Genomic DNA, 72089 nt, shown 5'->3' on the forward strand with positions numbered 1-72089 from the left:
TGTTCAATTTCTACTGGAAGATGATATGCTTTTCCATAAACAAGTCTAAAAGGTGTGGTTCCAATTGGAGTTTTGTAGGCTGTTCTAAAAGCCCAGAGTGCATCCTCCAATTTAATGGACCATTCCTTCGGATTTGATCCTACGGTTTTCTCTAGAATACGTTTTAAAGCTCGGTTGGTATTTTCAACTTGTCCACTTGTTTGTGGATGATAAGCAGTGGAGATTTTATGAGTTACTCCATATCTTTTAAGAACTTTCTCAAGTTGATTATTACAGAAATGAGTTCCCTGATCACTTATTAAAGCTTTCGGTGTTCCAAACCTTGCAAAAAGACGTTTTAAAAAGTTGACTACAACTCGTGCATCGTTAGTTGGGAGAGCTTGTGCTTCCGCCCATTTAGATACATAATCAATGGCTACGAGAATATAGAGATTATTATGAGATTTTGGAAATGGACCCATAAAGTCAATACTCCAAATGTCAAATACTTCACATACTTGAATGACATTTTGTGGCATTTCATCACGTTGACTTATTTTTCCGGTCCTTTGACAAGCATCACAGGATTTGCAAAGAAGGTGTGCGTCTTTGTAATTTGTAGGCCAATAGAATCCAGCATCATAAACTTTTCATGATGTTAGTTGAGGCCCATAGTGCCCTCCTGTTGGTCCTGTGTGACAATGGTTTAAAATTTTACTAGCTTCATCTCCGAATACACATCAGCGTATTATTCCATCGGGACAACTTTTAAACAGATGTGGATCTTCCCAAAAATAGTGTTTTATATCACTGAAGAATTTCTTTCGTTTTTGGTACGATAATCCTTTTTCAAGGAATCCACATACTAAGTAGTTTGCATAGTCTGCAAACCATGGTATTTCATTATAATCTATCTTCAATAGATATTCATCAGGAAAGTTGTCTTGTATGGCCAATTCATTTAGAACTTCTAATTCGGGATTTTCAAGACGAGAAAGATGATCAGCGGCGTGATTTTCTGCTCCTTTTTTATCTCGGATTTCAATATCAAACTCTTGTAAGAGTAAGATCCAACGGATTAATCTTGGTTTGGCATCTTGTTTCGAAAATAGGCATCTAAGAGCATAATGGTCGGTATAGACCACCGTTTTTGCTAGAACGAGATATGAACGAAATTTGTCAAAAGCGAAGACAATAGCAAGGAGTTCTTTTTCAGTAGTTGTATAGTTCGTTTGTGCTCCTTGTAACGTCTTACTAGCATAATATATAGGTAGAAATCGTTTTTCAATCCTTTGTCCTAAAACGGCTCCCATTGCAAAATCACTTGCATCGCACATTAGTTTAAACGGTAGATTTCAATTTGGTGTTATCATGATCGGCGCATTAGTGAGTTTCTCTTTAAGAATATTAAAAGATTTGATGCATTCATCTGAAAAGATGAATGGAGCATCTTTTTCTAGGAGTTTATTCATAGGAGTGGCAATTTTAGAAAAATATTTTATGAAACGTCGGTAAAAACCGGCATGCCCTAGAAAACTCCTAACTCCTCTAACATTGGTGGGATGTGGAAGTTTAGCAATTACATCTACTTTAGCTCTATCCACTTCAATTCCTTCTTTTGAAATTTTATGTCCAAGAACGATGCCTTCTGTAACCATGAAATGGCATTTCTCCCAATTAAGTACTAGATTTGATTGTTCACATCTAATAAGCATTCGTTCCAGATTAGCTAGACATGTTTCAAATGTATCACCGAAGACTGAAAAGTCATCCATGAAAACTTCCATGCATTCTTCTATCATGTCGTGAAAAATTGCCATCATGCACCTTTGAAAGGTTGCAGGGGCGTTGCAAAGTCCAAATGGCATGCGTTTGTAAGCAAAAGTACCATAAGGGCATGTGAATGTGGTTTTCTCTTGGTCTTCGAGTGCTATTGGAATTTGAAAATATCCGGAAAATCCATCAAGAAAGCAATAGTAACTATTTCCGGCTAATCTTTCCAACATTTGATCAATGAAAGGTAAGGGAAAGTGATCTTTTCTGGTGGCGTCATTTAATTTTCTATAATCAATACAAACACGCCATCCTGTTACAATCCTAGTAGGAATAAGCTCATTTTTCTCATTTGTAATGACAGTCATGCCACCCTTCTTAGGCACGCATTGAACTGGGCTTACCCATGGACTATCAGAAATTGGATAAATTAAACCTGCGTCTAGTAGTTTAATAATTTCTTTTTTTACTACATCTTGCATATTCGGATTTAGTCTTCATTGGCGTTGCACATACGTTTTATGACCTTCTTCCATAAGGATTTTATGTGTGCAATACGAAGGACTTATTCCTTTTATATCATGAATCTTCCATGCAATAGCTGGTTTATGAGCTTTCAACACAGAAATGAGTTGTGATTTCTCATTTTCAGTAAGAGAAGACGATATTATTACAGGTAATTCAGATTCACCATATAAATAAGCGTATTCCAAATGGTTTGGAAGTGGCTTTAACTCTAATGTCGGTGGTTCTTCTATCGATGATTTATATCGATATCTGTCTTCTTCTTTTAGCATTTAAATTTCTTCTGTTGTTGGTTCATATCCATTAGTCATTAGTGTAGCTAATATTTCAGCTTCATCAATTGGTTCATTACCTTCTCCTAAAGAACATTCTCCTGTTTCTTGTAATTCTGGAAATTCTTCTAACAATTCTACATGTGAATCTATAGTTTGAATATAATAACATGTATCATCTGCAGATTGCGGTTGTTGCATTGCTCTATCAACTGAAAAGGTAACACTCTCATCCTCTATACTTAGGGTCAGTTTCTTACCAAACACGTCTATCATTGTTTTAGCCGTGTTTAAGAATGGTCTTCCTAATATGAGAGGAACTTGAGAATCTTCTTCCATGTCCAGAACAACAAAATCTACTGGAAATACTAAAGTACCAACTTTAACTAGCATGTTCTCCATTATCCCTCTAGGATATTTTATTGATCTATCGGCTAGTTGTATTCAATTCTCCAAGGTCTAGTTTAGCGTATAGTGAATACGGCATTAAATTTATACTAGCACCTAAGTCTGCCAATGCTTCTATTGAACTAAGACTACCCAGAAAACATGGAATTGTGAAACTTCCTGGATCAGATAATTTTTCTGGTATCTTATTCAACAGCACTGCTGAACAATTAGCATTCATAGTAACGGCCGAGAGTTCTTCCATTTTCTTTCTATTTGTGATTAGATCTTTCAAGAATTTAGCATATCTAGGCATTCCTGAAATCACATCAATGAATGGAAGATTTACATTTATCTGTTTAATCATATCCAAGAATTTGGATTACTCAGCTTCAAGCCTTTCTTTTTTCATTTTACTCGGGTAAGGAAGTGGTGGTTGGTATGGTTTAACATAAGGTTTAGCCTTAACTGTGTTATCTTCATTAACCTTTTCAACTACCGGTTCTTTTTCCTTATCTTGTTCAGATTGTGGTTCTTGTGGAGTAGGAATAGCTTCATCAGAAGTTACAGGTATTTCAGGTGGTTTAAGTGTTGTACCACTTCTTGTGGTAATGGCTTTAGCTGTTTCATTCCGGTGGTTTGCATTTGTATCACTAGGTAAACTTCCCGGTTTTCTTTCACCTATTAACCTTGCTAGGTTACTTACTTCTTGTTCCAAATTTTGAATAGAAGCTTGTTGATTTCTAAATGCTTGAGCATTTTATTCATTAGTTTGTTTCTGAGATGTGAAAAACTGCGTTTGAGTTTCAACTAGCTTCGTCATCATATCTTCTAAATTTGGCTTTTTATCATCGGTTTGTGGTGGTTTGTTTTGAAAATTATGTCTTTGCTGGTTGTAAGTATTATTGGATACTTGTTGATTGCTAGGACCTTGTTGGTTGTTGTATGGAATATTTCGGTTATAATTCTGATTTTGATTGTAAATCGGTCTTGGCTGTTGATAATTATTCTGATAATTATTTCCAGGCCTTTGGTTTAGATATGAAACATTCTCTCTTTATTCCATTGTTAGTTCAATATTGAGACAATCTTTTGTCAAATGTGGTCCTCCACACTGCTCACAACTAATTCGTATTGAGTGGATATCTTTAGTCATCTTTTCCATTCGTCTCTCGACAGCATCTATCTTTGCGGAAATGGAATCTAAGTCATGGCTAGAATCGGCTCTAGCTGCTTTAGATGATCTAACGATATCTTTTTCTTGGTGCCACTCATGTGAGTGGGAAGCAGTGTTATCAATAATTTTGTAAGCATCAGTTTCGGTTTTCTTCATAATAGAACCACCAGCTGCTATATCGATGTCTTTCCTTGTAGTGATGTCGCATCCTTGGTAGAATATTTGTACTATTTGACAGGTGTCTAAACCATGTTGCGGACATCCTCTTAATAACTTTCCAAATCTTGTCCACGCCTCATATAGAGTTTCATTTGGTTTCTGTGTAAACGTAACAATTTCTGCTTGAACTCTTACGGCTTTAGATGCCGGAAAGAATTGTCTAAGAAATTTTTCAACTAAAACGTCCCATGTATCAATCGCCCCTTCAGGTAACGATTCCAACCAATCTTTGGCTTCTCCCTTTAAAGTCCAGGGAAATAACATGAGATATATTTGTTCATCTTCCACTTCTCTTATTTTAAATAGAGTGCAGATCCTTTTAAAGGTACGAAGATGTTCATTTGGATCTTCCTTCGGCGCACCACTAAATTGGCATTGATTAGTTACCATGTGTAGAATTTGTCCTTTGATTTCATAATCTGGCGCATTAATGTCAGGATGAGTAATTGCGTGACCTTGGCCAGTGCGTTTAGCTCTCATTCGGTCTTCCATACTTAAAGGTTCCAGATTCTCCATAATTGAATTTGTTGAATCGGAATCACTAGAGGATTCTGATTTAATGGTTCGTTCCTCAACAATCTCTGTTTGAATGATTGTTGGTTCCAGAGGAAAATCTAATGGTTCAGGATCTATGAATCGTCCCTGAATATTCTCCGGATTCTCAATTGTGAGGTCGGGTTCAAAAAATGGATTATCGGAAATTTGAATTGGAGTACTTGGTCGACTGGATGACGATTCTAAAGAAAAATCAACGGCGGTAATATTTGCTAGATGTCTTGATCTAGTTACAGGTGGTGAACGTACAAAAGGTGGTGAACGTCTTGCTCGGTGCATTCACTGAATATCCTATTAGTTTTTAAAAAGGAAAGAAAAATTATATAAGTTATCCAATTAATAGACTTTTCTGATTTTGCCCATGTTTCGAATAGCCAAAAGATGCAGCAGAGGGGCAGGATTCGTTTGGTCTCAATATAATTGAGGACTGTTTGGCTCCAATAACCCGGTCCACGTACAAATCCAACTATTACTACGAACCAGAAAATTTTGATGTCTATCAATTTAACCACTTAAAATAAATTTTCGTAATTTTAAGAAGTATAGATAAGAAGTAGAAAAAATTCTAAGTCCTAAAAACTAGAATGACGAGAAATAAGAAAGAAAAAGAGCGCGTCGAAAAAGGTCGAAAAATAAAAGGCGTCGAAAAATACGAAAGAAAAAAAATGACTTTAAAACTTAAAAACACTCGACTAACCCAACCTTATTACTACCACTAACTTAAAATTATAATCGCAAATTGAGATTACTAATTGGAATGATAATTGATACATAGGTAAAAGGCGTCGAAAAATATTAAAGCTTACAAGTAAAACTATATCCCAAATGGCAATATCTTAAAAAGGTACTAAAACTTAAAAAGGCGTCGCAAAATTCTAAAGCACCTAAATCTTAGTCTAAAGAAAAAGCACGTAAGGAATTTTACGGCAAAGCTTAAAAATCTAGAAATAAAAATAACTATGGCAAAAACTATGAATTAAAAATAAATACGAGCAAAAATTACAAAAGTTACGCTAAAACAATTAAAAAGGGATAAAATATAAAAATATACTAAAAGTTGTAAAAAGTACAATTTTTATAAAAATATTATTTTTATATTATTTATTTTATAAAACTATTAATTTTTATATATTAATAAAACTAAATAAACTTAATATTATAAATTAAATAAATAAAACTAAATTAATTAAAATTAATTAACTAATCAAACCCTAATTAGGTTTTAAAATTAATAATAATAATAATTATCCCGTAATTAATGCTGTTAGGGTTCCTGTGTGGCCCGTGTCAGACGACTCCGCGAGTCGCGGTTGGTCCGGTTCAATAACTCCGCGAGTCGCGGAGGGTTCAGGCTCAGACGAGATGCAGGTCAAAATTCAACAGGTCAGTTTTATTTATATTTTATTTATTTATTTTTCGGTTTTAAATAAAATATATTTATATAAATTTAATAAAACTTATATTTTAAAACTTAAAATAAAAATAGAAATATTTTATAATTTTATAAATAAAACTCTTAAAACTAGATTTATAAATGTTTTTTTTTTTTTGGTTTTTGATTTTATGTTTTAAATAAAAACAAAATATTTAAATAAAACTTATATTTTTATAAAATAAAAATAAAGAAACTTTATAAAACTTAAATATTTCACAAACTCTTAAAAATATTTATATATTTGTTTTCTTTTTATATTTTCGAATATTTAAAACGTATTTTTACAAAAGCGTATTTTAATAAAAGTAAACTAAAAATAAAAATCTTTTTTTTATATATTTATTAGCGTTGCGCTTCCGACTTTTAAGCTAGATTGTCCCCGACAGCGGCGCCAAAAATACTTGATGTCAAAGCTAAGGGGTATAAAATACTATTAAATTTTACAAGGAAATACTATTAAATACGATACAATTTTACACAAGATATTTATTTATTTAGAGAATGGATATACTTAAACCTTGCTACAACACTTATAGGCAGTGTACCTAATCGTACAGTAGTGTAGTTTTTAGTAAGTCCGGTTCGTTCCACAGGGAAAATCTTTAAACAAAGCTTAACGCTATATTAGTTTAATTTATAAAAATACAAATATATATATAAGTAATATTATTATTATAAATGGGGTTTTTACCGTTTAATGACCGGTTTGTCGATTTTAAAACTTTAGTTGCAGTTAAAACAAAATGTAAAAATATTAAATAAATAAAAGACTTAATTTAAAGCGTAAAGTAAATAACGATAATGAAATTGCGATAAATAAAAGTGCAATAAAATAAACTTGCGATAATTAAAAAGTACGATAATTAAAAGTGCAATTAAATACAATAACAATAAATAAAAGTGCGATAATTAGAAGTGCAATTAAATATAAAATAAAGGAAATTAAATATGAAATAAGATAATTATGCTTATTTAAACTTCCGTAATCATGATGTTTGACGTGTTGATTTTATCTTTATGCCCATGGGTTAATTGACCTTTGTCCTGGATTATTTAATATGTCCATCTGGTTTTTGTCCATAACAGTCCATCAGTCATAAATATAAAGTGCGAGTGTCCTCGTCAAATTATCCTTATACCCGAAGTCAAATATTCCAACTAATTGGGGACTTAAACTGTAACAAGATTTTAATACTTTGTTTAATAATTACACCAGGATGTCGACTGAGTGTAACCCAAGGTATTAATACTTTGTTAACAATTATGCCAAGTGTCCTTGTACATAATTTCACCCCTGTTTTAATAATTCTAGTGGCTATTAATCCATTCCCGTGTCCAGTTAAATGAACGATTATTCGTACATATAAATACCCCGCCCATCGTGTCCGATTGAGTGTATATGGTTATTTATAGGGACGTCCAATTGTAAATCTTTATATTAAAATTAACAAACTATCATTTAGTTAAATAAATATAAAGCCCATTAATAGCCCATAGTCTAATTTCCACAAGTGTCGTTCTTTTGTCCAAACCCCAATTATGGTACAAAGCCCAATTACCCAATTTTAATATTTTTAGCCCAACATCATGATTACTTCGGATTAAATAAGCATAATAATAACTTAGCTACGAGACATTAAATTAAAAAGGTTGAACATAACTTACAATGATTAAAAATAGCGTAGCGTTACACGGACAGAATTTCGACTTACACCCTTACAACATTCGCTAACATACCCTTATTATTAGGATTTAAAATTAAAATTAAAATTAAAATTAAAATATAAATATATATATATATTATGTATATATTGAGAGAGAGATAGATTAATGATATTAAAAATGATCAGAATTCGTTGGGTTTTATAGGGATTTTCGAATTTGGCTGCTCCGCAACTCGCGGCATTTTTGCTCTTCAAACTCCGCGAGTCGCGGAGTTTGAAATTCCAGCTCACTCCATTTTGGCTCCTCTCTTGCCGACGGATTTTTATATAAATATAATATATATATATATAATTTATATAATTAATTATATATTATATTATATTTATATACGTAGTTAACTCGTAATTTTTAGTCTGTTGCGTCGAACGTTGAGAGTTTACTCATGTCCCCGTTCCGGATTTTCGAACGTCCTTGCATACAATTTAATATCTTGTACTTTGCATTTTGAATCTTGTACTCTTGTAATTTCGAGACGTTTCTTATCAATAATTGGAACCACTTTGATTGTATTTTGTACTTTTGAGCTTTTTGGACCTTTGCGTCTTCAATTCGTCGAATCTGTCTTTTGTCTTCACCTTTTATTATTTAAACGAATATCACTTTTAAATAGAACAATTGCAACTAAAAGCTTGCCTTTCTTGAGGAATAATGCTATGAAATATATGTTCGTTTTTAGCATTATCACTTATACACACATATGTACAATAAAATATTCGGGTCTTACAACTCTCCCCCACTTAATTCGGAGCGCGCCCTCGCGATCCAAGCCGCATGACAAGAAGGAAGATAAACCAACACGAATTCTTCGGGTTCCCATGTAAACTCGGAACCTTTACTCCGACGCCATTGAACCTTAAAAGTTCTCACCTCCTTGTTACGCAAAATTTTCACCTTCTCATCAAGTATAGCAATCGGCTCTTCAACATATTCCAACTTATTGTTTAGCTCAATTTCATCTAATGGCATCCATGAAGAATCATCCGCAAGACACATACGGAGGTGGGAAACATGAAATGTGTTATGGATCCCCGCAAGTTCTTCGGGTAATTCCAATCAATATGCAACCTCACCAACACGAGCTAAAACTTTGAATGGCCCAATAAACCGAGGAGCTAACTTTCCCCATTTTCGAAATCGAATAATACACTTCCATGGCGAAACCTTAAGCATTACCATGTCGCCTTCTTGAAATTCGATCGTTCGTCTACCTTTATCGGCATACGACTTTTGTCTATCTTGAGCCTTCTTCAAATGATCCCGAATAATATCTGTAACAGCCCAAACCTTGCCGCGTTAAAACCCCGTTAAATTTCATGACTAAAAATTTTTTTTTGCTGAAACAGAGGGTTGCGCGGCGCGCCAATAGGCCGCGCGGCGCGCAGATTGCACCTGGCAGACTGCTGTCCCCAAAACGCTTTAATGCGAAAATGTTTGACTAGTTTCCGACCTTTTTGGCCCAAACGCTTTTAACCATGGTTTTATATATATAAAACTAGCACGTTTAACTAATAAAATTAAGTTTACGAGGCGGGTCCCACATCGACCCATTTTACCACCTTAAGTACCGAAATACAATATTTGACCAAAAGACTTTAATACAATACAAAGCCGAGCATGGCGATTGGGGATACGCTACCCAATCCTAAATGATCCAAAAGCAAGTCACTAAAGCAACTATGCATGTCTTCTAGTCCTCGCGCTTACCCGAGCCACCATATCCGCATGCGATCTATAAAAAGAGTCAACAACGAGAGGGTAAGCTAATGCTTAGTGAATGATAACATACTACATACATATATATGTATAAAATGAATACGCCACACAAACAAATACCGCATACCGGGGCATCCAAGTATAAAGCATCTACACTAAGCATACCGTACGATCTAAGCAACGAGCTAAAGATACAACACAAATAAGAGTCCACCAACGACAAAGTGAACATCGCCAAATAGCTACACCCGGAGGGTTAGCTACAACACAACAACACATTAATATATAAACAATAATAATAATGCACAAGGTTAACCCCTTAACCTCAATCACACGAACATTGGCCGAACTACCCGAGCCTTGTGAATTCGCACAACCCGAAATTCACTTCTCAACCATAAGATGACCGAACAACCCGAGTCATCGTGAATCCGCACTACCCGAGATTCACTACCTCAAATAAGGTGACCGAACAACCCGAGTCACCATGAATCCGCACTACCCGAGATTCATTTCTCAATACCAAAACCCATGGTCACGGGATTATAAAATCCACCAAATCGGGGTCATCCACAACACAACCATATCAACCCTTCGCCATTAGGGTTACAACAACCAAATCACAACCAAGTGTGATAATGTGCACACAAAATGTGCATCTCGCCAAAGATGGTCAACCAAAACGCACAACGTGCCGATTGGACTTATACACAAGTCCATCAAAACCACCTATATGTGAAGTGAGCTCTATAACCGAGAATCACTTCACCCGACCCGCACCCATCCTACACATACATATGCACATAGGATATTATCACTCACCTTGAAGTCTTGAAGAAGCTTCCAAGTGAATCCGCAACTTGCCAATGGAAGATACCTATTCCATTATCACAATTACAACAATACAATTAGGATGGATTTATAAACCACCCAATTCGACCCTTAGTGCAAATTCGACCCAAATGCACTTCCAAGTACAAACCGCGCCCAAAACTAATCAATAATCACTAACACGAGTGAGAATGGTCCTAATACATCCATTAAACCCGAACACAAGTGCCAAACACGTGTCATACCCATTTTGACACTTAAACCCTAATTTTGACCCATAAAGGTCAAAATCTCATCCTTTACAAGTTTTGACACCAAAACACATTTAACTTGGTTTAATACTTCAACTTAATCCATTTTAAGTTTACAAACCTCATTAAATCGCCAAATGGGTCATAATCACCACCAAACCCTAATTTGACCCAAAGTCACAACTAGTCAACCAAATTACCCTAAATGGGTTTCAACACTTCCATAATCACCTACTTAAGTGATTAAACTCAAATTAAAGTTCTAAACATGGCCAATTAGTTCGCCAACTCAAAATCCACCAACAATTAACAACAAACCCGATTACTAGCTTCACTAAACCCATTTCATCACATAAAAGGGTTTTACAACTAAATAACTCAAAACCCTAACTTGAATATCAAATTAAATAATTGAAATTCGGAGTTTGAGCTTACCAATACTATCACCGTGTAGCCGAGAACGAAAGGAACAACTTTAAAACCCGAGACTTTGAACGATTCGAGCTTCTTCTTCACCAAAACCTCCAATCTCTCTCTAAATTTCTCTCTCTCTCTCTCTAGATATTTGGAAGGGATGAATGGACATGAAAAATGATCCAAAACTGATCCAAAGTAGCTAATATGGCACACAAATCCGGCCCCATGTGATTTTACCCTTTTACCCCTCATTTAATTAAATAAAAAAAAGGGAGTTCTGTCAGAGCCATTTTGCGCGGCGCGCACCAGAACCACGCGGCGCGCAACAGGCCAGTTCCAGCTTCTTTTGCCTTTTAACTAATACAAATAGCCAACGCAACCAAAACCCGAATGTTATAAGTACATAAGTACGTAATATAAATATTTGGGTCTTACAACTCTCCCCCACTTAAGCTCGATCACGTCCTCGTGATCCTCATCACTTAACCAAACGGACCCCACACACGGTCCTAAACATAAGTTTCAAATCCGACTTTCCTAGGAAATTCTTTCCAACGAATCGCCTTCCATAACTAAATCGTCACCCGCGATTTATCAAAACCACAATCCGAGCACTACAACCATGCTCCTTCCCTAACATCGGGAAAACTCAACCAATCTCGTACCGAGATATAACTCCCTTAGTGTACTATTACCGAGTACAACGCTAAAAGCAACCAAGTCTCAACCTAAGGTCAACAACCCGAAACGATGAAACCGAACCAAACGAATCCTTACGGATATCACCTAATCATTAAACATCCCTTGTAGTGCGCAATACGACCAATACGCAACTACCGTAACAATACAATCCAACGGTTAGAAACCGATAGCGCCCAAAACGGCTATGGGAACGCAAATCCCAAGGGGTACGAAATCATCTATCGTCACACCCGTAACAAACATGTGAGCGAAATACGGCTATCGCACCACTAATCATACCACATGGTCCTCACGACCCCACCATCGACGCATAAAACGACCGATAGTTCCCACAACATGGTCCTCACGACCCCACCATTGGTGTATCAAACAACCAATAGATTACAACTCAACATGGCCGAAACAACCCGAGCCAAAACACATATGGAGGATGGTCGAAACAACCCGAACCTTAGTGAATTCGCACAACCCGAAATCCACCAACCCAATCCATATATCTCACAACGACATGACCGCAAAACCCGAGTCATCGTGAATACGCGCAAACCGATATTCACTACTACCGCCACATAGTATAACCGAGGATGGCCGTACAACCCGAACCTTAGTGAATCCGAACTACCCGACATTCACTACCTCAAACTATGAGCCCAACCAACAGGGACATTCGTACTACCCGAAATATTGTGAATACGAACAACCCGATATTCACGTCCCACAACACAACCCTCTTGATGAAGTCAGCGGACCCCGAAGGTCATGCTCCACCAATCTCAATATCGGATGAAGTCAGCGGACCCGAAGATCATGCTTCACCGATCTCAATACCGGATGAAGTCAGCGGACCCGAAGATCATGCTTCACCGATCTCAACACCACGCTCATGACGAAGTCAGCGGACCCTAAAGATCATGCTCCATCAATCACGTACTCCCATGATGAAGTCAGCGGACCCTAAAGATCATGCTCCATCACGCAACCATACTATAATGAAGTCAGCGGACCCCGAAAGTCATGCTTCATTAATCATCAATACCACGATGAAGTCAGCGGACCCCGAAGGTCATGCTTCATCAACTACATACCATAATCGAGCAAGAACCACCTATATCAAACATAGGTACCGAACAAGAATTCTCCAAAAGAGAACCCGACACACACCTTCCTTAACCGAAGGATTTCACCTTGCTCACCAAACACGTCCATTATCTCTCAACGAGATTTACCACATTACCGCCTCGGTGGGATTCCAATCCAAACCATAAGTACAATTTATCCGAAATCGCACTCTACCACGAATCGACCCAAAACTAGGTCTCGGTAAAAATTCCAGATCTACCAAAATCATCATCCGAAATATCACACTAACACTTTCCTCGCGCAGGAGTGCGACTCCCCCACTTGGAAACACGTTCCTATATCACAACTCGTACACCCGTACGATGCTACCAAAGGTAGACTTTACCAACAATTGGGTACACACGACCCATCACCACACCTTGCTCTAACCTTGAGCACACGAAGGATTTCAATCAATCCTTAAACACTTCGAACGAAAAGTGTACCACGATTACACAAACCATACCCTCGCAATTATCCAATTGCTTTAGTTTGTCAAGTTTCACCTAGTCACTCATGTACCTACGGGTTTCTCCCGGTACCCTAAGTACAATGTAACCACAACACAATCGGAGTCGACACCACGCTAGTAGGTATAAAAGAGGCACCTAATGTCGCGTCATAAAGACTCCATTACCAACACACATCGAGATTTTAAACACTCGGCCTCAAAGGTTCCAATCACCCGACGAACCTCATGGTTCATCACTTTAACACCAAAAGCGAACACGCGCTAAACAATCGAACACCAAAACCATTTCCGTGGCTTGGTAGTAACATTCCCCAAATACTAAGGAATGCTTGGTTACACCAAGTCTTACGCCCTTCGTCCAACAACCAAACATCACCATAGGGTACTTCCGTTAGGAACGTCACCCTTAACCATAACATGCAAATCACTATGCAATTAACAAGTCCGAACATAAACGCCACATAAATAAATATTCAAAGACATATTTATCAAAACGAAACGTACCTCAACGTCTCCTTGCGGCATTCGCCGCCGCCAACTCGGGACAATCCGGCTTGCGATGTCCCTCTTTATGACAATAGTAGCACATTCCGCCTTCACTTCTCGGCATCGTGCATTCCCACAACTTGTGACCCCTAACGCCACAATTGAAACATCTAGGCGCACGAGATTCCACCGCGCCCTTTACCACTTTACTCGTACTCGCACTCGGACCCTTAGTCCTCTTACTCGGAGCACCATAAGAAACAACCCTTCCCTCACTTGAAGGTTCGCCCTTTTTCGATCGCGTATAAGACTCGAAACCTCTAGCCACCGCAAATAACTCCGCAAACGACTTCGCGTAACCCCGGCTAATTTTGCTTTTCAAGTCATCGCTCAAAGTTCGATAGAAATCCTCCATCAACAAATGATCGTTCCCCAAATATTCCGGGCAAAAACGAGCCTTCGACATAAAAGTCGTCTTTAAAGTATTCAAGTCCATAGAACCATGTTGCAAATTTCGCAACTCACAACGCAATTCCGATAAATCGGCTGAAGTTCGGAACTCCTCGAAGAATTCCTCCTTAAATTCGTCCCACGATAACGTCATAAACGTTTCACCACCGACAAGATCAATCTTGCCATCCAACCAATCCTTCGCCCTACCCCGCAACAAACTAGTAGCGAGTCTCGTCTTTTTCTCGGGAGGGCATTCCATAGTACGAAAACACCCTTCGACATCCGAAACCCAAGTCGTACTCACCAAAGGATCCGGTTTCCCATCATACATCAGGGGTCTAGTCCTCATGAAGCTCTTAAGACAACGCTCCATTTCACCCCTATTTTGGAATTCGGAATACTTCCCATCCATTTCTTCTCGAAACGCTCTCATTTGCTCCGCAACGGCGGCCGCAACTCTAGCGTTAAATTCCGTGTCGTTCATCTCGGTCTCGTTTCGCGTCGTCATTCTAAAGAATGCAAAACGATTAGTCCACGCACGTATGAAACGACATGCACAACACCACCCCATCTTGCTAAACACTCGTCGTACATCACTCGTTAGACACGATTTGCACCCGTAATAAGGTCTGCAAGTTCTTATTACGCACGCACGCCGCATCGACTCGTTAGTACAACGACCGCCTCGCTCGATGATAATAACCATACACAAACACAACCAAAATTCTACGCGGTACAAACACACGCGAGAATTATTACCACAACACAAATAATATATTCATAATATCCGCATTACTAATATACACGTTATTCAACCTATAAACAAGGCACTAACTAAACCCATTCCGACCCGTAATCCTACAAGTCCCGCACAAAATTAAGCACACACAAAAGTCTAAGTCTAGGCACCTATCTCAAGTCACCTAAATCCCTTAGACCATGCTCTGATACCACTTGTAACAGCCCAAACCTTGCCGCGTTAAAACCCCGTTAAATTTCATGACTAAAAATTTTTTTTTGCTGAAACAGAGGGTTGCGCGGCGCGCCAATAGGCCGCGCGGCGCGCAGATTGCACCTGGCAGACTGCTGTCCCCAAAACGCTTTAATGCGAAAATGTTTGACTAGTTTCCGACCTTTTTGGCCCAAACGCTTTTAACCATGGTTTTATATATATAAAACTAGCACGTTTAACTAATAAAATTAAGTTTACGAGGCGGGTCCCACATCGACCCATTTTACCACCTTAAGTACCGAAATACAATATTTGACCAAAAGACTTTAATACAATACAAAGCCGAGCATGGCGATTGGGGATACGCTACCCAATCCTAAATGATCCAAAAGCAAGTCACTAAAGCAACTATGCACGTCTTCTAGTCCTCGCGCTTACCCGAGCCACCATATCCGCATGCGATCTATAAAAAGAGTCAACAACGAGAGGGTAAGCTAATGCTTAGTGAATGATAACATACTACATACATATATATGTATAAAATGAATACGCCACACAAACAAATACCGCATACCGGGGCATCCAAGTATAAAGCATCTACACTAAGCATACCGTACGATCTAAGCAACGAGCTAAAGATACAACACAAATAAGAGTCCACCAACGACAAAGTGAACATCGCCAAATAGCTACACCCGGAGGGTTAGCTACAACACAACAACACATTAATATATAAACAATAATAATAATGCACAAGGTTAACCCCTTAACCTCAATCACACGAACATTGGCCGAACTACCCGAGCCTTGTGAATTCGCACAACCCGAAATTCACTTCTCAACCATAAGATGACCGAACAACCCGAGTCATCGTGAATCCGCACTACCCGAGATTCACTACCTCAAATAAGGTGACCGAACAACCCGAGTCACCATGAATCCACACTACCCGAGATTCATTTCCCAATACCAAAACCCATGGTCACGGGATTATAAAATCCACCAAATCGGGGTCATCCACAACACAACCATATCAACCCTTCGCCATTAGGGTTACAACAACCAAATCACAACCAAGTGTGATAATGTGCACACAAAATGTGCATCTCGCCAAAGATGGTCAACCAAAACGCACAACGTGCCGATTGGACTTATACACAAGTCCATCAAAACCACCTATATGTGAAGTGAGCTCTATAACCGAGAATCACTTCACCCGACCCGCACCCATCCTACACATACATATGCACATAGGATATTATCACTCACCTTGAAGTCTTGAAGAAGCTTCCAAGTGAATCCGCAACTTGCCAATGGAAGATACCTATTCCATTATCACAATTACAACAATACAATTAGGATGGATTTATAAACCACCCAATTCGACCCTTAGTGCAAATTCGACCCAAATGCACTTCCAAGTACAAACCGCGCCCAAAACTAATCAATAATCACTAACACGAGTGAGAATGGTCCTAATACATCCATTAAACCCGAACACAAGTGCCAAACACGTGTCATACCCATTTTGACACTTAAACCCTAATTTTGACCCATAAAGGTCAAAATCTCATCCTTTACAAGTTTTGACACCAAAACACATTTAACTTGGTTTAATACTTCAACTTAATCCATTTTAAGTTTACAAACCTCATTAAATCGCCAAATGGGTCATAATCACCACCAAACCCTAATTTGACCCAAAGTCACAACTAGTCAACCAAATTACCCTAAATGGGTTTCAACACTTCCATAATCACCTACTTAAGTGATTAAACTCAAATTAAAGTTCTAAACATGGCCAATTAGTTCGCCAACTCAAAATCCACCAACAATTAACAACAAACCCGATTACTAGCTTCACTAAACCCATTTCATCACATAAAAGGGTTTTACAACTAAATAACTCAAAACCCTAACTTGAATATCAAATTAAATAATTGAAATTCGGAGTTTGAGCTTACCAATGCTATCACCGTGTAGCCGAGAACGAAAGGAACAACTTTAAAACCCGAGACTTTGAACGATTCGAGCTTCTTCTTCACCAAAACCTCCAATCTCTCTCTAAATATCTCTCTCTCTCTCTAGATATTTGGAAGGGATGAATGGACATGAAAAATGATCCAAAACTGATCCAAAGTAGCTAATATGGCACACAAATCCGGCCCCATGTGATTTTACCCTTTTACCCCTCATTTAATTAAATAAAAACAAGGGAGTTCTGTCAGCGCCATTTTGCGCGGCGCGCACCAGAACCGCGCGGCGCGCAACAGGCCAGTTCCAGCTTCTTTTGCCTTTTAACTAATACAAATAGCCAACGCAACCAAAACCCGAATGTTATAAGTACATAAGTACGTAATATAAATATTTGGGTCTTACAATATCAATCTTGTTATTCGTCTCCAAAACCAAATCGGTACTCCCGATTTCCCTTTGACCCGCTTCACCCCAACAAATTGGAGTTCGACACCTTCGTCCATATAGCATCTCATAAGGTGGCATCCCGATACTAGTGTGGTAGCTATTATTGTACGAGAATTCCACCAAAGGTAAGTGCTCGTCCCAACTACCACCAAAATTAATAATACACGCCCGTAACATATCCTCCAAAGTTTGATTCGTACGTTCGGTTTGACAGTCCGTTTGAGGATGATACGCCGTGCTCAATTTCAATTGTGTGCCCATATCTTCGTGAAACTTTTCCCAAAACCGAGATGTAAAACGAGTATCTCGATCCGAAATAATTGATATAGGAACTCCGTGTCGAGAGATGACTTCCTTGATAAACAACTTAGCCAATGTCTCCGACGATATCGCTTCCCGAATAGGAAGAAACAAAGCACTTTTCATCAATCGATCTACTATAACCCAAATCGAATCAAATTGGGTTCTCGCCATTTTAGGTAACTTTGTGATGAAATCCATGGTAATGTGCTCCCATTTCCATTTCAGGATTTTCAACGGTTGTAACTTACCATACGGCTTTTGGTGCTCGGCCTTAACTTGCAAACACGTGACGCATTGTTCAACATACTTCACAACATCACGTTTCATGCCAGGCCACCAATAATCCTTCCTCAAATCAAGATACATCTTCGTTGCGCCCGGATGAATGGAATACTTTGACTTATGTGCTTCATCAAGTAGCACTTGTCGATACTCACCCATCTTAGGCACCCACACTCTTCCTTGAAAGGACAACAAACCACGAGAACCCATAGTAATGAATTCCGATTACCCCACAATTTGCTCCGCATGCTTGTTGTGAACGTAAGCCTCTATTTGAATCACACCAAGTTTTTCAAGAAAATCGTTAGTAATAATCATACGTAACAATCCCAATCGTAACGCCGGGTGATGACTCTTTCAACTTAACGCATCCGCGACCACATTCGCCTTGCCCGGATGATAAACTATTTCACAATCATAATCTTTTACCACATCCATCCACCTACGTTGACGATAATTCAAATCTCGTTGGATAAAGAGATGTTTCAAACTCTTATGATCCGAATAAATCGTACTCTTGACACCATACAAGTAGTGGCGCCAAATTTTCAACGCATGCACAACCGCCGCCAACTCAAGATCATGAGTCGGATATCTCGTCTCGTGTTCCTTTAATTGTCGAGAGGCATAAGCGATGACTTTACCCCTTTGCATAAGAACACATACGAGCCCATTTAGCGAAGCATCACAACAAACCGTCATGTCTTCCACTCCTTCCGGCAAAACTAACACCGGAGCTTGACACAACTTCTCTTTTAGCAATTGAAAAGCAATTTCTTGCTCGTTCTCCCAAGTAAATCTCGCGTTCTTCCTCGTCAATTTCGTCAGTGAAGAAGCGATCTTAGAAAAGTCTTGGATAAACCGTCGATAATAACCGGCCAATCCGAGAAAACTTCGGACTTCCGTAGGTGTAATCGGTTGTCTCCAACTCTTCACCGTCTCTATCTTCCCCGGATCTACTTGAATGCCATCTTTGTTCACAATGTGACCAAGGAATTGAACCTCCCTTAGCCAAAATTCGCATTTGGAGAACTTAGCATACAACTTCTCCTTACATAACGTCTTCAATACTCCACGCAAATGACGTTCATGTTCGTTCATACTTTTCGAGTAGACTAGTATGTCGTCAATGAACACAATTACCGACTTGTCTAACATAGGTTGGCACACTCGGTTCATAAGATCCATGAATGCCGCCGGTGCATTCGTAAGACCAAAAGGCATAACTACGAATTCAAAATGCCCATAATGTGTTCGAAAAGCCGTTTTCTCGATGTCTTCCTCACGGACCCGCATTTGGTGATAGCCGGATCGTAGGTCGATTTTAGAGAAATACGTTGCACCTTGGAGTTGGTCAAACAAATCGTCAATTCGAGGCAATGGATAATGATTCTTGATCGTCACTTTATTCAACTCCCGGTAATCGATGCACATCCGCATACTACCATCCTTCTTCTTCACAAATAAAACCGGAGCACCCCATGGAGAAGCACTCGGTCGAATAAAACCCTTCTCGAGCAATTCTTGGGTTTGATTTAACAACTCTTGCATTTCTGTCGGCGCTAAACGATAAGGAGTTTTAGCAATGGGGTAGCCCCCGGAACCAACTCAATGCGAAATTCAACTTGTCTTTCCGCCGGAACACCCGGTAACTCGTCCGGAAAAACGTCTTCGAATTCACTAACCACCAGAATTTCACGAATGGGTGGTGGCTCATCACGAGTATCAACAACATGGGCAAGAAAGGCCATGCCACCACTAACAAGGAAACGACGTGCCCGTGCAAAAGTGCATATCGGCACAAGTCTTCTACGCTTATCACCGTGAATAATTAACTCTCCCCCACTTTGGGTCTTCACACGAATAAATTTTTCATGACATGCAATATCGGCTCTATTACGATCGAGCCAATCCATACCCACAACAATATCAAAGTCGCCCAAAGTCATCGGTATGAGATCTATCTTAAAGTTTTCGGCACCAAACACAACATCACAATTTTCACACACATCGACCACTAGCACCGTCTTACCGTCCGCTATTTCGACTTCTACCGGACGACTTAACTTAGCTAACGGTCTATTTAGTTTAGGCACAAATTTAGGAGACACAAACGACAAATTTGCACCACTATCAAAGAGAATCCTTGCCGGATTAGAATTAACCATGAAAGTACCCGAGACAACTTCGTTCGATTGTTTGGCTTCATCATTGGTTATCAAATAGTTGTGACCCCTAGCCGTACCCGCCGCCTTCTCTAATCGCTTCACATTATCGTTTCGCAAATCGGGACACTCCGGCTTCTTATGCCTTTCTTTTCCGCAATTAAAACAAGTGACCTTGTTTCCGAAAGACGGTTTAGGACACTCACGAGCCATATGACCCGGTTGCCCACAATTGTAGCACGTATAAGAAAAACCCCCGGAAGCACCCTTCTTTACGCTATTAACACTCTCGGAACCCTTCTTGTTATTGTTCTTCTTGTTTGAAAAGTTAGAATTACTAGAACCTTCAAACTTTCTTTTGAAAAATGTGAAATCGCTTTTTCTTGGAACATCCGGCTCAAAACCCCGGGTCAATTCAAATAACTCATCAAAAGACTTAGCCATACCCCAACTAATCTTGCCCTTGAACTCATCATTCAAAGTACGGTAGAAATCTTTCATTAGCTTGTGATCGTCACCCACATATTCCGGACAAAAACGAGTTTTTGCCAAAAAGGTAGACTTGAGTGTGACCAAGTCCATTGAACCTTGTTGCAAATGGTGCAACTCATCCCGGATTCTATCAAGATCGGAAGAAGTTCGGTATTCTTTAAAGAATTCCTTCTTAAACTCCTCCCATGTCAAGTTCATGCATTGCTCTTCACCATATAAGTTGATTTTGTCGTCCCACCACAACTTGGCTTCTTCCCTCAACATACTAGAACCATACCTCGCCTTCCTTTCGGGAGGACACTCCGCGGTACGGAAAGCCCCCTCGATATCGGAAATCCAACATGTGCTTTTCAACAGATCTCGCACCCCATTAAACATCGGAGGTTGAGTATCCTTGAAATTTTTGTACTGGAAGTCCCGCCTCCCACCCCCACCATCACCTTCACCCCTTTCGCCTCGAGGATAAATGTTTCTAGCCTCTAAAGCCTCCTATATTGCGGCTTTCATTCGATCATTGATCATTTTGGTCACTTGTCCATCGACCGACTCTTGGAAGACCTTTCGAACGTCGTCAAGAAAATCCCTCTTTAGCCTTTTAAAGATAGCCTCAACCTTGGCCGTGAGTTCAACGTCCTCACTCGTACCTCCGTCATTGGTGTCGTGTCCATTTCTCATCTTCATTCTATAAAACGAAGTAAATTAAGCAACAAAATGAAAGGACTTAATCCATATGTATATACATATACACCACACTACCCCGTCTTGCTCAACAATCGTCGTACATCGCTTGTTTGACACGATTTGAACCCGTAACAATGGTAGCTAATCATTGTTACGCGCGCACATCGCATTAACTCACTAGTACCACGTCTATCTCGCTTGACGATTTCAAATACCACACAAAACAATAGCGCATGATTAGTTCACATAAACCTATGCACTAACCAAAACCCGATCCGACCCAAAGTCCTACAAGTCCCGCCTAACGCGCATACAAAAAGTCTAAGTCTAGGCGCCTATCTCAAGTCACCTAAATCCCTTAGACCATGCTCTGAAACCACTTGTAACGACCCAAACCAAAACACAAACGAACCCGCGGAAAATATCAAATAAAAAAAAAATTGCTGGAATAGCATATGGCGCGGCGCGCCAGAAAGCCGCGCGGCACGCCATTCTGGTCTGTCCAAAAAGTCTTGAAATGCGAAAAAGATTGGCCACTTCCCGACATAATTAGACAAAACGCTTTTAACAACATATTCAAATATGTAAAACTAACACATTCCATTAATAAAAATGAGTTTTACGAAGCGTGGCCCACATCGACCGTTTTACGAGTTTAATTCAAAATATGAGTTTCGACCATCAAAAGTTTAAGTACCAAACTACACTACGAGCATGGTGTTTGGGATTAAACTACCCAAGTCTCGGTCAGTACTCCAAAAGCTAAATAGCCCAAAAGCATTCTCTAGCAACGACGGGATCTCTAATCCAAGATGATGCCCTTACCCCTGTCCACAACCGAACCTATAAAAAGGTAAACAACAAGAGGGTAAATAAAGCTTAGTGAATGCAATAATTATACACATACATATATAATATACCTACTTGCAAATCACTTACTCAAACTCCGCATACATGCTAGCAACACAATTAGCTTATAATCTCGAATACAAGCTAGAAATCTCCAATACCACAAGCTAGCATATGCAACGCATGTAATATAATTCAAATAATATATTATGCTTACACTTACAACACAAATAACCATGGTTAACCAATCGTACAAGGGAATGGCGCTCGCGAAAATGCCATCGGTGTTCATAACATCCGTTAGGGTACTTAACACCTCGTATCACTAACCCCTAGGGTGGCACCTTAACACTTCGGCACTTCACCCCGAGTGGCATCTTAACACCTCGATGCTTCACTCATTATTTTACGAAGTGGTGTCTTAACACCTCGACACTACACCCCTAGGTGGCACCTTAACACCTCAATGCTTCACCCCGAGTGGCATCTTAACACCTCGATGCTTCACTCATCACGTGAAATGTGGTGTCTTAGCACCTCGAGACTACACATTTCATGCTACAACAAATAGATACATTATATACCTACACATATAATTATTCCACTCACCTTACGTCTTCGGTGAATCAATAAACCAAGCTTGAAACTTCAAGGTAACACACCTATTACAAAGTATATATATATATATATAATCAATTTTCCGTTCAAGTTGGTCAAACTCACAACACTCACCATTACTAGGTCATTTCGACCCATTTGGACACCTAACCCTAAAATTGGGTCAACTCACACCAAAAACCCTAGCATTAGCCAAGTTAGGTCTTAAAACACCTTTTAACATTAGGTTTAAGCATTAATCTCAATCATTAACTAACTTAGGTCCATTTTGACCCATTTGACCAATTTAAGGTCAACACCCGCATTTCGGGTCATCCACTAATCCACTTAACACCCATTTACATAAATATTGGTGTTCTAGCAATTTACTAAGTAATTAAGGTTTATTAACAACAATTAATACTTGAAAACCCCTAGTTAGTCATCTTTGAGTCAACATAACTCAAATTCACCCAAAACACCCAATTCACTAACAAATGGGTCTTATTGTTCATCACTCACACAAACCCTAACTCTTTAACAATTAAAACAAGGAAGTTAGGTTTAGGGCTTACCACAACTATCAAAACGTAGCAAATGAGGAGATGAACAACTTTAGTGCTTGCACTTTGACCCGATTCGAGCTTCTTCTTCCTTAATTTGAGCTCTCTCACTCTAGAATCTAACTCTCTCTCTAGAATTGATTGGAAGATGATAAGGAAGGTGAATATGGAGTAAATGACACTCCAAACAACTGATCCAAGCCTTAAAGTCGGACCATAAGTGGTTTTACCAAAATGCCCTCAAAATATCTTGATTAAAAACAAAGTGAGCTGTCAGCCCGTAATGGCGCGGCGCGCCAAATGCCCAGTTCAGCTTCTTTTGCCTTTTAATTAAATACAACCTAAACCCCATAACTTGAATAACTTATACACGCATATGTACAATAAAATATTCGGGTCTTACAAGAAATAATAAATTGAAACTCTGACAGGAATAGTGCGCGATTTACAAGCTAGACTTGTTATACAAGCAGCATCAACAGTGCCATCAGCATCACCAGCACGTCAGTACTATCAGCATCGTCAGCACTAGCAGCACCTATAACATCACGATTTCCACCAGTTCCATAATCACCAACATCATCACAAATCAACAACGCAAATATTGTATCAACGAGTTATGAAGTATTAACTCATTTCCTCTTAAGAAATTATATGTATATTTTGTATATATATATGTGAAATTTGAAATCAAAATAAATCTTTTCGTACTAAGCTATTACGTGTGAATCTTAACTAGTAGGTACTACTCGGTTAATTCATATTACTAATATGCTATGATGTACATCCTTCGTTAACGACTTAACCATCGTTAACTACAATCTCTGTTTCAACTCAATGAATTATATTTCATAATAAACTTAGTGTAATAATCAACTACATGTTTGATTTTACACTTTTATCTTCGATGTACTCGAAACTTTCTAGAAAACATCATTTATCTTATGAAGTTCATAAGAATTCAACGAGCACTAATATCATTCGCCGAGGAAATATCAATAAAAATCAATAACGAAGTATTGATTCATAATTTCATTTACGTTGAAGAGATAATCCACGAAGATTACGAAATTTCTAAAGTTTTAGAGATTATTCATTTCTAGTTTCAGCTGAAAATCAAATGAGCTTAATATGATATTAACTCATTAAATATGTATTACATTTGAAGAAAATATACATACTAATATTTTCATAAAAATTGTAATAAAATTCTCTTGTACAAAATATTATTTGTGAAACTTTTAACGGGTAGGTAATACCCAAAATATATATAAATTCACAAATAATATGTTACATTCTTCGATTCTGATTCAACAAATCATCAACTATACTCACTACTTTCACAACGATATACATTCTTTCCTAGAAATCAAAACAACCATTCGCATTCAAATTTGATTACATATTCTGATTTTGAAAAATCAGAATCCAAGTCAAGATTTAACAGAAAACATCACTCTTAGATTCTTACATCTTTCAAAGCTATACTTTGACTTCAAAACTGTGCTAGAACATCACTTCTACCCATAAACCCAGAAAAATATTTGTATCATCCAAAATTCTAGAACATCATATGTATCTTGATAATTACAACCTTCATGCAAACCCTTCAAACTTTTAAAAACACCTCGGATTGATAACTGACGATTCGGTTATGATAACTTTGAATGCTGATGAAGCAGCAAAAACTGTAAACGACCTTATCAGCCAAAAGTTTGATGATAAAGAATAGTGTGTTGGCAAAGCTCAGAAAAAGAGAAGGTTTGGAACTGGAAAACGGATTGATCAAACCATGAAGGAGGCTGTGGACAAATCACAAAGACTAAACCTGCCTTCAAAGAATACAAATGATTCAGTATCTGCTGAAGTCATTAACGAATACCTTGCTCCTGACTCAAAACCGTTACGAACAAATCTTCTTCATCATCCTTCGATATTAGAAATTCTAAGATATCATTATATCTTTCATTATAAATATCTTCGATATTTCTGAAGATATTTTCATAACTATTATTATCTAAAATTATTTATCTCTTCGCACTATCTGTGTTACATCATAAAAGAAACTATTGTAGTTTCTAAATTCTGAAAATCTTGAAAAATGGATGTTTTTGAAGTAGTATTGGGAACTGAAGCATGAGTTAGTATAATATAATGACACTTGATCAACGTGATTATATTAAAGTAAGTCATGCTGAGTTTCTAATAGAACGTGATAAAGGTTCACAGATCATACCCTCATCATGAACCATGTTACATAACTCTTTCATTCTATTTAACCTCTAAACTATCAAGAAAATATTTTCTTAATGATTCGGTCTTTTTTTGAGGTATTATGGTAATTTGACAAGTCAGATTGTGCTATTACCGTTTCTTTCTTAGAACATTAATTATGTTCATTCCGAAATTCATACCTACGAATTCTGGACCATTATTCGCTTGATTTAAAGTTGGGAAGATAAAACAAAAGCATGAAGCTTCAAAATATCAATGGGAGTATATATAAATCACAGTAAATTGGACAGAGTATTAACTGTGGATGTCAATGATTATGGAAAGACAGAAGCAGAGACATCGAAATATAAGGGAAGATATAAAACCCAACAACCACCCAGAAATTATAAACCGTATATATCGATGAATATAGCAATATAAAAACAAGGGAGGACTAAAAACACTATAAAACCAAGAGTATATTAGAAGTGAATAGATTCTTCTGGCGGCAGATGGAAAAGAAGAATGACGGATATGAAGGTTAGAAGTATATCAAGAATCAGAACTGGATGGAGCATATTGACAAATGCTTTAAAATAAGAATTGAGGGAGAAAGAATAAAAGGTATGAGCTGTGGAAAATAAGGAAACGAAGGGGGTATATTTATAGTATAATGTCAGACAGGAAAATCAAGACAGATCATCGCATTAAATCGAAAAGAATCATAATTTCCTTAATTACCGAAGAATCAAATCTTATTACGAAGATTTTCTCCAAATCTCTTGAACTCCGGAAATCAACCCATCTACGTCAAAAGATATGACGAAACTTACTTTTTCTCATTTCACTCTTTTGTGATAACTTCACTCGTACACTTCACATAAATAAATTGTTTTATCCATATTACTCAATGATGATAAAACTCTAATTTTCAACTCGTATGAGTCATGAAAACATACTTATTGTCATCCATGACCATCCCAACCAAATTTCGGGACGAAATTTCTTTAACGGGTAGGTACTGTGACAACCCAAAAATTTTTGACCAAATTTAAACTTTATCTTTAAATGATTTAATGTTTTTGACACGATAAGCAAAGTCTGTAATGTTGAGTCACGAAAGTTTTGGAACTATATTCATGTAATCAATTATTCTTTGACTGTTCTCGAAGATTCACGAACAATATATATATAACTTAATGTGCATATATATATATATATATATATATATATATATATATATATATATATATATATATATATGATTTCAATTTATTTAGTAAACGATAGTAACATTCGATTATTGATTCGATTGATATTTAGATAAGTTAACTAAAACGTTTAAGATGAACCAGTAAAACACTAATTTGCTACAGTATTTTCGAATTGCTACAGTACCCGAAAAGCTACAGTGTTTTCGAAAATCACTATTTGCTACAGTAAAAAAACTTTTCTACAGTAACTTTGCTACAGTAAAACACTATTTCAAAATGAAAATGTATATATGTATATGTATATACTACGAGACGATGATTTATAGAAGTAAATGACCAAAACACTCGAAAGTTTAAGATACACTTTAAGTGATATAGTTTATTGATAATTTAAGACTATATTTTAACAAAGGTACGAGTCACAAAACGTAAAGAGCCAGTTTTCTCAGCGTACGAATGGACATTCGAAAACCCGAAACGGGACATAAGTCGAGTGATTACGTACGACTTATCAGAACAAAAATTACAGGTTAACTATGCATGAGAATTTAATATAATATATAAATAATTATATAAATTAAATATATTATATATATTATATAATAATATGTCGACAAGGTACACGTTAAACAAATGTGAGCTGTAAAACATCCCCATGCGAACGCATGGGAAAAGGCCTTGGGAGCCATGCGATCGCATGGCAGACCTGGCCTGACCACATCTATAAATTTGATCGAATTCTGTTTTGTAAAACACATATCTCTCTCAATCTATATTACTTCCTCTGTAATTATTTTATTTATTATTATTATTATTATTATTATTATTATTATTATTATTATTATTATTATTATTATTATTATTATTATAAATCTTATTATTATTAGTAGCATTATACATAAAATACTACAACGAGGCCATGAGCGGGTCACTTTTGAAATGGGTTTTCGAGCGGGATAGAGCTAAAGAAACTATGGGTTATAGCTATGAAGGTTATGTGTATTGCTTGGGGGTTATAACCAGAGTCAAAGGTCAAACCTAGTGTTTATCATCTCTGTTGCGTCTATGTACTTTCCTACAATATTGAATCACAATATTGATACGTGAGCATTCATATCTTACCTTTTATATATTAATAGTGTATACATGTCTAGTGCTCGAGTATATATGTTTATGCATGCTAGTATGCTAAATTTCGTCGTTAAACAGTTTATAATGAATCACGAATTAAATACATATATTACTAATAAAAGGTATATGATATGCATGTTTTTGGAAAGCTGGCGAAAAATCAATAACTTTTCATTTAGATATCGTATGATTTCGATGAACGAATTAAAAGATATGATCAACTGAATTATGATTGACGTTAATTGAAATTGCTTTTGAATCTGCAATTAATATTTAAACAACTTGTTTATAAGATTGATAAATTGAATTTTTAAATATTACTAATCGAGTAAGTGAATTTTTATATAAGTCGCGTCTCGTCTTGTTGAGCAATTGTCAAAACTGATTGTTTTATCATATTTTAAAGCCTTATAAAAACTATAGTTTAATTTTACAAGAATTGGGAAACTATGTGAAATGTTAAAATGTTTCGATTGACATGATCATTCAACTATAGAATTGAGTCAAATTGACTTTTTGAAATGACTTTTGATAACTTTTGTATGTCGATCTCGAGCATTAGGATTGTGATACACTATGACCTGACCTACCTGACCTAGCTTGATAGACAATTATTGACCAACATATATTCTCTAGGTTGAGATCTACGGTTATTTGGTAGTCCAAGTTTCGGTCACATTTCGGTGAACGACTTTATGTACTGCTAAGGTGAGTTTCATTTGCTCCCTTTTTAATTGCTTTTGCAATCTATATTTTTGGGCTGAGAATACATGCACTTTATTTTAAACGCAATGGATACAAGTACATACTAAATTCTACACCGAGTGTGAACCGAAAATCCCTTAACTTTGGTAACTACTAACTGCCGGTTATAGGAACTGGTGGGCGCGAGTAGTTATATATGGATCCATAGGGCTTGACATCCCCGTATGTTCCAGGTATAGAAACCCTAGCCTGAACTATAAAACAGACGTATGCTATTTGAGTTTAGTACACGTTGGTTTGCGTGTATTTTATATGTTGGTTGCATGTATGTTAGAACATGGGTACTTATTATAACGTTAAACTTAGTTACCAGGGTGCTCGATCTTGTATAATATTTTGATAAACGTTTCTAGATGAAACAACTGAAATCTTGTGATCCACCTTTATGTACAGATTATGCAAAACATTAAAACTATGAACTCACCAACCTTTGTGTTGACACTTGTTAGCATGTTTATTCTCAGGTTCCCTAGAAGTCTTTCGCTGTTTGCTTATATGTTAGACAAGCTATGTGCATGGAGTCTTACATGGCATATTTTTCAAGGAAACGTTGCATTCACCAAATCATCACCATGTATTTTATTTTGACTGCATTGTCAACGGAAGTACTATTGTAAACTATTATATTACGGTGATTGTCTATATATAGAAATCATCAGATGTCGAAAACCTTTGATTTAAATATTCATTTATGGTGTGCCTTTTCAAAAGAATGCAATATTTACAAAACGTATCATATAGAGGTCAAATACCTCGCAATGAAATCGATGAATGACGTGTTCGTCCATATAGATTTGGAGCGATCATCACAAAATCTAGCACCATCCATATGATAACCCCCAATATATATAAATAATGAACAAAACAAATATGAAACAAAATAAGATTATTGTCATTATTATACCTGTTCATCACCTAAAAGGTGGTATCAACAACGTAAACATAAAGCGAGCAACATCAGTTAATTCCGATTGTAACCTGTATAAATTGAATCGAAAGGGAATCGATATGAATTAGTTAACGATCGAATGGTGGTGGCTGAAAGATAATCTGCAGTTTCAACATAAGAAAACCTATTATTAATTGAAGTGATTTTAAATGAACATGTAGAAATCGATATGTACCTGTATGAATTGAATCGAAAGGGAATCGATATGAATTAGTTAACGATCGAATGGTGGTGGCTGAAAGATGGATCCGTAATGAGAATGACGAATTTTAGGGCTAACAGCGATCGTATAGAACCCCTCGTTACCTTGTTTCTTCCCGTGCTTTTTTTCCTTTTAATATGAGGGGCAATTAAGGGAGACTATTGTTAAGAAATTGATTTATTAGCTAATATTTTTAGTGGATGATTAAGGACCGTTGGATTATGGAGTATTGTAACGTAATTTTTTAATCTAATGGTAATTGAGAGGGTTTTGAAAACATTTATTAGTTAATCGAGACTCTCTTTTAATGTATATAGTGATATAGTGATAGTGATTGTAAGTATAATTAATGATAAAATAGGTAATTAGTTATACATAAATCAAAAAGTACTATGTGAGGATCACCTTCGAACTTAAAATTGACGCATTAGACATGTGACTCGTTTTTAGACCTGAACCGATTTCACCCGTGACAACCCGACTCATCTTGACCTTTTTTACAGCCTCTAACTTTAACCCATACATGATGTTTTCGAAGGAAGGTTCCCTATCCTAGCTACTCCCATATGTTGCCTGAATCGGTTTTGGCAACAATTGCACATACATGATGTCCATCCATCTATCTATACTAATCCATCTATCTATACTAATTAATATTTGGAAGACAATGACGTCTTCAAACTCTTATGTCGGCATTCGCAACATAACTTTTTTGAAATTTAAAAGATATTAGAACAATAAACGTTGAAACTTTTTGTTTATTAATGACTTCAGGTCTAGCAGAATTAATGAGTCTCATCTATATAGTCATATAAAACTTTAAAATGATAATGTCATCATTAAGCTAATTACCTTTTAATTTTCATAATGATGATGTCATAATTATATATTAATTTAATTAAAAAATAATACCAAATCTTTTATAAAAGGAAATATTAATCTCTTCTAAATTGTAATTTTAATTTTTTTTAAAAATTTAAAAGGCATTTATTATTACTAATAATAATAATTATTATTATTATTACTAAAAATATAAATACTCAACTTTGAGCGAACTTTATTATTATTATGTACTTTTAATATAATAATTATAATTATAATTATAATTATTATATTATTAATATTCAAATATGAATTCTTTTTACAAAATTAATTACGTTACATATGTATGTGAAAATACATGTCTCTATATATTTGTAAAAACAACAAGTTTATTAGTCAAATGGGTCATTAAAATAAATGACTTTAACATTTACATTCACTTAATACCTAAAATATGTCATTAAATTGTTTCGTTTAAACAAACCCGTGATTTCACGGGTCATTTCACTAGTAACTATATATAAATGATAAATGATAGTTATTGATATCACCGATTAAAACCTTAGCAATTTTTCTACTAGATAACTTATATCAATGGTATCACTCAAAAAAAAATTACACCATTCACTGGTGTCACTGGTTAAAAACACAATTTTTTAAATACATCGCGTATTTTACTTGTGTCTCGTGCTACCACTCAACATATAATACATCCGCTGCTCACAACTTTGAAGTTATGAGTTCAAGTCTCCTTGTAAACAAAATGAATGTGTGTGTTTGCCGTTTCAAAGAAAGGTTGAAATCTTTTATTGTTACCGAGTTGAAATTAGTGACTATTGCCGTAGCTAGTTAAGAAATGCGCAAATGTTTATATTGAATCATAGCCGTTATACAAAATTTTGAACTCGATAAATTTGATTATTATTTGTGTTATCAGCGATTGACTTCAACGTTATATATAAATATTTTGTAACTCGATAAATTTGAGTTATTTTGTGTCCGCGCTATATATAAAGCTATTACATGTTGTTATTCAATTTATTTCAAATATATAAAATATATAGAAAATTTTATATTATTATAAATTATAAACTAAGGCATCTTTTGCTAAATTAGTTCACAAGCATATCGTGCTTAAGGATGGCAAAAAAGCCCGAATCCGACGGGAAAAACCGAAAATCGACATAATTGGGCCGGGTCTACGGGTCTCGGGCGGGTATGGGATTGATTTTCAAAAATATTCGGGTTCGGGTTCGGGTCTGGGTTTAAATAAAGACCCGTCTACCCGGCCCGTTTACCCGGCCCGTATACCCGCATATTAATAATAATAATAACAATAATAATTAAAAATAAATAATAACAAAAATTAAATTAAAAAATATGTTGATTACAAGGTCAATATGAATTTATACATTTATTTATCTATCAACTTCACATTTTCATCTGCATTCAAATCAAGAATCTGATTTATAAAATTATTTAAAAGTTGATAGTGATAATAATTGAAAATAAGAAATAATATATACTGTACAAATATACACATATAAATAAAGCATATAATTTACAGAGTTATAGATTGTATATGCTTTTGGTAATTTATTTATTTGCTAAAAAAAATAAACGGGTACCCATTTACCCGCGGGTAAACCCGTTTACCCGCTAGTTAGTAAACCCGTTTACCCGTCGGGTATTTGGTCCGGGTTTGAGACTAGTTTTCCTTATCGGGTCCGGGTCCGGGATTACTCAAACCCGGCCCGATGCCATGATTCGTGCTTTTCTTGTATCTTTCGCTAAAAAAACCCTTATTATACAAAAAAAAAAAGTATCACGTTTTTTTTAACATATTGAAATCCTAAACAATATACTACTGTCTTACCCAAGATTGCAATTCTCCCAAGTTGAATTAGTCATATATTCTATTTATTTGGTATTATCTACGTCTATATATATACAATAACTGAATAATATATTTAAACAATTTTTCACTGATTCATAATTAATAGTAATAAATAGATGGACCGTAACTTTTATACTTAACTAGGTTTTGAGCCCGTGCGATGCACGTCTGCTAAAAAAAACCGTTATATATCGACCGATAACTACATATTGATAAATGATAACAAAAACAAATATGGATCACAACTTAACGCACATTTTTACTAAGATAGATTATTTAGATTCAAATATTAAGAAAAAGTGAGATAAAAACTAATTATATAGTTATAGTAAAAGTGAGATAAGTTTTTGTTTGACAAACTCTTCGGTATACACGTTCCTTTTTTAATCAATATATTCAATATTTATATTTATTTATTTATTTTATTCGATTTATCTTATTAATCCTCTTTTCAGTTAATGTTTATTTATTTATTTATTTGTTAATTATAGATTAATTGTAATTAGAAAATTTTAAGATTTGACATGTGTAAAATCTACTTGTCCTCATTTCCTATAATTACTCTCATGTTGACAAGCATGCTTTAACACACTCTTTTGTATATAAGTATATAGATAATACGAGTAATTAAAAAAGTAGAGGAATAAATTAGGGTAATATACTAAGAGAAATATTCAAATAAAACCAATTTTTTAGGTTGAGATCCAAGAGACCAATCAGAGTGTGACACGTGGCAGGGTAATCACATGTGATTGGAAAAAAAATTAAAATCTTTTTAAAAAAAAATAATTTTTTTCCGAATTTTTTTTTTGTTTTTTTCGAATTTTTTTTTCCAATCACATGTGATTGAATTTGACATGCAGTAAATCACATGTGATTCTGCATGCCAATCACATGTGATTGTAAAATCCAATTACATGTGGTTCTGCATGTCAAATCCAATCACATGTGATTGAAAAAAAATTTATTTAGTAAAATTACGAATTTCAGTAAATTTGTGCTAAAACCTTTAAACACCAAGTTTTTCATCAAAACTTGATTAAATCACCGAATTAAAGTATGAAATTTTGAAGATATGATCATGAAACGCTAACAAATTTAATCAAATCACCGAATTAAAGTCTGTTTTCTGTTTAAAAAAATTTGATTTTTTTTACAGTCACATGTGATTGGATTTGACATGCATAATCACATGTGATTGTGTTTTACAACACATTTGATTGTATTTGAAATGCTGAATTTAAAAAAAAAAATTAAAAAAAAATTCGAAATTTTTTTTTTAATTTTTTGAAAAAGATTTTTTTTTTAATTTTTGAAATTGTTTTTTCAATCACATGCGATTGTCGCGCCACATGTCACACTCTGATTGGTCCGTTGGATTTCAAGCAAATTATTAGATTTAAAGGATTACAACTCAATATACTAATATCGAAAACTTAATGAATTTTGTAATAATTACGTTTTCCTAGTAATATTATTCTCCGTCCTAATTTAATTGTTTATTACGGAGTATTCATTATTTTGTTGTTTCAAATTAATTTTAATTTCAATAAATTGACAAAGTTATGAAATTAAAATTTTCTTTTATACCTTTAGCTAATGTATAAATAAAAACAAAATTATATATACGTAGAAAGTAAAAGGTATTCTATGAAAATAATAAAAGTATAGTATAATAATAAAAATTTTTACCTGAATATTTTTGTTCGGATTAAATTAAGGAAGGTGATCCTCACACATCACTTTTTGATCAATTTACACATAATTTACTATTATACCCTTAATTTTATGTAGTTTAATAATATAAGTTTAATTTCCTAGGAGTATAACTGTGAATTTGTGAAATAAAAGAGTAGATGGATCAAAAAGTAGTGTGTGAAAATTACCTTCCTTAAATTAAATTAGAATGGATGGATTAATAATTTAATATTTTGTGACACTTTTATTGACTATTTTTGAAAAGCTAATAGTATTGATTCACCAAAACACCAAGTATGTTACATGGACACCTTTGTTCATAAGTAGCGAACCCGATTACAACTATACACAATGCACTTTAAAGCATATTACAAAACAACTACACCATAACACCACGTCGTCCAGAGTTTCTCCAAATTATGACTCACTCGCCAAGTTATTGTCAGACATCTATACTCTTGGGCTCTCTAATCCATCGTTGAATGTCGATGCTCACCTTCTTACTCCTGTTTATGATCCATTAGTGGAATATCACCTTGATACGAGGCAATACATATTTCTTTAATCTCATTCCTCTCTTCTTTTAATGGACTATGAATGATCTTATTTCTTCAAAACCATATGCTCTAGCATGTAATATATCTTGTTTCCAGGAAAGTTTTATGAAGCAAAACCGAATTCATTTGGAAGTTACCTGCACTAATTGCATTTGAAACACCATTAGGGGGGGTTGTGTTGAGATTCCACCAATTAAGAACCCCTCTCCAAATTGTTGTCGGATGTCTGCAGGAAGTGAGAAGATGACCCAAAGACTCATTCGATGATAAACAAAGTGGGCATATAGATGAATCTAGAATAACTCCCCGAGTAACTAGGTTATCCCTAGATGGAAGACCATTCGAGATCAACCTCCATATAAATAAGTTGACCTTGTTAGGGAAACAAGGTAGCCATTTGAAGGAAACTAAGGACTGATCACACCTAAGAAGTTGAGCAACCGTGAATATGCCATTCGATTTTAAATTCCAAAGCTATGAATCTTCTCCATTGGACAACGGATTGAGAGAAAAAAATGCAGGATTTAAGATTGCTTAATTCATCAAGTGATCTACCTCTAATGTAAGAGAACCAATCCCACGAGCCAATCAACCCTTCATTCGAATTACACACCCTCTCAGCAACTGCAACATCGTTTTTCAAATCTTTTTCAAAAAAACGTGGGAATCTTTCAGCAAGACAAACATCTGTGTCAGTGATCCATAAGTCGAACCAAAAAGTAATTAAGTTACCAGATTGAACTTTACTAGACAAAGAGTATAAAAGTGGGACACCGGCTTTATTGTATTCGACATCTAACCCACTGATTTGCTTTCATAGGGAGTTGTGGCAAGCGTTATTATAATTGTTGGATAAAGTACCGCTTGTACCATATATAGATGTAATTACTTTGCGCAATAGAGAGTTCGATTCTTGTTTAAATCTCCACCACCACTTGCATAATAAACTGATATTTTTCGCCTTTAGACCACCAATGCCGATACACCCAAGTTTCTTTGATGCCATGCATATCTTCCTCACAATCCAAGTTATAACTTTTCGATCAAGATTACTCAAAAAAAAAAAAAAAAAAAATCTTATGCATTCTAACTTGCGAAGCACCCCAACAGGGACATTAGAAAGAGACATAAAGTATGTAGGGAAGCTAATTAACACCGGTGAGCGTTAATCTAACACCAATTGAAAGGGACTTATCTTTTCTCGATGAGAGCCTTTTACAAAATTTATTCACCACATCATCCTATGGGCTTATTCTTGCCATATTATTTCCAAACGCGAGACCTAAATAAATAAAGGGGAACGAACCACTAACACCTGAAAGAGATTGTGGCAAAGATGAAACATCCATGTCTCTAAAGTTTATCCCGTAAAGCTTGCTCTTTACAAAGTTAATATGGAGGCCCGACATATCGCCAAAACAATTGAGAATTCAGATTAAATTTACCATTCACCAAAGAATATTGCATCATCGGAGAATTGTAAATATGATATCATCACACTTTCTTTTCCCACTTTTAGACCTTTATAAAACCCATAAGTAATTACCTGGTTAACAGCCGAACTTAGTGCCTCCACCACAGTGAGGAATACAAAAGGAGAAAGGGGATCTCCTTCTCAAACTCCTTTTTGCAAAGAGAATTCCCTAGATGGTCTGTCATGTATAAGAATCGAGGACCGTCCCGATACTAAACAACCTTTGACGTATTTGCACCATGTATCACCAAAGTTCATTTGATGCATGATAATGCTAAAAATGAACATATATTTCATAGCATTATCCTTCAAGAAAGACAAGCTTTTAGTTGCAATTGTTCTATTTACAAGTGATATTCGTTTAAATAATAAAAGGTGAAGACAAAAGACAGATTCGACGAATTGAAGACGCAAACGACCAAAAAGCTAAAAAGTACAAAGTACAATCAAAATGGTTCAAATTATTGATGAGAAACGTCTAAAAATTACAAGAGTACGAGCCGCAAAACGCAAAGTACAAGATATTAAATAGTACGAAAGGACGTTCGAAAATCCGGAACCGGGACATGAACCAACTATCAACGCGCAACGCAACGGAGCTAAAATTACAAATCAACTATGCACATGAATGTAATATAATATATATATATAATTATATAAAATTATATATATATTATATATATTAAATAAATATGTCGACAAGCTAGGAGCCAAAAAGTATGTGACCAGGAAATGACGGCCATGCGATCGCATGGCCAGAAGGCACAAAACTCATGCGACCGCATGAGTTACTGTAGCAGGCCACATTCTTTAAATACAACAAATTCTGGCCGAATTTTTACTCATAATATTTCAATCTCTCTTAGGGTGCGTTTGATAAAACTGAATGATTAGCGCTGAATGGTTCAGAGCCTCTGAATAAAGGTTGCTAGGAATGAAAATAAGCTGTTTGATAATCGTTTTAAATGAGCGATATAAATTGAGTAAAATTATCATATTAACATGCTACATGAAAAAAAAATACAATATACTTATTGGTTACACGTTCTGGATGTGATTTGAAAAGAATATTACAGAAAAATTAGACTCTTAATGGTTAAGAGAGTGTTACAACTCTGAATGGTTCAGCACTGAATTCTGAACCATTCAGCACCATATGACATTCAGAGGTCAGAATCAAACACGCTGAATGCTGAACCATTCAGCATTCAGCGCTGAATCATTCCATTAAGAGGTAAACAAACGCACCCTTACTCTCAAATATATTTATATTTTAATTTTAATTATAATTTTAATATTAAAGTTTAATAATAAGGTTATAGTGGCGAATGTTGTAAGTGTGTAAGTCGAAATTCTGTCCGTGTAACGCTACGCTATTATTAATCATTGTAAGTTATGTTCAACCTTTTTAAATTAATGTCTCGTAGCTAAGTTATTATTATGCTTATTTAAATCGAAGTAATCGTAATGTTGGGCTAAATATTAAAGACGGAGTAATTGGGCTTTGGACCATAATTGGGGTTTGGATAAAAGAACGACACTTGTGAAAATTAGACTATGGGCTATTAATGGGCTTTATATTAACTAAATGATACCTCGTTAATTTAATATATAGACTTATAATTTGACGTATTTATATATAACCACATACGCTTGACTGGGTACGGTGGGTGGGATATCTATAAATACCGATAATTATTCATTTGACCGGACACGGGGATGGATTAATAGTTAACGGACTCGTTGAAACAGGGGTGGATTACATTCAAGGGTAATTGGTGTAATTGTTAACAAAGTAGTAAAACCTTGGATTACACACAGTCGATAACCTGGTGTATTCATTAAACAAAGTATTAAGACCTTGTTACAGTTCGAATCCCTAATTAGTTGGAATATTTGACTTCGGGTATAAGGATAATTTGACGAAGACTCTCGCACTTTATATTTATGACTGATGGACTATTATGGACAAAATCGTATGGACATATCGAATAATCCAGGACAAAGGATAATTAACCCATGGTACTAAACTAAAAACAACACGTCAAACATCATGATTATGGAAGTTTAAATAAACATAATTCATTTATTTCATATTTTATCGCAATTTTATTTATCGTCATTTTATTTATCGCACTTTTAATTATCGTACTTTTTAATTATCGCAATTTCATTTATCGTCATTTTATTTATCGCACTTTAATTATTGTCATTTACTTTACGCTTTAAATTAAGTTATATTTATTTTTAATATTTTACATTAGGTTTTAACTGCGACTAAAGTTTTAAAATCGACAAACCGGTCATTAAACGGTAAAAATCCCCTTTTATAATAATAATACTACTTATATATATATTTATATATTTACAAATATAGTTTTAAAAATATAGCGTTAAACTTGGCTAGTTCCCTGTGGACGAACCGGACTTACTAAAAACTACACTACTGTACGATTAGGTACACTGCCTATAAGTGTTGTAGCAAGGTTTAGGTATATCCACTCTATAAATAAATAAATAACTTGTGTAAAATTGTATCGTATTTAATAGTATTTCGTAGAAATATATAACTATTTCGTATACACCTCTGCACACATCAATGCATAATCTCTATCAAAAAATCCCAATTAACATTGTCGAAAGCGTTTTCGAGGTAGACTTTAAGAAGAAAAAGTTTCTTTTTCTTCCTATTTGAACCAACTAACCACCTCGTTTGCTATAAGCACGCTATCTGTTATTTGTCTCCCCTCGTTATAACCCGATTGGTAAGGGTCAATTACATTGTGAATAACCCGCTTTAGCTTATTGGCTAAAACCTTTGCAATAATCTTATAAAGACAACCAATGAGGTTAATATGACAAAAGTCGTTAAAAGCCACCGAGTTGGAAACTTTGGGAATGAGAGCAATAAAGGAGCTATTACAACCGGTTAAGAAATTCCCAAAATGGCCAAACTCTTGCGCACATTTAATGATTCCAGATTGCAACACCGCCAAAAACATTTAATGAAATTGAAGTTGAAACCATCGGGCCCGGGGGCTTTAGATCATGCACAATCTCATACCGCACTTTTTATTTCTTCTACCCCAAAATATGACTCGATACTAGCTTTATCTAAATTAGATAAGTTATGAAAGTTACCTTAAAAGATGCACAGTATGCTATCAGAGTTGGATTTGAAACGGTTGGAAAAAGTCACAGTTGCCTCCTATTTAATAGTATCAGGACTTGTGATCCAGCTTCCATTTATATTTATCCCACTAATAACATTCTATTTAGCCCTGATCTTAACCACATAGTGAAAAAATTGTAAGTCACCTTCAAAAGCCCATTTGATACAACTTTTCTGTTTGATCATAGCTTCAAGTTCCTGCAATTTGGAGAGATCATCAATGTGAGCTCGTATATCCGCATCTAAGGGAGTACACATCTCGACATCTAATTCTCATTCTCAATCTTAGAATGGAGAGATTTAACATATGCATCCACATTATCAAAAGTTTCATGGGATCATGATTTTATTTTTTGTTTTAGGAGCTTTAGAATTTATTTAAAAACAATGTATGCAGGATCAACCACTATATTGGATCTCCACACCTTTTCCACCATTGGCCCAAACCCCATCGTGATCCATCCAAGCATTGAAAAGCTTAAAGGGCTTGGGCCTAAAATTCAGTTGAACCGTAGGTTTCAGTCAAAACATCAAGGGGCAAAGATCATAAACCGATCTTGGCAGTGCCATAATAGTCATCTATGGAAAAGAATTAAACAACTTAGAGGAAATAAGGAACCGATTTAACTTGCTGAGTTTTTTTTTTTTTTTTTTTTTTTTTTTTGCCATCATTCGTCATCCACATGAACTTACGACCACTGATATCCCTCTCTCGATATGGCCGAAACGGATGGTTTTATTTATGCGGTATCATCAGGCTGCAAGGCGTCAGAATCAGTTGCCAAGAGGGTGGATCAATACTTTTAAATTTATATTTAGCGGTGCCTAAATCGTACTACTCCTTATTATGAGTAAGGGAAGTATGACCTATGGTTGTATTTTTAAGATATCTGTAGAATCTAACCTATAATTAAAGCTTAAGATAATTCTAAAGTAAAGGAGTAGTGTGATATTCCTAATTTGTGGGTTTTCTTGTTTATAAGATAAATTAATGTAAATTCGATAAAATTTGTAATTTAGATAAGGTTAAAACAAGTGCATACTATGATTTCATCAGTTACTTTACCGAGATTATGGAATGCTGGCTCATGAATAGGTAGTGACCTTGTACACATTACACTGGTCCTAAATGCCCCTGTCATAAGACATGTCACTGGGTAATGCATTAGACTTGAAGATCCTGAATGGACAGCAACGTCCCTTGCCCCCGACGCTCGTGCAGTCTGACTACAGGCATACATGTTCAGACGGCTCATCCAATTGAGCGACTCGATTGGGTGATGTATTAACATTTCGCAATGGTCTAAACTTTCTTAAGCATAATAGAATATAGAGTTTTCCATATCCGAGAGGCATGATGTGTCTCGATGCTTTCGTTAATGATTGGGTTTAAAAAATAGTTAGGCCCTTAAAAGAGTTCAACCATAAAGAACACCATGGCCAAGTCAGTTTTGACTTCCTTGAACACGTTCGGTTATCCTAACGGTCCAATCCTTTATGTGTTTAAATAAACAGTTCCTTAATTAACTAAGAATCCCTCAAGCGGGGTGCAATGCTTGAGACCGCGTTATGGTGAAGTGTGCTAATCATCATTGACCGGGTTCCAAGGCCTTACGTAGTAGAGGTGCAGCTTACTACATCCGTTGTGCTTCAGCGTGCACATATGAAGTTTATATGCTTGGTGACTACACTAGCATGGTCTAAGACCGACAATGTACTAGGAGTCTAGTTAGATGTTTCACTACGAAAGAGTCCTCAGTCAGAATCCAAGGCTCGGTGGACTTACTACAACCGGTGTGCCTCAGTCAAACTTATGTTGTATCTGATAGAATTCTCTTACCAAGGAGTGACACAGATAGTGTACTCTGAATCAGGGTTCGCAACTTCCCAATAACAGAGCCAATAACTACGTTCTATTAGTTGGAAAAGCGATTGAGTTTAAAGTATAATCGGAAAGCATTTCGACAACATACACAAACCATAATATTATTTTGGCATTATAACTGACTACATCATAGCATACACTAAAAATAACTACTCGCTAATCATGGCAACAATATCACAAAGCATAATAATGGAATACATTATATAAAGACAAAGGATAGAAGTACCAGTAGATTAAACGAGTTCTGAATACAAAAGTGACAACTTCAAACTCCAGACCGCTTCTACTACAATGTTCGGCGTTCTTCTCCGGGTACTAAGTTTCCTGCACAGAGTCGAAGACCTTGAAAGTATTGCTAATATTGTAGAAAGAGAGAGAAAGAAGTGAATTGAAGTGTGTATAAAAATGGATGACAAAGATCCTTTAAATAGAAGTGAATTTTGCCTGCAAACGGCTGGCAGGCCGTTTGCAAGCCGTTTGCAGGGCCCGTTTGCAATGGTGGCCCGTTTTGATGCCCATTTGGCAAGCCGTTTCCCATAGTGGCAAGCCGTTTGGTAAGCTGTTTGGCCTGCCCTGGTTTGCTGAATTCACTGGATCCTAACTTGTTTTCCTTGATCGTAGCTTGGTTTCTTGTCTTTCACAGTTTTTGCTCTAGAATCTTCATTTTAGCTCCGATTCTCTTGATTCTTTTTGCACCGTCTTCGTAATTACTTGATCTTCAATTTCAACTGACAAAGCAGGCATTTTGGCGATAAAACTCAGAACTTTATTGTTTTTGGGCCTCAATACCGGGGTGAAAGAGTGACTTTTTAGCCGATATCAGATATCCCACAGCTAGACTTTGCTTGTCCTCAAGCAAACTTCTCATTTTCACTTTAAGAAATCTTTTCGGGGTTTCTTTTCTAATAACCTAAGCAGTTTTCTTTTTATTATAAGAGCAAAAAGTAAGGTGAGTTATCCATGTTTCTTTTCAATTCATACAAGTGTTTAGGATTCCCTATAGATCTAAGTAATGAATTCACTCATAGCAGTCATGTTGCACCCATCGTCATAGGCTTGATAAAGACTCAAATCCTTGCTACTAATGTGAAAACGGTAGTAACCATAGCTTCTAGGTCATTTGTCTATGATGGAAAGGAATTTTGGAGTGGTGGTGAAGTTGTTTTAAGATGTGAGAAAAGGGTAATATAGTCTTTTTAAAGACTTTTATTCAAAATTTCAGAAATATAAGATAGATAAGAGTGCTGATATTTTTGAGAAGCACTTTGACTTTTTCTTCTTTGGAGAGATAGGTTTTTTCGGTCAAGATCTTCTTCGGCGTTTCTCTATATAAGTTCTGCTCCTTTTCTCAGAACTTTGAAAATACACATTTTCTTTTTTTGGAGATTTTATCTCGAGAAACTTTCTGCCTGTAAACTTTTTCAAGACCTTTGCCATGATACTTGAGAGGCTTATAACATCGGGTTTTCGGAAGGAATCTCATTTTCTGGATATTTCGAGTGATAGTAAAGATGATGTGGATGAGGTTTTTGATGTGGTAGAAGTGGTGAAGGTGTGAAAGGCTTTTTTTGACAAATGGCTAGCTCTTCTGATTATACACAAATCACATTTTGTTACTTGGAAATGCAGATCTAAAGCAAGTTCTGACTCTGAGTACAGACATCGGCACTCTCAACGGAAAATAGCGAAGCATTAAAGATGAATGCTGGTCTTACTTGTGTCCCTCACCATAATCAATTTGGGTTGATAATGCCTAGTCATGCAATGCTCTATTAGAGATTCGGTTCGTCTCAACAAGATTTCCACCTTACTTAAGCCTTAATTTTATTTACAAACGTTTCAGGTTTTCGAATATACTTTTTCGGAAAGGCTTTCCCTTGTTAAATTTTTTTAAAATTTGGCTTAAGAACTTGAAATCTTTGTAATGGGTTATTTTAATATAGCATAAAAAGATTATACCAACATCTCACACTTAGACGAACATTGTCCTCAATGTTCCTAGTGTATCCCACACTTAGGAGTTTTAGTTAAAGATTTGGGAATATTTGTCTAGTGTTTATTTGTGTTGGAATCCCACACTTAGTGATAATCTAGGATGTGGCATAATTAAAATTTGAGCTAATAACGAGGAGAAAGGAATACCCCTAGCAGATGGTCTTGTGAAGACAGGTTGTTTCAGCAATCTTGGAAGTTACGTCCTTTATTGATCGGCTCATTTGTCATCCTTTATTCTTCTACTCTACTTTATTGCACGGGTTGCCTCCCGAGAAGCGCTTTTGTTTAGGGTCATTGGCTCGACCGTAATGATACCTAAAAAACACACATTCCCCTCTGGTAGTTGTAATCTTGGTCTTCTCGAGGGAATGCGAGTCTCGGTGGATAAATCCTGAGAAAGTGTCGGACCAAAAGTGGCAGTAGATCCGGCACTTCCCTTGAAGATCTTCTGAAAGATAGGTAGTGTGCAGTTTCAGCTTGTAACAAATCTTGAAGTCCGATGAGAATATGATCTACGGCTCTGTTCATTGACCCATGAATGTCAATCATTGAGGCAGTGCTGGTTGTGATTGTCTCTCGATATGGTGTTCATTTCGAAGGTCTTCAAATAGTGTCAGAAATTGTATCTTCAGTATCTTAAAATCTTTTGAACGGTGATCTCCACATTAGGAGTCTGTAGCTTTGCATAGATTGGTCAAGAGGCGAAGCTGAAAAGAAGTGAAAAGCAATCCTGACCCAAGCATTAATGTCACCGTCTTTGAGTATATCTCCTGACATCCACCTTTAAATATGAAACTAGGATCTGTGGATTCATGGAAGATACGTGATATCTGCTTCGTAACGTAGGTGGCGATGTTGACTCGGTCTGATTCAAGATGAGAAAATGGATTGTTGCGTCTTACTTCTTTTGTGACTACGTCTCGTAGCTCGTTGATAATCAGATCAGCGTGATGATCAATTGTTACGTAAATCACTAGCCTGTCTGGTGTGCTTTCGAAATTATCTCTTTCCAAGAGAGCAAAGAGGCTGTAAATATCTTTAATCATTTGCAAATCAGAGTGATAAGTTGGGCATCCGATGGAAAGATCCATATGCTTTCGGATGAGAGTCAGTAGTGCTCTTTGGTTTGCTGAGAACAGAAGTGCAGATCCAGCTAAGGTGTTGTAAACCTTAGAGTAAATGATCTTCTGATCTGGACAAAATCTTGTCTCGAGAATAGTGTGAACCACTGAATTGTGCTCTCGTTGCCTTTCTTCATGGTAGATATGATCATGAAAAGTATTGATAAAGTCTTGAATGCGTTCTTCTAAGATTTCAACATTATTGTCTTTTCTCTGTAGATAGAGGTTATATTCCTCTCGGATAGCTATAATCCGTTCAGTTAAGCGTAGTGTGAAATCAATTGTTGATTTACGGATGGCTTCTAGAATATCTTCAAATTTATCGGTGTCATTGATGAAAGTTATCATGTCGGCATGATTAGATATGAACAGAATCCGATCTGAAGAAGAGTCTGGATCCTCTTGATCTGGTTCGGGTTAAGAGTATGAGTCATCTAGAATGTCTTCATGTTGCTCTTCCTCGTCATCATCGGTATAGTATTCTTCTGTGGATTCGTCTGATGAAAGGGCTTCTTTAGTATTCTGGTGCTTCACTTCGGCACTTGCAGGATCAATTTCTATATCTTTAACCTCAACCTTATCAGTTTTCTTCTTGAAACGAATGATTAAACTATGATCTTCCATCTCGAGCCTCATTAATTCTTCGTGACGTTCCAAGCTTAGAGAGGGTATTACCACAGTTTCTTTTACATCTCCCATTTCCTCTTCCTCCTCAGATTCTTCTCCTTCCTCTATTTTTTCGCTGAGATCCTCTTCTTCCATTTCTGGGTCGTCAGCAGACTGTGATTCGACACCCATTTTGATATCATTAGCTGGTGGTGGATACTCATCATCAGAAGTGATCCGTCTGGTGAAAATAGTAAGCATCTCTGCCTGTCCAGAAAGATCGATAGGTCGGTAAATTTTGAAGGAAACGCTCTCCCCATGTGATCGCAAGATCAAGGTTTGATTGTACACATCAATGACAGTCCTAGCCGTATTCATGAAAGGTCTCCCTAATACTATTGGTGTATGTAGGTCTTCCTTAATGTCCATTACTACGAAATCCGTAGGGTTCAAGAATTTATCGACTTTCACCAAGACGTTCTCAACTATGCCCTTAGGATATCGAATTGTATGATCGGCAAGCTGGATTCTCATTTTAGTGGGTGACAAGTCTCCTAATTCCAATCTCTTGTAGAGAGAATAGGGGATTAGGTTGATACTTGCTCCTAAATCTGCTAGCGCATGAATGGTTTCAGACTGGTAGATTGAACACGGAAAGATGAATCGGCCCGTATCTCCCAGTTTCTTTGGTAGAGAGTTTCTGAGTAATGCCGAGCATTCTTCACTCAGTGGAATTTTATTGGAATCTGGTATCCTTTCCTTTGTAGAGAGAAGCCTTTGGATGTATCTTTTCTGGTTGGGAACTTTGGACATGGTGTCCAGAAATCTTCCATCAAGTTTGTAGGTATCGAGCTTGGATGGTTCTTCCTGTAGCCTCCCAGGTAAGGTATACGAACTGGAGTTGCAGTGGGCAGCTTCTGAGTATATGTTGATTTGTTCTTGAACCTAGCTGACCTTCTCCGTGGTTATTCCTTTGGGATTATGGAGTCCATTTTCTTAGATTCCTCTATGTGGGGATTTTGGATAGTATTACTAGGTAATCTTCCTTGTGGTCGGGTTTCAATGCGTTGTGATAACTGTCCGAGCTGCGTTTCTAGACTTTTGAGCAGAGCCAATTGATTTCTTAATAGTATCTCTGCCTGATCTTGTATAGATGCAGTTCTCTGATTTAGCTGTTGTTGTCCTTGAATGAACTGAGTCAACTGATCATCAGTCCCGAGAGTAGGGTTGGTTACTTTCGTAATTTGGGTGGTTGGGCAATTTTCCTCAGCTGGTGGACCAGTGAGTGGAAGTGGTTGATCGTAGGTCAGTTGAGATTGTTGGAGTGGATAAGGTGGGAAAGATAGCGAAAAGGCTGGTTGTTTCTTTGAAACTTATAACAACCCTCACGTTTCCACTCTGAAATGACTAAAATGCCCTTAGGGTTTCATTTCTGTTTTGTACATTAGTAATATTATTATTAGGGTTGTTATCCGGACATATTAAATGAAGTAATTAATACTCGTATTCAATAAACATAAACCCTAACCCCAAAATATTTAATATAAACCCTAATTCAATTATTATTATTATTATTATTATTATTATTATTATTATTATTATTATTATTATTATTATTATTATTATTATTATTATTATTACTACTACTATTATTATTAAATGTATATACTACGTATGTAATATATTATTATAAACAAAATGTAAATGAGTATATATATATATATATATATATATATATATATATATATATATATGTATGTATGTATGTATATGTATTATGTATTATGTAATAAGTATAAAATTTATAAAACATATATTTATAATTATGAAAATGTCGAAAATAAATAAATAAATAAATATACATATGTATATATATATATATAAATCGGTTAATATATATATATATAAATAATAAAATGATGGAAAAATGCAAAACAATTCTAGAATGTTCCAAAACAAAAATAAAAATAAAAATAAAAAAATAGCGGAGAGGGCTGTTGGCCGAAAAAAAAGAAAGAAAATTAATAATTATAAAAGGAATTGTATTAGGATTAGGAAATTGTATTTTTCTTGCTCACTGATGTGTGCGAGGTGTAGTACGAAATACTATTAATTTTATTACGAAATACGACGAAATATGATACAAGTTACACAAGTTTTATTTTATTTATTTACAAATGGGATATACCTAAACTCTGCTATAACACTATAGGCAGTGTAGCTAATTGTAGAGTAGTATAGTTTTTAGTAAGTCCGGTTCGTTCCACAGGGAGACGGCTTATTTTACAATATATTTTTGATAATGCTAAAAACGAACATTTATTTCATAACATTATCCCTCAAGAAAGACAAGCTTTTAGTTGCAATTGTTCTATTTACAAGAGATATTCGTTTAAATAATAAAAGGTGAAGACAAAAGACAGATTCGACGAATTGAAGACGCAAACGACCAAAAAGCTAAAAAGTACAAAGTACAATCAAAGAGGTTCAAATTATTGATGAGAAACGTCTCGAAATTACAAGAGTACAAGACGCAAAATGCAAAATACAAGATATTAAATTGTACGCAAGGACGTTCGAAAATCCGGAACCGGGACCAGAGTCAACTCTCAACGCTCGACGCAACGGACTAAAAATTACGAGTCAACTATGCACATAAATATAATATAATATTTAAATAATTATTAAAATTATTTATATATTATATTTATTTATAAAAACCGTCGGCAAGAAAGAAAACAAAGCAATGTGAGCTGGTACCTACCTCCATGCGATCGCATGGCCTGTAGGCTTAATATCCATGCGATCGCATGGGCCACTTTTTGTGGCCACATGCCTATAAATTTCGCAGTTTTGAGCGAACTTAAATATATCTTTTTCTCTATCGCTCTCACGTATATATATATATATATATATATATATATATATATATATATATATATATATATATATATATATATATATATATATATATATATATTATATTTTAATTTTGATTTTAATTTTAAATTCTAATAATAAGGGTATGTTAGCGAATGTTGTAAGGGTGTAAGTCGAAATTCTCTCCGTGTAACGCTACGCTATTTTTAATCATTGTAAGTTATGTTCAACCTTTTTAAATTAATGTCTCGTAGCTAAGTTATTATTATGCTTATTTAAGCCGAAGTAATCGTGATGTTGGGCTAAATATTAAAATTGGGTAATTGGGCTTTGTACCATAATTGGGGTTTGGACAAAAGAACGACACTTGTGAAAATTAGACTATGGGCTATTAATGGGCTTTATATTAACTTAATGATACCTCGTTAATTTAATATATAGACTTATAATTTGACATATTTATATATAACCACATACGCTTAACTGGGTACGGTGGGCGGGATATCTATAAATACCAATAATTATTCATTTTACCAGACACGGGATTGGATTAATAGTTAATACACTTGTTGAAACAGGGGTGGATTACATTCAAGGGTAATTGGTGTAATTGTTAACAAAGTAGTAAAACCTTGGACTACACGTAGTTGATAACCTGGTGTATTCATTAAACAAAGTATTAAGACCTTGTTACAATTCGAATCCCCAATTAGTTGGAATATTTGACTTCGGGAATAAGAATAATTTGACGAAGACTTCCGCATTTTATGATTATGACTGATGGACTATTATGGACAAATCCGTATGGACATATTGAATAATCCAGGACAAAGAACAATTAACCCATGGTAATAAACTAAAATCAACACGTCAACATCATGATTACGGAAGTTTAAATAAGCATAATTCCTTTATTTCATATTTAATTGCACTTTTAATTATCGCACTTTTATTTACTGTCATTTCATTTAATTGCACTTTTAATTATCGTATTTTTTTAATTATCGCAATTTTATTTATCGCACTTTTATTTATCGCAATTTCATTATCGTTATTTACTTTACGCTTTAAATTAAGTTATATTTATTTTTAATATTTTACATTAGGTTTTAACTGCGACTAAAGTTTTAAAATCGACAAACCGGTCATTAAACGATAAAAACCCTCTTTTATAATAATAATAATATTATTTATATATTTTTGTATTTTTATAATTATAAGTTAAAAAAATATAGCGTTAAACTTGGCGAGTTCCCTGTGGACGAACCGGACTTACTAAAAACTACACTACTGTACGATTAGGTACACTGCCTATAAGTTTTGTAGCAAGGTTTAGGTATATCCACTCTATAAATAAATAAATAACTTGTGTAAAATTGTATCGTATTTAATAGTATTTTCCTTGTAAAAATATAACTATTTTGTATACACCTCTACGCACATCAATTTTAAACAACTATATTTGTAATATATATATATATATATATATATATATATATATATATATATATATATATATATATATATATATATATATATATATATATATATATATATATATATATATATATATATATATATATATATTACAATTATTATTATTATAAAAGGGGGTTTTACCGTTTAATGACCGGTTTGTCGATTTTATATTTTAAGTCAAGCGTAAAGTAAATGACGATATTTAAATAACGATAAAATAAATAACAGTAATTAAAATGACAATAAATAAAAGTACGAGGAAATATAAAATAAAATATATTATGCTTATTTAAACTTCCGTACTCATGATGTTTGACGTTTTGATTTTAAATTATTACCCTAGGTTAATTGTCCTTTGTCCTGGTTTATTTGAAACCTATCTGGTTTTTGCCCATAATAGTCCATCGGTCATAATTATAAAATGCTCGTCAAATTAACCTTATTTCCGAAGTCAAATATTTCAACTAATTGAGGACTTAAACTGTAACAAGATCTTAATACTTTGTTAATGATTACGCCAGGTTATCGACTGCGTGTAATCCAAGGTTTTAATACTTTGTTAACAAATACACCAATTACCCTTGAATGTAATCCATCCCTATTTTAATGAGTCCATTGACTATTAATCCATCCCCGTGTCCGGTCAAATGAACAATTATTCGTATTTATAAATATCTCACTCACCGTACCCAGTCAAGCGTATGTGGTTATATATAAATACGTCAAATTATAAATCTCTATATTAAATTAACGAGATATCATTTAGTTAATATAAAGCCCATTAATAGCCCATAGTCCAATTTCCACAAGTGTCGGTCTTTTGTCCAAACCCCAATTATGGTCCAAAGCCCAATAACCCCGTCTTAATATTTAGTCCAACATCACGATTACTTCGGCTCAAATAAGCATAATAATAACTTAAGTACGATACATAATTGAAAAGGGAGAGTTTAACTTACAATGATTATTTATCGCGTAGTTTTACACGAACAGAATTTCGACTTTAAAACCCGTAAAATAACCATTACATTACCTAGACTAACTAATATAAAACTAAACTATATTATATATATATATATATATATATATATATATATTATTTTTATTATTATCGGTCATTATCGGGATCGAAGCAAAATCTTCTTCTTTAACGGTCATTATCGGTCCCACCACTTTGGTTTCGGGGGTAAAATTTTCAACGTTATCGTTTTCCCAAGAGTACCAATTTGTCACCCGTACTTCTTCTTCATCTATAGATGGATTGATGATTTTGTCGGTAGAGACTAATGTGTCGATATGTTGTGAAATTGGTAAGACTGAATAAAAAGTATCATCGAGATAATTAGTGATTTCGGAGCTCTCGAATTCATCAAAATTCGATGATATGAGATTTTCTTGTACATGACTCCTCAGATCAACAGGTGTGTAGTCTGATAGAGTTTCAACTTGCCTATTTGCAAACTCTCTCATTTGTTCATTTTGAGCGTCAAATTCTTCGAGTTTGATTTTCATATAATCTAAAAAAATTTCAGACACATAATTTTCCTCATCATCTGGTTGTTGAGTTTGGATATATTCTTGGGAATAATCCCAATTTAAATTGTATTTCTCATAATCATTCCATATTGGTTCTATGGGTGCATAATTTTCTATAGGAACGTAATAATAACATTCCCATGTTGAGTTATAATCTCCACAGATTTCACAACCAGATATTGTTTCGTCATTCGTGATCCAAGATTGACCGAACGAATTTTCATCAACACTCGTTTGAGAGTATTGATTTAATTGATTTTGCATGTCAGAAAGAGTTTCCAACATATTCTCGAAATTTTTCATAATACACCTTTTATCAAATTTTAGCTACAATATGGTGCATTTACTAATTATCCTATTAGTTATAAAACTAAAAATTATATAAGTTATCAAATTAATAGACTTTTCTGCTTTTGCCCACGTTTCGAATAGCCAAAAGATGCAGCAGGGAGCCAGGATCCTTTAAATCGGAAAATCCACAACTCAACCACTAACAAATCCAACTATTACTACGAACCAAAAAATTGATGTCTATTAATTCAATCTCTTACAATAATTTTTCGTCAAAATTTAAAGAAATTTAAAGAAAGTTCTATGTCCTAAAAACTAGTGCGTAGAAATGAAAAAGAAAAAGCGCGTCGAAAAACATCAAAAAATAAAAATAAGAAAGAAAAACGTCGAAACTTAAAATTCTATAAATTAAATCTAAAAAGTTACGCCTAAAGGTATTAAAACTTAAATACAATTCTATTTCAAAAACGACAATTACTTAAAAGGCACTAAAATATATAAACGGCATCGCAAAATTCTAAAGCGGCTAAATCTTAATTCTAAAGAAAAAGCACTTAAGAGATTTTACGCAAAGCCTAAAGATCTAGAAATACTACGGCAAAATACTAAACTTAAAACTATATAACGAACGACAAATATAAAAATTACGAATTAAACGATTAAAAGATAAAAATTATAAAAATATATAAACTAAAATGATAAAAATAAAATTTATATAAAAATATTATTTTATATTATTATTATATAAAAATATTATTCTATATAATTAATAATAATATTTAGACTAAAAAATACGAATTATATATTAAGAATAAAATTAAAAACTAATTATTAATTAAAAACCCTAATTAGGGTAAATAATAATAGTTATTAATTAAACCCTAATTCTGTAATTAATGCGTACTATGTTTCCTGACAGAGCAGGCTCCGCGACTGCGATACTATGTGCCCGCTTGGCTCCGCGACTGCGGAGTTTAATTGTGTTGGGTTCGGCTGTTGGGCCAAAAACAGACTCGGCCTAATGTAGTTTTTAATTATATTTGGGTTTCGAAAATAATCTGACCCAGTTTGAATTTTTTTTTTAGTTTTATAAAATAATAGATAGAAAATAAAAATAAATTTATATTTTAAAAACTTAATAAAAATACTTTTTATAGATAAATTCTTAAATATATATATATATATATATATATATATATATATATATATATATATATATATATATATATATATATATATATTAAATTTTTAACACTAAAACAAAATATTTTTACAAAATAACAAATAATATATTTTTACAAAAATATAGTTTATAAAAATATAGCATTTTTCACTGAGTCCCCGGCAGCGGCGCCAAAAACTTGATGTGTGCGAGGTGTAGTACGAAATACTATTAATTTTATTACGAAATACGACGAATATGATATAAGTTACACAAGTTTTATTTTATTTATTTACAAATGGGATATACCTAAACTATGCTACAACACTATAGGCAGTGTACCTAATCGTAGAGTAGTATAGTTTTTAGTAAGTCCGGTTCGTTCCACAGGGAGATGGCTTATTTTACACTATATTTTAAACAACTATATTTGTACAATATATATATATATATATATATATATATATATATATATATATATATATATATATATATATATATATATATATATATATATATATATTACAATTATTATTATTATAAAAGGGGGTTTTACCGTTTAATGACCGGTTTGTCGATTTTATATTTTAAGTCAAGCGTAAAGTAAATGACGATATTTAAATAACGATAAAATAAATAACAATAATTAAAATGACAATAAATAAAAGTACGAGGAAATATAAAATAAAATATATTATGCTTATTTAAACTTCCGTACTCATGATGTTTGACGTTTTGATTTTAATTTATTACCCTAGGTTAATTGTCTTTTGTCCTGGTTTATTTGAAACCTATCTGGTTTTTGCCCATAATAGTCCATCGGTCATAATTATAAAATGCTCGTCAAATTAACCTTATTTCCGAAGTCAAATATTCCAACTAATTGGGGACTTAAACTGTAACAAGGTCTTAATACTTTGTTAATGATTACGCCAGGTTATCGACTGCGTGTAATCCAAGGTTTTAATACTTTGTTAACAATTACACCAATTACCCTTGAATGTAATCCACCCCTGTTTTAATGAGTCCATTGACTATTAATCCATCCCCGTGTCCGGTCAAATGAACAATTATTTGTATTTATAAATATCCCGCTCACCGTACCCAGTCAAGCGTATGTTGTTATATATAAATACGTCAAATTATAAATCTCTATATTAAATTAACAAGATATCATTTAGTTAATATAAAGCCCATTAATAGCCCATAGTCCAACTTCCACAAGTGTCGGTCTTTTGTCCAAACCCCAATTATGGTCGAAAGCCCAATAACCCCGTCTTAATATTTAGTCCAACATCACGATTACTTCGGCTCAAATAAGTATAATAATAACTTAAGTACGATACATAATTGAAAAGGGAGAGTTTAACTTACAATGATTATTTATCGCGTAGCTTTACACGAACAGAATTTCGACTTTAAAACCCGTAAAATAACCGTTACATTACCCAGACTAACTAATATAAAACTAAACTATATTATATATATGTATGTATATATATATATATGTGTGTATATATATATGTGTGTGTGTATATATATATATATATATATATATATATATATATATTAAACCGAGAGAGATTGAGTATGGATGGTGCAATGGATTCGGCAGAAGCTCGTGCCTTTTATAGGCAAATTCTGATTTTGACTGCTCCGCGATCGTGGAGGTTTTACCCTATGCAGCTCCGCGATCGTGGAGGTTCAGTATCCAGCTCATCAACTTTTAGACACTAGCTTTGTCGACATAATATTTATATATATATAATATATATATAATTTATATAATTATATATATATTATATTATATTCTTGTGCATAGTTGACTTGTACTTTTAGGTCCGTTGTCTCGTACATTGATAGTTGGTTCATGTCTCGGTTCCCGATTTTCGAACGACTTTTCATATGCTTAGATATCTTGTACTTTGCGTTCCGCGGTTTGTACTCTTATCAATATTTAAACGTTAATCATCAATAAATGGAACCACTTGGATTGTATCTTGTACATTTGAGCTTTTTGGACGTTTGAGTCTTCAAATCTTCGTTTTCTTCTTTTGTCTTCGCACTTATTTATTTAAACGAGTATTACATAAAAATAGAACAATAGTAACTAAAAGCTTTACATATTGGAAGGATATTGTGCCTAAATATATGTTCATTTGGAGCACTATCAAATATCCCCACACTTGAACGTTGCTTGTCCTCAAGCAATACAGAACTTGAAATTAAATCACACTTCACTTGAATCACTTTTTTATTCTCACACTTTATACATCAGTGATTTTGATACGGCAGTATAAACAATGATAGTAACAATGTGGTTTACAGTCCCACATGACTATGAAAATTTAGATCCTTTAAGGAAATTGGATCTTTATTAAAACATTTGATCTTTTGAAAATTCATTCTAGCCTTTACCCTAGATAAGTTTTCCGGAATAACCCTTCACCGGTGTTTGCAAAATGTTTTTGTGGGTTGTGTGGGTTTCATATTTTAAAATTTTATCTCACAACTTGCGGTTTTGTGTCACCCACTTGCTAACCTTGTATTAGAAAAGCACACGTCCAGTATACTTGTCCCGTATATTACCTTTCGGTAAACGACCGTTCGGTTGTAAAGGAAAGCGATGAACAAGCAACTGTTAAGGCGATGTCTAATGACATGCAGATGTTCATGGTCTACAACGTATCGGATGCAATTACTATCCTTTGTAGGAGAAATAGTAAAGATCACCCTATAATTTTTCGGTCTGGCACAAGGTCCTGTCTTCGACCATGCTAATCAACCACCGTTCTTACGGTTGACCCCCGATTTGGTTCAGGTGACCTAATGAATTCTGATGAATTCTTAGGATTTTACGTTTAAAAGTAATGAACGCATTGAAAATAGGGTTTCGTAAAACAAAACGGTTTTAATTTTGATCAAAATATTTTCTCGTTTAAGCTCGAGTTTAGATATCATCAAATTCAATGAGTTTGTAATTCTCAATCTTTAAAGTCAATCTCAAGGATTGAGTAATATCAGTCTTAAAAGTTGATTTTTGATCTTTAAGGAGATTATCCTTTCTGGGGGTCTGATTCATTAGTCTTATCAAGTTAATTTGCACGGCGCCCTCCCCATTATCCTCTCATGGTTAGGATAAGTCTGACCATTTAGCGACCCTATTTGATGTTGAGGTCCGTGGATTTCCTGCTGATTTTAGAGATGACTTTTCTAGATTTTTATTCAACCTACAGCTGGTCTGGACGACAACTTCCTGACCTAAATCAAGAAGCGCGTGTCTTTTTCGGAAGACTTTACTTCCTTTTAATGATGGAATTGATTCATCGTGTAGATCCATCTTTCTTTCAGATATATTACAGTAAATCGGGTAAAACAGCTAATTTAGTCCAAAACAAAAGCACCTGCAATAACTTTACAAAAACATGTGATAGATAGTTTTTAATTGAATAACTTGGTAAATTCTCCCAACACTTGACTTTTATTTATTTCTTTCTTTGCCTTTTTATTCTACTCTTTTCCATTTTAAATGAATTCAAGCATTTTAGATTGTTTCTCAATTTATGTCCTTTTCGAGGTAACAATAATTTCGGTATTATCAACTAGTTTTATCGTTCATAAATATGTATAATCATGATTTTGATTTCATTTAGTTGAAAATTTTTCAAATTTTCACAAAATTTGGCAATTAAACCGAGTGTAAACCCGAGAGAATTTATAACTCTTTCCCACACTTGAGGTCATGCAATACCCTCATTTGCATGAAATCAGACTATAATTATAAATTCATGAGGGTGATAAGTGTAGAAAAGTGATTAAAAATACCCAGTTTGTAATTACAAAGCTCGTCGAATGATAGATGGCGCGCCTCATCGTTCATTCCTTTTGTTGTTTTATCACACATGTTTTTCTTCAAAAACGGTTTCTTTTCTGAACTGTTTGCTAATTTTTGAAAATACGTCCTTTACCCTAATTTATCATGCATATTTATTAACGAGTTATGCACTAACCCGAACCCCTAATTTAATGTTAAGTGGGGTTAGACTTCCCCACACTTAGCTGACGATATGTGAAGTCAGTAGAATAAGTTCCACGAATTAGAATAGTGAGCCAGTTATTTACATCTCGAGTGGTGTGTAATATATCAATGGGTTTAAAGTTTAGACCCACCCGATTGTCACTACTTAATTCTTTTTTAAGTGTAGCTTTTAGTAAATGGATATGTCTCTTTTCTGGCTCTTGGTCAAATGGATCGTTATACACTGACATACATATTTTTATAAGGTGGACAATTCCTAACATTTTCTTCCGTTCATTCTCGAGATCAAAGTTTTCACCTCTATTACCCAATTGGGTGAAATCCGATGTGTCAATATCTATTACAGCTCGTAGTTCATCTTCGGTAGATGATTCTTCTATTGAGAATATTGGGTTGTGAAATGTCCCGTTCATATTGATTATAAACGTTCCATATTAATTGATTTCGTCGCGAGGTTTTGACCTCTATATGAGACTTCATTTTCCACATTGGTTTAGAAAAACCTGGTGGTTTAGAGGTTTCTGGGTTATTGTCACGATATTGAAAATACGGGTGTTGATGGTACATATAAAGTTCATCGGGATCGGAATCAGATTTCTCTATTTTGATGCCTTTTCCCTTATTATTTTCTTTTGCCTCATTAAATTGGGTCGTGGTAATTTCTATAACATCATCGGAATCCTCATCAGGATCCGATTCATCAGAAAATTGGTAATTTTCCCAATATTTTGCTTCCTTAGCGGAAACACCATTGACCATTATTAACTTTGGTCCATTGGTTGAGGATTTTCTTTTATTTAACCGGTTTTTTGTGGTTCCTACTATTCCCCCCTCCGGAACCTCTTCTTCTTCCGGTTCCTCTTCTTCTGGTTCCTCTTCTTCCGGTTCCTCTTCTTCCGGTTCCGTTTCCTCTTCTTCCGGTTCTTCGGGAACTTGTGAATCTTGACAATTTATATTCGACTCTTCGTTATTATTAGGTGAGTCAATAGGATTTGTGCTAGAGGTAGACATCTATCACACAATATCAAATATGTTAAGAGATTAATATATCACATAATATTTACATGTTAATAATATATAGTTTCCAACAAAAATGTTACGCAATCATTTTTAAAGAAAATACGGTCGAAGTCCAGACTCACTAATGCATCCTAACAAACTCGATAAAACACACTAATGCAAATTTTCTGGTTCTCTAAGACCAACGCTCGGATACCAACTGAAATGTCCCATTCATATTGATTATAAACGTTCCATATTAATTGATTTCGTCGCGAGGTTTTGACCTCTATATGAGACGTTTTTCAAAGACTGCATTCATTTTTAAAACAACCATAACCTTTATTTTATCGATAAAGGTTTAAAAAAACATTACGTAGATTATCAAATAATGATAATCTAAAATATACCGTTTACACACGACCATTACATAATGGTTTACAATAAGAATATATTACATCAAAAATAAGTTTCTTGAATACAGTTTTTACATAATATCATACAAGCATGGACTCCAAATCTTGTCCTTATTTTAGTATGCAATAGCGGAAGCTCTTAATAATCACCTGAGAATAAACATGCTTAAAACGTCAACAAAAATGTTGGTGAGTTATAGGTTTAACCTATATATTATCAAATCATAATAATAGACCACAAGATTTCATATTTCAATATACATCCCATACATAGAGATAAAATTCATTCATATGGTGAACACCTGGTAACCGACATTAAAAAGATGCATATAAGAATATCCCCTATCATTCCGGGAAATCCTTCAGACATGATAAAAATGAATTCGAAGTACTAAAGCATCCGGTACTTTGGATGGGGTTCGTTATGCCAATAGATCTATCTTTAGGATTCGCGTCAATTAGTAGATCGGTTTACTAATTCTTAGGCTACCAAGCAAAATGGGCATATTCGGCTTCAATCATTCACCCATATAATGTAGTTTCAATTACTTGTGTCTATTTCGTAAAACATTTATAAAACTGCATATATTCTCATCCCAAAATATTAGATTTTAAAAGTGAGACTATAACTCACTTTCACAGATTTTTACTTCGTCGGGAAGTAAGACTTGGCCACTGGTCGATTCACGAACCTATAATAAATATGTACATATATATCAAAGTATGTTCAAAATATATTTACAACACTTTTAATACATTTTGATGTTTTAAGTTTATTAAGTCAGCTGTCCTCGTTAGTAACCTACAACTAGTTGTTCACAATTAGATGTACAGAAATAAATCGATATATATTATCTTGAATCAATCCACGACCCAGTGTATACACGTCTCAGGCTAGATCACAACTCAAAGTATATATATTTTTGGAATCAACCTCAACCCTGTATAGCTAACTCCAACATTACTGCATATGGAGTGTCTATGGTTGTTCCAAATAATATTTATACATGGATCGATATGATATGTCAAAACATTTGCATACGTGTATATGGTATCTCAAGATTACATAATATATTAGAATACATGTATAACACAATATAAGTTAGCTAGGATATGATTTGTATAGAATTGTTAATATTTCCCGTAGCTACAAAAATCAAAAAAATATCCAATTTTGTTTTACCCATAACCTCTTCATTTTAAATCCGTTTTGAGTGAATCAAATTGCTATAGTTTCATATTGAACTCTATTTTATGAATCTAAATAGAAAAAGTATAGGTTTATAGTCAGAAATATAAGTTACAAGTCATTTTTGTAAGCGGTAGTCATTTCAGTCGAAAGAACGACGTCTTGATGACCATTTTGAAAAACATACTTCCACTTTGAGTTTAATCATGATTTTTGGATATAGTTTCATGTTCATAAGAAAAATCATTTTCCCAGTAGAACAACTTTTAAATCAAAGTTTATCATAGTTTTTAATTATCAAACCCAAAACAGCCCGCGGTGTTACTACGACGGCGTATGTCCGGTTTTACGGTGTTTTTCGTGTTTCCAGGTTTTAAATCATTAAGTTAGCATATCATATAGATATAGAATATGTGTTTAGTTGATTTTAAAAGTCAAGTTAGAAGGATTAACTTTTGTTTGCGAACAGGTTTAGAATTAACTAAACTATGTTCTAGTGATTTCAAGTTTAAACCTTCGAATAAGATAGCTTTATATGTATGAATCGAATGATGTTATGAACATAATTACTACCTCAAGTTTTGTGGATAAACCTACTGTAAAAGAGATAAATGGATCTAGCTTCAAAGGATCTTGGATGGCTTGAAAGTTTTTGAAGTAGAATCATGACACGAAAACAAGTTCAAGTAAGATTTCCACTCAAAATAAGATTGTTATAGTTATAGAAATTGAATCAAAGTTTGAATATGAGTATTACCTTGTATTAGAAAGATATCTTACTGTAAATAAGAAAGATTTCTTGAGGTTGGATGATCACTCTACAAGATTGGAAGTAAGCTAGCAAACTTGAAAGTATTCTTGATTTTATGAAACTAAAACTTGTAGAATTTATGAAGAACACTTAAAACTTGAAGATAGAACTTGAGAGAGATCAATTAGATGAAGAAAATTGAAGAATGAAAGTGTTTGTAGGTGTTTTTGGTAGTTGGTGTATGGATTAGATATAAAGGATATGTAATTTTGTTTTCATGTAAATAAGTCATGAATGATTACTCATATTTTCTGTAATTTTATGAGATATTTCATGCTAGTTGCCAAATGATGGTTCCCACATGTGTTAGGTGACTCACATGGGCTGCTAAGAGCTGATCATTGGAGTGTATATACCAATAGTACATACATCTAAAATCTGTGTATTGTACGAGTACGAATACGGGTGCATACGAGTAGAATTGTTGATGAAATTGAACGAGGATGTAATTGTAAGCATTTTTGTTAAGTAGAAGTATTTTGATAAGTGTCTTGAAGTCTTTCAAAAGTGTATGAATACATATTAAAACACTACATGTATATACATTTTAACTGAGTCGTTAAGTCATCGTTAGTCGTTACATGTAAATGTTGATTTGAAACCTTTAAGTTAACGATCTTGTTATATGTTGTTAACTCAATGTTTATTATATCTAATGAGATGTTAAATTATTATATTATCATGATATTATGATATATTAATATATCTTAATATGATATATATACATTTAAATGTCGTTACAACGATAATAGTTACATATATGTCTCGTTTCAAAATCATTAAGTTAGTAGTCTTGTTTTTACATATGCAGTTCATTGTTAATATACTTAATGATATGTTTTCTTATCATAATATCATGTTAACTATATATATATCCATATATATGTCATCATATAGTTTTTACAAGTTTTTAACGTTCGTGAATCACCGGTCAACTTGGGTGGTCAATTGTCTATATGAAACCTATTTCAATTAATCAAGTCTTAACAAGTTTGATTGCTTAACATGTTGGAAACACTTAATTATGTAAATAACAATTTCATTTAATATATATATAAACATGGAAAAGTTCGGGTCACTACAGGTTGGAAGGTTGTGGAATGGTGAATTTCGGGATCGAAGCAAAATCTTCTTCTTTAACGGTCATTATCGGTCCCACCACTTTGGTTTCGGGGGTAAAATTTTCAACGTTATCGTTTTCCCAAGAGTACCAATTTGTCACCCGTACTTCTTCTTCATCTATAGATGGATTGATGATTTTGTCGGTAGAGACTAATGTGTCGATATGTTGTGAAATTGGTAAGACTGAATAAAAAGTATCATCGGGATAATTAGTGATTCGGAGCTCTCAAATTCATCAAAATTCGATGATATGAGATTTTCTTGTACATGACTCCTCAGATCAACAGGTGTGTAGTCTGATAGAGTTTCAGCTTGCCTATTTGCAAACTCTCTCATTTGTTCATTTTGAGCGTCAAATTCTTCGAGTTTGATTTTCATATAATCTAAAAAATTTTCAGACACATAATTTTCCTCATCATCTGGTTGTTGAGTTTGGATATATTCTTGGGAATAATCCCAATTTGAATTGTATTTCTCATAATCATTCCATATTGGTTCTATGGGTGCATAATTTTCTATAGGAACGTAATAATAACATTCCCATGTTGAGTTATAATCTCCACAGATTTCACAACCAGTTATTGTTTCGTCATTCGTGATCCAAGATTGACCGAACGAATTTTCATCAACACTCGTTTGAGAGTATTGATTTAATTGATTTTGCATGTCAGAAAGAGTTTCCAACATATTCTCGAAATTTTTCATAATACACCTTTTATCAAATTTTAGCTACAATATGGTGCATTTACTAATTATCCTATTAGTTATAAAACTAAAAATTATATAAGTTATCAAATTAATAGACTTTTCTGCTTTTGCTCACGTTTCGAATAGCCAAAAGATGCAGCAGGGAGCCAGGATCCTTTAAATCGGAAAATCCACAACTCAACCACTAACAAATCCAACTATTACTACGAACCAAAAAATTGATGTCTATTAATTCAATCTCTTACAATAATTTTTCGTCAAAATTTAAAGAAATTTAAAGAAAGTTCTATGTCCTAAAAACTAGTGCGTAGAAATGAAAAAGAAAAAGCGCGTCGAAAAACATCAAAAAATAAAAATAAGAAAGAAAAACGTCGAAACTTAAAAGTCTATAAATTAAATCTAAAAAGTTACGCCTAAAGGTATTAAAACTTAAATACAATTCTATTTCAAAAACGACAATTACTTAAAAGGCACTAAAATATATAAACGGCGTCGCAAAATTCTAAAGCGGCTAAATCTTAATTCTAAAGAAAAAGCACTTAAGGGATTTTACGCAAAGCCTAAAGATCTAGAAATACTACGGCAAAATACTAAACTTAAAACTATATAACGAACGACAAATATAAAAATTACGAATTAAACGATTAAAAGATAAAAATTATAAAAATATATAAACTAAAATGATAAAAAGAAAATTTATATAAAAATATTATTTTTATATTATTATTATATAAAAATATTATTCTATATTTTTAATAATAATATTTAGACTAAAAAAATAAGAATTATATATTAAGAATAAAATTAAAAACTAATTATTAATTAAAAACCCTAATTAGGGTAAATAATAATAATAATTATTAATTAAACCCTAATTCTGTAATTAATGCGTACTATGTTTCCTGACAGAGCAGGCTCCGCGACTGCAGTACTATGTGCCCGCTTGGCTCTGCGACTGCGAAGTTTAATTGTGTTGGGTTCGGCTGTTGGGCCAAAAACAGACTCGGCCCAATGTAGTTTTTAATTATATTTGGGTTTCGAAAATAATCTTACCCAGTTTGAATTTTTTTTTTTAGTTTTATAAAATAATAGATAGAAAATAAAAATAAATTTATATTTTAAAATCTTAATAAAAATACTTTTTATAGATAAATTCTTAAATATATATATATATATATATATATATATATATATATATATATATATATATATATATATATATATATATATAAAATTTTTAACACCAAAACAAAATATTTTTACGAAATAAGAAATAATATATTTTTACAAAAATATAGTTTATAAAAATATAGCGTTTTTCCCCGAGTCCCCGGCAGCGGCGCCAAAAACTTGATGTGTGCGAGGTGTAGTACGAAATACTATTAATTTTATTACTAAATACGACGAAATATGATACAAGTTACACAAGTTTTATTTTATTTATTTACAAATGGGATATACCTAAACTCTGCTATAACACTATAGGCAGTGTACCTAATCGTAGAGTAGTATAGTTTTTAGTAAGTCTGGTTCGTTCTACAGGGAGACGGCTTATTTTACACTATATTTTAAACAACTATATTTGTACTATATATATATATATATATATATATATATATATATATATATATATATATATATATATATATTACAATTATAATTATTATAAAAGGGGGTTTTACCATTTAATGACCGGTTTGTCAATTTTATATTTTAAGTCAAGCGTAAAGTAAAAGACGATATTTAAATAACGATAAAATAAATAACAATAATTAAAATGACAATAAATAAAAGTACGAGGAAATATAAAATAAAATATATTATGCTTATTTAAACTTCCGTACTCATGATGTTTGACGTTTTGATTTTAATTTATTACCCTAGGTTAATTGTCCTTTGTCCTGGTTTATTTGAAACATATCTGGTTTTTGCCCATAATAGTCCATCGGTCATAATTATAAAATGCTCGTCAAATTAACCTTATTTCCGAAGTCAAATATTCCAACTAATTGTGGACTTAAACTGTAACAAGGTCTTAATACTTTGTTAATGATTACGCCAGGTTATCGACTGCGTGTAATCCAAGGTTTTAATACTTTGTTAACAATTACACCAATTACCCTTGAATGTAATCCACCCCTGTTTTAATGAGTCCATTGACTATTAATCCATCCCCGTGTCCGGTCAAATGAACAATTATTCGTATTTATAAATATCCCGCTCACCGTACCCAGTTAAGCGCATGTGGTTATATATAAATACGTCAAATTATAATTCTCTATATTAAATTAATGAGATATCATTTAGTTAATATAAAGCCCATTAATAGCCCATAGTCCAATTTTCACAAGTGTCGGTCTTTTGTCCAAACCCCAATTATGGTCCAAAGCCCAATAACCCCGTCTTAATATTTAGTCCAACATCACGATTACTTCGGCTCAAATAAGCATAATAATAACTTAAGTACGATACATAATTGAAAAGGGAGAGTTTAACTTACAATGATTATTTATCGCGTAGCTTTACACGAACAGAATTTTGACTTTAAAACTCGTAAAATAACCGTTACATTACCCAAACTAACTAATATAAAACTAAACTATATTATATATATATATATATATATATATATATATATATATATATATATATATATATTAAACAGATAGAGATTGAGTATGGATGGTGCAATGGATTCGGCAGAAGCTCGTGCCTTTTATAGGCAAATTCTGATTTTGACTGCTCCGCGATCGTGGAGGTTTTACCCTATGCAGCTCCGCGATCGTGGAGGTTCAGTATCCAGCTCACCAACTTTTGGCCACTAGCTTTGTCGACATAATATTTATATATATATATATATATATATATATATATATATATATAATATATAATTTATATAATTATATATATATATATATTATATTATATTCTTGTGCATAGTTGACTTGTACTTTTAGGTCCATTGTCTCGTACATTGATAGTTGGTTCATGTCTCGGTTCCGGATTTTCGAACGCCTTTTCGTATGCTTAGATATCTTGTACATTGCATTCCGCGATTTGTACTCTTATCAATATTTAAACGTTAATCATCAATAAATGGAACCACTTGGATTGTATCTTGTACATTTGAGCTTTTTGAACGTTTGCGTCTTCAAATCTTCGTTTTCTTCTTTTGTCTTCGCATTTATTTATTTAAACGATTATTACATAAAAATAGAATAATAGTAACTAAAAGCTTTACATATTGGAAGGATATTGTGCTTAAATATATGTTCATTTGGAGCACTATCACTCACCAAGTTTTTAATCCCTATAAATACACCTCCCTACATTCATAATTTTCATTCATCAATTTGGGAGCAAACACAAAAACCCTAATTTTTTTTGTAAGTTCTTTTCTTTCTTTTCTTTTATTTTATTATTTTTTTCGGTTCTTTTTTCTTTTTCTTTCTTTTTCTTTCGGCCAAAACACAAACAAAAATAAATAAAAAGTTTTTCAAGTTATAAAATTGTTCTTAGTACATGATAATTAGCTATATGATTAATAAAATTTATAAAAAATAATTTTCCAGATTTATGAATCGATTTACTAATTTTTTTTTGTTTTTTGTATTCTATTCGACCGATACATAAATAAATAGATAATAAATATATAACGAATTTTATAAATTATATATTGTGCATGATAATTACTAATAAGTAATATATGATTTAGGAAAAATAATATTACTGATTAATAAGTTGATTTTATATTTTTAATTAATTAAAAAAGTTATTAAGAATATATATACGGTATATGTATTTATTTATATATAAAAAATAGGAAAAAGGCTAAACAAATTATATAATTATTTTTCCAGTAAAGTGTAATATTAAATTTTACAAAATTTATAAAAATTAAAATCTAATTTATATAGATTAATACTATTTTTGTAAACCGAAAATAAATAAAAATTGGATTTAAATAATCTATAACCTATAAATTAGTAATAATAATTTTTATAGATTACATTAGGTTTATAATAATTGTTCAAGTCAAAAATTTTATTTATATAATAAATTATATAATTATTCTATATTTTTATATAAACCGATCGCTATATATAAAAAAGGATAGAAATTTATTTATAATATCAAAATCAGTAATAATTAAATGAGAACTATTTAGAACAGTGTTATATTATATAAAAATAATTTTTGTAAGTTTTAGAATATTAATTGTAATTAAATACGAATTATTTAGTAATTAATCTTGAAAAAGGGATAAAATTCGTAATAAAAATATATAATAATAATAATAAAAATATATATAAATTTTTTCTAAGATTAATAAACTTGTAGGAATCTGTAGAAAAAATAAAATTATAATTTTGGGTCGATTTTATATTTATTCCATATTTAAGTTTCTATTAGATGTAAACATTAGATAAATAAGGAAATAAATATATATAAATAAATATTAAATAAGATAAATATTATCTAAAGTTTTTATATGATTATCTTACCTATTTTAATCAGTAGAAAAATAAGGAATATTATTTTTAATATAATTTGGATATTTACTTGATTTAAAAGTAATTAGAGATATTAAGATAATTATGAATTATAATTAAATAAATAAATAAATATTGTAATTATATTTAATTATTAATAGAATAATTTGGTCATTATATAATAATTAAAAGTTTATAATACTAATTATAGTAATACATTATTAATAAATAATTATAGGATAATTATTAATACTTTTATTATAAGTATAAATTAAATATTGAATCATTAATAAATATAATCTAATAATAACATAGGTTATGACTTAAACTTAATGTGAAGGTTGTAATCGAAAGATAATGTGCACCATTTGCGAACCTCACCGCTACTTACGGCCTAGGGTGGTCTTTGTTGCCTTATGGTAACCGCTTGTGGATCTCGAATGCTAAGACATAGATTCTGGTCAAGAGTCGCGGGCGCCCGGTAACAACTGATCATCAGAGTGACTTATCTGATAGCAACGGGGTTTGAGCAAAGTTGTACAATGTCTTGCTAAAGATTATGACCCGAACTTTCTATAATTGGAAGTTACTAAGAGTGGAAACTTTCCATAAATAGTAACCTTCCAAAAATGGAATTTCTTTTAGAAAATCGTTATCAATAGTATAATTATTATACTTAAGTCTATTGGACAATATCTGATCATACATTTGATGTGTAAAATCGCGTATATAAATTATGTTGGAAAACACCGGTTAAAAGATTACTACACACTAACAGGCAGTGTACCCGATCGTGCAATAGTATAAAGTTGGTAATTCCAAAATCGTTCCAAGGACAGTTTAAAATGAGAATTAAGATTGCAACTAATGAAATAAACTAAGTTAATCTATGAAAATTGAAAGTACGAGATAATGGGTTTTGTGGCTATTTAACGATTAGCCAAATCAAGATTTGATTTGAAAACAGTAAAGAACAATATTTTTGGTATTTTAAGATTTAAGCTTTAAAGTAAACGAATAAAAATAAGAAAGTTTTAATCAATAAAAAGACAAATGTTCGTCTAGACCTTTTACACCTAGAATTGGATGCATTAAGATTAAGCCCCAGTTATAATCTAACATATGTGAATTACCTAGTCGGTTCACCTGGAATTCCCCGGCGTAAACACTTCAATTAAGATTACACGACACGGAATCCCCCGTAGCCTAAGACCTCCTAATTGTGACCAAATATCTCAACTAAGATGAAGACTCGAATTGCAACCTCACAAACTCTCGTTATGTATGATTCACCCCTATTTCGTCTAGCCTTTTGAATTCAATTTACTCTCGTCTCCGAGTAAGCAAACAACTAATTAAGACAAACCAATTGTAAATTAATGTATTAAATTAATGAATTCTCGTCCTATCAAGCAAATACACAACCAATTGAATCGAAAAGTCTAGCTTCAATAAAAATCGATCTTTAATTCAAACATCAAATCATCATAAATTAAAATAATAACTGATAAATAGCATCCAACACATAGGTTTATTAGTCTAGGCAAATATTAAATAACTAGCCAATAATCATGGCAACAATGGAAATCAAACTAATAATCAATAGAGAAAACATTGTTTGATAAATAAGAATCAACCTAACATAATGAATCTTGATTAGTGCTTGGATTGATCTTCAAAAACGGAATGACTGAAGCATTAGATTAACCTTGGAATTCCCCAAAAGTGCCTAAAAATCGCCCCAAGTGCTGAGAAAATCGGCTACCAAAAAGATATATCAATTAGGGTTGAAATTTAGCTTTTATACCCGAAAAAGTCACCAGGTCGTGCCGCGGAGCGGCGCTCAGAAAAGCGGTGCGGCGCTCCGTAACAAAGGAAAAATCTTTTTTTTCTTTTTATTTCTCTCGACCTGAAAATGCTGTTATACGGAGCGGAGCGCCGATTATTGGAGCGGAGCGCCGATTTGTTGAGCGGGGCACCGACTATTGGAGCGGAGCGTCGATTTGCTGTCACTTTGATTTTCACTTTCCTTTCAACTTGAACGCACCAAAACTCGAATAATACCCAAATGATCATAAATAACTCGACAATTCAAGCACATAGAATATCATGGTGTCAAATGTACCTCAAACAACCTCCAATTGCGTAATAATGAACTTCTCAGCTCCAAAACCATAATCCACATAATAATCACGAATATTAACAAAAACCGTATCCGAATGGACTACAAATGACGGATATTGCCAGGATAAATATATGAGAAATATGCAATATCAACATTCTATCTCTAGGTTGAGATCTTGATCACGTCCGTACCGTTCAATTCATTCTTGTGGAATAACTCTTCTGTGCTACTAAGGTGAACTCGTAGACCCGCTTTTACATATTTTAATGTATTTTATAAATCTTGGGGTGAGACACATGCTTGATTTTGAAATGATTTACAATTTAGACACAAGTGCCTAAACTTTTTGATATGCAACTTCGTGAGACTTTTGTTAACTTGTATTCTTACATGCAAATCCCCGCCATAATATCGTTAATTGCTGGAATTAAAATGTTGCAAGCTTAATTATTGTGAGTAGGCCTATTGAGAGTGACGTCTCTACCCATTGACCTATCGTCAAGGGGGTACATAATAATGATTACCGACACTCGTACAGTGTCAGGGGTTAATGTTTAGCTCGATATTATAACTCATGGCATATTGAAAATTTTGAGGTTTTGAAATAAATCTTGTGGTCTAAGCATATTAATTATTAAACCTATGATGTTCACTTAACCATTGTGTTGATATTTTAAGCATGTTTGTCTCAGGTGAAGAATAGCTTATGTGCTGCCCTATGTTGCTTTGCTAGCTGATGCATTGAAGTCCGCATTATTTATATCTTAGCATTTGTTAAACATTTATTACATTGGGATTTATCATGTAAAACAATTTCGTTTCCGCTGCAATTAAACTATTGATTTTATTAAACGTCTCATTTAGAGTCGAGTTCGCTAAATAAACTTGTGTGATGATATTGAAATGTCATATTTACCCCCGGCCCTTTTTGGGGGTATGACAAAACTGGTTAACCCTAGGTTGTTTATTGAATTCGGGATTTGGCTGACAAGCTGGGTATTGAACGTAACAGGCTGAACCATCAGGATTCTCGTACTCAACTTGATATTCTTCAGTGGGTTGCGGGTTGATACAATTAACACATGCCTTATCCTGGTTAACCTGCTGCGGCTGCGTCTTCAATTCTCCGAGTTGTTTGTTAAGAGATTCCATCTTATCTGTGAGGAATTTGATGGCCTCGGTTTGATTGTTACGTACAGAGAATGGGGCAGATGATGAAGTTGTTTCACCACTATTCCATTCATGATGATGCATTGTCATGTTCTCGAGTAACTCTCATGATTCGTCTGCGGTTTGGTTCATCAGATTTCCTTGAGCTACTGCATCGATCGTCTTTCTATGATTTACCGTAAGACCATTGTAGAAGGTACATATTTGAGCTGACCGTTCTAATTGGTGATTAGGGCATTTCTTCAGCAGGGTTTTGAATCGCTCCCATGCAGTGTAAAGAGATTCATCATAACTTTGTTTAACTTTAATGATGTCATTCTTGAGTTTTGTTTGTTTAGAAGGAGAGAAATATTTAGTTAGGAATTTAGTAGCCATCTCCGTCCATGACATGATGGAATCTTTTTCCAGTCCTTCGAACCATGTTTGTGCATGATGAGTGAGAGAATAGGGAAACAAGTATAGCCGGACTATATCTTATCCTATCCCTGGCTATTTGTAGGAGTTCGAAAGAGATATGAATTTATCAAGGTGAGAGTTAGGATCATCATTCGGTAATCCACGAAACTGACAGCTGTTTTGGATGAGCTGTATGATTTGATGTTTTAACTCGAATGAGTGTTCTTGAATCTCTGGAAATCTGATCGGTCCTCCTCGACCTTCAATCGAGGGTTTAGTGTTTTCTGCTAAAGTAACGCTTAACGCCATTCGATTTCTGATTCTTTCTTCCTTGCGTGCTTTAGAGATTATTGCGTCGGGATCAGGTACGAATAACAACGGCCCTGGTCTAGATCGGGTTTGGGTCATACACTGGGTATGCCTTTTTGTTTTAAGCAGATAAGCTAAGTTCCTAATTTAATCTAAGGCAAATTTTATCTAAAGTAATCTAAGGTAATCTTAATCTAAGGTATTCTAGGATAGATTTAATCTAAGGTAATCTAATCTAATTATCCTAAGTTTAAGTATGTTTTTGGTTCTTGCTACTGATACCCTAGTATTTTGACAACAGAGCTTCGCACGAACTATTCAACAAACCAAGTGGCCAAGCCAACTACGGAGAGACATGATCCTTTTGGTTCCAATATAATTGGAGACTGTTCAGAAAATCAAACAACCAAATCCATGTATAATTGTCTTTCTTAGACACCACTAAATGCTTGTGAATAAGTTTGATAAAAGCAGTATTGTCTGATACCAGTTCCCCGACAGCGACGCCAAAAACTTGATATCCCTCTCTCGATATGGCTGAAATGGACGGTTTTATTTATGCGGTGTCGTCAGGCCGCAAGGCGTCAGAATCAGCTGCCAAGAGAGGGATCAATAGTTTTAAATTTATATTTAGCGGGGCCTAAATCGTACTACTCCTTATTATGAGTAAGGGAAGTATGACCTAGGTCGTATTTTTAAGATATCAGTAGAATCGAACCTATAATTAAAGCTTAAGATAATTCTAAAGTGAAGGAGTAGTGTGATATTCCTAAATTTTGGGTTTTCTAGTTTATAAGATAAAGTAAAGTAAATGCGATAAAATTTGTAATTCAGATAAGGTTCATCAGTTACTTTGCCGAGATTATGGAATGCTGGCTCGTGAATAGGTAGTGACCTTGTACACATTACACTGGTCCTAAACGCCCCTGTCATAAGACATGTCACTGGGTAATGCATTAGGCTTGAAGATTCTGAATAGACAGCAACGTCTCTTACCCCCGACGCCCATGCAGTCTGACTACAGGCATACACGTTTAGACCGCTCATCCAATTGAGCGACTCGGTTGGGTGACGTATTAAAATTCCACAATGGTCTAAACTTTCTTAAGCATAATAGAATACAGGGTTTGCCATATCCGAGAAACGTGATGTGTCTCGATGCTTTCATTAATGATTGGGTTTAAAAGATAGTTAGGCCCTTAAAAGAGTTCAACCATAAAGAACACCATGGCCAAGTCAGGTTTGACTTCCATAAACACGTTCGGTTATCCTAACGGTCCAATCCTTTATGTGTTTAAACAAACAGTTCCTTAATTAACTAAGAATCCCTCAAGCGGGGTGCAATGCTTGAGACTGTGTTATGGTGAAGTGTACTAATCAGCACTGACCGGGTTCCATGGCCTTACGTAGTAGAGGTGTAGCTTACAACAACCGTTGTGCTTCAGCGTACACGTACGAAGTTT

Source organism: Rutidosis leptorrhynchoides, chromosome 8 (genome assembly GCF_046630445.1).
Source record: "Rutidosis leptorrhynchoides isolate AG116_Rl617_1_P2 chromosome 8, CSIRO_AGI_Rlap_v1, whole genome shotgun sequence".
Taxonomy (NCBI): domain Eukaryota; kingdom Viridiplantae; phylum Streptophyta; class Magnoliopsida; order Asterales; family Asteraceae; genus Rutidosis; species Rutidosis leptorrhynchoides.